This window comes from Amphiprion ocellaris, chromosome 10 (assembly GCF_022539595.1).
Source record: "Amphiprion ocellaris isolate individual 3 ecotype Okinawa chromosome 10, ASM2253959v1, whole genome shotgun sequence".
Taxonomy (NCBI): domain Eukaryota; kingdom Metazoa; phylum Chordata; class Actinopteri; family Pomacentridae; genus Amphiprion; species Amphiprion ocellaris.
The window spans coordinates 31,947,298-32,019,386 of NC_072775.1; the positions used below are offsets into that span (position 1 = coordinate 31,947,298).

Here is a 72,089-nt window from a genome sequence, read left to right on the forward strand (position 1 = left end):
AAAAAAGATGCTTCTTTCTTTGCCTGTAGATGCTGTCTCTACAGAGAAACTGTTTTTTCTGAATTTGCTGGTGGTTGCTGTTGCGCAGGTAGATGTTAGATTATTGGCACTGTGTATTCTCATTATTTACTAACTGCTGTTTGTACAGCCATAAAATCAATAGAAACAAACAAATAATAATTTTTAAAAAACATACGATTGAGTGATATTGAGCAGTTTTGGTAAAGGATTGCAATATTCACTATTTTCAGACTACACCAACTGTGGATGTACTGACAAAAGTTCTACCAACTAGTCATCTTATTATTGAATATTGAATTTCCCTTCGGGGATTAATAAAGTCATTGTATTGTATTGTATTGTATCTGCACCATAGTTTTTTCTGCTGTGATGTTTGCTGGCATTTGATTTCATGTCTGGATTTGAACTTTCTTCCTGAACACAGGGAAAATGTGGAACTAGAAGTGCTAGCTCAGCATACCAGGCCTCTGTGCTCTTTATTGTTGGCAGGAGGAACATTATGGAACACACCATGCAGCAGGGAGACACTTAAACCGCCAGTAACTCAACTCCTCTCGGCTCCCCGAGGACATCATACTGTGTCCCATTTCATACGAGCTGAAATTTGAAAAATTTCACTCACCTTGCCTGCATGAATACAGAGTGTATCTGTTAATCTGCGTGTTTGTTCAAGTAATATGTGAGTGTGTTTGCATATCCTGAAGGTTAAAATTTGTTCTTCACAAAAGGTAGAAGCAGAAATATCTGGCTTCATTCTGTGTGCGCACATAATAGAGACAATCAACTTTTTACTGAATGAAGTATCAGTAAACTAAACGCATTCAAGTACACTTCAAACAAAACATGGAATTCTTACAGATCAGCTGAATTCAAGAGTTCCTTTCAATGTGGAAAAGAAGAAAAAACAGAGGTTCTTGAAAGTTTGTAACCCCAAGAATGTTTTAAAATAAATCAACTGATCTAATATGATGAATCTGAGATTGGCAAACCTGTATGTAAGATTAGCAGTTATTTGAAGGTGAGATTAAAATCAGAAGTTTCCAGTCAATGAAATCACAATAATATTTCACTGTTGTTTGTAAAAAAAAAAGGGGGTTCATCCAAAGTCTGATCATGCTTGTTGAAGTTTATTATGGCAGAAGGAAATTTCTGAGGACCTTGGACAATGTGTTGTGTAGCAGGCTGGAAAAAGTGACAAAACCATCTGTAAAGAGTTTGGACTCCAAATATCAACTCACTGCCAGACAGACTGTGTACAAACAGAGGAAATTCAAGACCAGTGTTGCTCTCACCAGGAGCAACAAAGATCAGGCCAAAAACAAGGCATATACTAGTCATGAAGGAACCCAGAGTAACTTCTAAACAACTGAAGTTTTCTTCTGTCACACTGGCTAATGTTAATATTCACGAATCCATAATCAGGAACACAGTGAACAACAACTGGTGCAGGTATGGTGGCAAGGAGGGAGCCACTGCTCTCCAAAGGTTTGATAAAGATCACATGACCAATCCATAAGGTTTCTGGAAAATAATTTATGGTTGAGAAAATCCCCGGTTCTTGTCCCGGCCTTCCCGGGATCTTTCTGCATGGAGTTAGCATGTTCTCCCTGTGCATATATGGGTTTTCTCCGGTTTCTCCGACTTCCTCCCAAAGTCCAAAAAAAAAGTCCAAAAACATGCTAGGGTTAATTTATAATTCTAAATTGTCCACAGGTGTGAGTGTGATTGTTTGTCTTTATGTGTCTGTGATAGACTGGTGACCTGTCCAGAAGTCCCCTGCGTTTGCCCTAAGTCAGCTGGGATAGACTCCAGCTGGATGGATGGATGGATGGATGGATGGATGGATGAGACCAAAACAAAACTTTTTTGTAATTATGTTTAGAGAAAGGAAAACATTGCAATCCACTGTAGAAACATCATGCAACCAGTGAAGCACAGTGGCAACATTATCATGATTTGGGCCTGTTTTGCTGTATATGGATTACGACAACATGCCATCATTGTACCAGCAAATTCTCAAGGAACAGTAAACTGAATCTCAAGGGAATTGTGTAATGCAGTAAGACAACAACCTTGAACACACAAGTCATTCTACCAAAGACTGGTTTAAAGGAAGATCAAGTTAATGTTTAACTAAAGAACTTTAAATGAAAACTTTGAAAGTTTAACTTTAAAAGAAATGTTGTGGAAGGATCGAAGCTGGAATGTTGGATCATTTTCCTCAAAAATATAATAACCCCGTATCATATTTCTGTGTCTTCATCTACTTTTAGGATGTGTCTGAAAATGCAATGAAGTTTTGGATCATATTTATGTAGAAATACATACAATTCTGAAGGGTTCACACACTTTCAAGCACCACTATCATATATTTAACTAAAGCACTCAAAGAGCTTCATCTATATTAAATGTTATATCAGAAAAATGCCAATAACCAGTGATAAACCAACACTTCATCAGCAACCTGTATGCGAATACATGTTAAATATTTTAGGGTGACTTGATATTTCAGACTTTAAGAGTTGATAAGGATCATTTGAAGGCTTCTTTGCACATTTAACTCCATTCTGCACAACGAATTAGGAAGACCTACACTGATTGCTTCCTGCACATCATGTATGAACAGAACATACTGAAAAGGTTCTAGAAGTGGATTTTGAAGAAGAAATAGCTTGATTTGTAGCAAAAAAAATGCAGGCAATAACAAGGTCCTATTGCCAGATGGATTATTTTTTTTTTTGGATCAAGTGAAGCTGTTAATGACAAAAATTTCAAAAAGCATCATTTTACAAGATGTTAAGAAATCGTTTCGAACATTTATTGAAAAAACTTAGCGGATACTTTTTTTCTTCTTTCTCTCCACATCAAGTTTTAATGAAAGCTATTGAGCAGATATCAAGCTACACCATCTTTAGTTTAAATGATCAAAGACAACACTAAGGAGTAAGTTTAACAATAACATCAGCGTGAAACTGAAGTTAGTGTCCTTATCTTTGGTTTCATATGATGTATTTACAAGTGAAACAGAATACGTAGATGGAGTCTAGTTAGGAGATACATAAATCTTCCAACTATTGATTGGATCACTGAAATGTAGGTTTGGCTCAGCAGCTAGAAAGCAGTTTGGAGCCTCCACACTCTTTCCTGCGTTGTTCCACAAGGATTCTAATTAAAATAAGGCTGAAATTAATAAATTAGACATGAACATATCTCACATTTTCTGCAGTAATATTCCTCTGCTACCTGGCTAAAGGCTGTGCATTAATAGTGGAATTAGCTGCAAATCACACTGATAAAGTCACATTCTGCAGGCGAAAGAAGTACACACTAATAATTAATTTTTGACACATATTAAGTGTGAACTTACAGAAATGTATTTCTCATTTCACCGTCTTTTAAAGTCAGCTTTCTGACCTGAAGTGGAACAAAGAAAAAAACAACATTATTCTACAGACATGTAGGGGGAGAAAAGGCAAATACAGACAAATCCTTTGTAAATCAGACAAAAGACTGCAGCAACATGCTCGCGCTGGATTTGCATCGTTGATTTAAATCAGAAAAAGCAGACTTATCTCAACCCCACTGACAGATTGTTTAATTTTTATTCTTTTTAGAGATAAGTCTTGAGACTCATCATCAGATGAAATCAGTAATTAAGATGTACAAATTTGGCTGTTGACAGAAGTCCAGGCAGCTACACGGATGTAAAATGACGTCTTCATTGAAACGAGTCCCTTGTGGTTGGAATGAAATTAAGCTATTCATGCTAACTTAATGTGCAAAGACGAGGCCTGGCATCTTAATCCTCTATGTTAGATGAAAATCCGTGACTGCGTGCGAGTGTGTCTTTATGTATCTGCATATGAATGGTGCTGTCTGTGAAATTCGGTGTGTGTGTTTGCAGGCAGTGGTTAGATTTATCTTAGTTTTTGAAGGCAGATGCTGATTTCTTTCAAGTTAAATTTGAAAAAATGTAGTCGATATTCAGTGTTTACCCCTGATACTGAAGGGAGGAGCAGCCTATCAAATTATCATGGGATGCCATAAATCCTCAGAGAAATAAGACCAATGCAATTAATTATTTTAAGGTTAGCAGCAGAATGTCCTCATCTAATACAGTCCAGATGAATTTCTGGCCAGTATGAGGCATTTAAATAAAAAATGTATATATAGTGAAAATAAATAAGATTAAAAGAGACATATTAAATACTATAACTTTAAAGGTGCTTTTTAAGTCCAGGAGCTGCACTGGCTTGTTATAGATATTTGATAATAGTCAAGTAGCCCCAGTGTTTCTCTTTAAAGCTTCACATCTCCTCCATTTGGTTTTAAGCTGTGAAGAACAAGCTCTCATTGGAATTTTCCCAGTTTCCCACAATCTCTGGGTTTGTACCTAAAACAACACACAACCACTGAGCAGAAAATCACTCGTGTTCCTTAGAGATAAGTAAAGGGAAAGAAAGCCAAAATCCGAAGAAAAAAGAAAGAAATTAGACTGTATTCTCTGGAGTCGAGGCAACGCGCAGATACTGATAAATGTTTTGTACACTGTTGGCTTCTAAATATAGCTTCAGATCAATGCAATCAGGAACAATCTCCCCTTTGGAACATGCAGGTCGACTACCGAAGGCAGATATCTGAGGATGTCAAGTATTTCTGTAGTACAGGCAGGTAAATATAGTCTGTAGCAGGAACTAGTGCTGTGTGGCTGGGGACGCACAGCCAGACAGTTTGGCAGGATTGCTTATACAATACTGCTCATGCCAATAAAGGATATTAAATTGGGTAAAACACAGCAGGGGGGAGACGGAGCATATAGAGAATTAAAGGCAGAGATAGAACAAAGAGAACAAAACCGGCAAAGGGTGTTGTACATAATTGCATATATTCATATATACATGTAAGCTGCAGCTACTGGCATTTCTGTTTTATTTGAATGTGTATTTTTCTTGTTGCTACGGATAAATGATGCGACTCTGTGGGTGGGAATTCATAATCGATTCTGGGAGACAGAAAATCACTGTCTGAAGTATACACTCTAGTTACAGTTGAAGTGTGTAACTCAAAGAGGTAAATTACAGACTTTACTCCACATCTCATATTTACAAGTACAAAAACACAGTAAATCTAGAAGAATGTGACACTTAATTTTGGAAAGACTTTTAAAAAAAGGATTCTTATCGGGTTTTCAGAATTACCAAACACATATAAGGTTGCAGCTCTACGGAGCTTTTTTAGCCTCTTTTAGCTCTTTTTAAAATTATTCTACAACATGTTTATTGTATGTGGGAGTCTCTGTGCTCATATACCAGATCAAGGGAGTTGTATATTACAGGAAAAGCTCTGAAGACACCAGCATGCTTCATTTGATCAGCCACAATATTAAAATCCCTGACAGATGAAGTGAATAACATCAGTCATCTTGTTTCATTGCAATGTTCTGCCAGAAAACCTTGAGTCCCAGCATTCATGTGGATGGTACTTTTACATGCACCATCCACCTAAACATTGTTGCAGATGAAGCACACCCCTTTTTGGAACAGCAGGATGATTTACGCTGTTACACAACCAGAACTGCTCAGGAACAGAATTCTAGGAACACAACAAAGGGTCCAAGGTGTTTGCCCAGCCTCCAAACTCCTCAGATAATCTCCCAAGATCTAGAATTCCCGCTACAAAACCTACAGCACCCAAAGGCTCAACTGCTAACATCTTGGTGCCAGAAACTACAAACATCCCAGGCATTGATATGATACAGTACAAGAGGGATCTGCAGGTGGTTTTAATGTTGTGGCTTATTGGTCTACAACTGTGGCACCAATCAGACAAAATTAGTGAAACTGTGGGATCAATCTAGCTTGTAAGCATAATGGAACACGTAGCAGCTAAAGAGCCATATATCTCTCAGGAGTTGGTGGACACCAAAAATAAGAGTGAATATTGGACTTGAACCAAGCAGACAGACACAAACATAGTTTCAAATGAATGCTGCTATGGCCCCTGCTGAATAAGGTACAACAGGTAAAAATACTAATTCTTTCACTCATGCAGCTTAAATACAATAGTGACACAGTATTAATTTCAAACAATAGAAGTCCATTTTGTAATCCTAAAGGCTATCACCATCAGCCAGTGGATTAGCATATTCAGAACTCTTGAAAGGAGCTGGTAGAATTACATATATATGTTGTGACAGCTTCCGACTGTTCACAGAAGCTCAATTTGTTCTTGGGTGACCTTTTCTTTACCGTCAGAGGATCAGGAGATCACATCTTTCCGTTCGGAGCGAAGGCGCTCTCGGCGTTATTGTCTCGCAGTGCTGTCCGGCTCTAGCTGCCTCACCTAATGGACAAAAGGGAGAGGAGGAGGAGAGGAGTGGAGGATAATGAAAACATCATTGTATGGGAGGAGATCCTGATCTAATCACTGAGGAAATGAGGCCTGTGAAGGCCCAGTCATTTGGACTCATTTACACATCTCCTTTAATGCTGCTCGCCCATCGATTAGCCACCGACGAGTTCAGGAGAACAAGAGGAGGGTGTTTAAACGGCTCCCCAGCTTGGAGACTCTACTTCGACTCTGAATTTAAGAAAAAAATACAGCAGATTTGTGTCAAAACTGCTCCACAAATGTATTTGAGTGGTGTGGGAGGTAATCTTAAAGTCATTGATTTTTAGGCATTGTAGCGTGGTTAAAGACATTTTAACTGCAGTGATCAACAAGTCCTTACATTTAAAGTGACAAATTGGGTACATTTTCAGCAACTTGTAGAATCTTTCAGTGGCCACATTTATGACAACTAAACCTCCTCGGATAAAATATTAGAAGATCAGAAACCTGCATTGGCTTTTTGTGTAGAACACTGGACTTCCTTATCAGATTCAGAATCACAATCACTTTATTCACCAATTATGTCACACACACAAGGTAATGTCATGGCGAGCGCACACACATACAACCTGTAACACACTAAACACACCAAACACAAGCAAAAAATAGGATAAATCTCAGACGGTAAATCAAAGAGCTATCCCTTTCTTAATTTGTCCAGCTGCCCACGTTCTTTCTTTCCACCCTGAAGTTGTATTTGGATTCAAATGTAATGTATCTAAGTTTTTCATATTGCATTTGCACATCTATGGAGTCAAATTGTGATTTGCATATTTTGCTAAAATTTAAAGATATTCTACACAATTTGTAATGTTAAAATAATCATGCCACCTCAACAGCTTTGGTAAAACTAATGACACGATGCTTGTAATTAACATATACTGCAAGTAAATATGGCTTCTCAGTAGATCATTTTGCAAGAATATGTAGTTTAAATAAAATCTGTAGTGAGGAAAAGTCAAGAAAATGTGAAACTTGAGTCCTTACAGCAGCAGTTACCCCTATTTTAATAAAGTAAGGTCTGAACATAGAAGAGCCGCATCACCAGCCTTCTTTTCTTGAATAAACTCATTCTTCTCGACCAATCCACTGCCTTTGATATTGTTTCTTATAACCTTCTCCTTAACAGCCTATCCAAGTTCTTAGTGTTCCCCAAGGCTTTCTGCTCGGACCGCTACTTTCTAATATTTAGATGCTTCCGTTTTGGCAGAAAATCTGCAAATATGGCCTCAACTTTCACCACTATGCAGATGATATTCAGTTCTACATGGGTGACTACAAGAGCTGGTTATCTCCCAGTTTCTTTAAATTTTAAATCAACAAATGGAGCACATGGTTATGGATCGCAACAGGGCCACTATGGAAGTTTGAAAATCTATCTTTTGCAATGTACTGATGGTGGCATTACCAGCTCATTCCTAACACTATGAAACCTGGGCATCATGCAGGACTCCATTTTATCTTTTGAGCAACATATCAAATCTATAAATTTCCATCTCCACAAAATCTCCAGTTTTTCTTCATACATACGTCACCTCACACTTCAACTACTGTAACTGTACTGTGTCCAGTCCCACATTTCCAGCAAAGTCCTGGTTTAGCTGCAACATGTCTGAAACTCCACTGCTTGGATTCTTACCCAGATTAAATCCTGGCAACACATCACCCCTGCTCTCCTCCACCTACACTGGCTCTCAAAAAACAAAACTCTGCAGGTCCCTTTGTGCTCTTGCCATTCGGTGCCTCTCTGACCTCCTTCACCTCTACGCCCCCTTCCAGAAATCTTTGCTCCTCTGATATCAGGCAGTTGTCCATTCTCTTCTCAGGCCTGCAGACCCTGTTGGATACAAACTCCGGAAAAATCTGAAATGCTGAAACTCGAGAACAGCGTAAGCCATTACTTGAACCTATTTTTTCCCCCCTGGCATTGGGTCTCACCTGCCAACCAGGCTTGCTGTCCCCTTTAAATTCAATTATGTTTTGTATGTTGTTTTATTCCGATGTCTTAAGTGCTTTTTGATATCCTGAAAGGTGCTTTTATGGGTTAATCTTATTAACGATCAGTTGCTGAGTTGTTTCGTTGGTGATGTGGCAAAAAAAGTGTCAACAGCACAGTCTTTATGTTACAGAGATGTACAGAGAGACAAATTCCTACTTAATCCATCACCATACAAATCGGGTTATAGATAAAAGGTTTATCACCAGGTAAAATATCAAGGTTCACGATATTCCCTTTGGTGGCATCAATAGATAAAAGTGCTTTAAAATTGCTGCTTTGGAAAGAATCTTTTTCTCTTTTTGGTGATGGAATCTAAACATTCTTACGGTGGCCGAGAGGTGCAAACCAAATTTACATAATGCAAAACACTTTTACAACCTCCAAGACAAATTTACAAGCGACAAAACACTTTTACAATTTTTACAAATCCAAATTTAACCGGAAAGGGAATGTCCCAACTCCGGGGTTGAATCAGAAGTGACAACGAGGAGCGACTTGTTGTTTTTTAAATGCACAATAAATTCAGCGTTAGTCCACAAGTCCTATGAGGAACCTGGAACCTGCATGTCAAAGTTTCATTTTAATTCTTAGTCAAATGTTTTGCTTAGGTTGCTATGCAATGTTTCCAATTAAACGGAATCAGCAACTATTTCAAAGACTAATGACTGGATCGCTGAAAATATTAAAAAGGGAGCTGTGATTTATTGGTGAGGCTAATAAAGTAAAAACATCTCTTTCAAGCAAACATGCATGCGGTATGAACTGGCATTCATTTATTCAAAACAGTGAATATCTCCTTTCCGTGTGAATACATTTTTATATAGCTTGCTGCAATAATTAATCTGTGATTAAAACCCAAGCACTAATTACCTTCCACAGAGTCTTTTTAAATGAATTGATATGTTGATGCTCTGCAGCACCTTTGTAAGCTCCACATTCAGGAAGAGGGGCGAAAAGCAAGAGGAGCAAACACAAATCTATTAATTTGCAGTTTATAAAGAATTTACAGGCTGTTCTGATGCTCCAAGGCTGCTTACCACCAACAAACTGCTGTTCATATTTGTCAGAAAACCTTCTGATCTCAGGTTACATCACCTCTAGTCTTTCCTTTTAATCCAAGGCAAAGTTAGGGTTTTCAATTTGTTTTTATTTGCTTGTTAATTTTCATATTATCCAAACAGTGGGGTAGCAGATAAAAGATACAAACTCATAATCATTGCTTGTAAGTAGAAATGACTGATTTTTAATGCAGAGGAATAAAAACAAATGTGATTTGGGTTGTTGGTACTTTTAAACTAATCCGTCAGAAGTTTTTTTCTGTTTCTCTCTTTGATTTTAAAATCAGTTCAAATGAAGAAGAAATATCTAAAAAAAAATCTCACTGACATCAAAAACATGCATGTTTGGATTGATCATGATCTGCAATTAAGCCCTCCTACTGATGAAGTTACTGTTAATGAATATAGATGTTCTTCGATTTAGTCTGAACATGAACCAAAAAGTGAGAATGACTTTGAATCACATACTTTTTCTTTTTACTTTATGTACTTACAAAACATGTACTGTTTCATGCAGTATGCAAACAACTGGGACATAGTACTTACTATAATAATGCACATTAAACTTCGACTGTCAGTTTGTAGTGTGAAGTCCACTGTCATATGAGGATTGTGGGTAAGAATCTGGTAGCACACCTGGGTATTTTTGACACATTACCTTTTACATATTGTGTATTGGCAGGCACGTATTTGGTGCACTATATAGTATGATAGCATAGATTAAATGCAGTCATATTTTCACCTTTGCTGAGCTAATTTACACCACTCAGGCAAAAAACTATGACAATTGACAGGTGAAGACAATAACACTGAGTATGTCTTCATCATGGCACCTCTTAGTGGGTTGGCAGAAAGTGAAAATTTAGTACGCAAAGTTGATGTGTTAGAAGCAGGAAAAATGGGCAAGTGTAAGGATTTGAGCGAGTTCAACAGGACGAGTAGGTCAGAGCATCTCCAAAACTGCAGCCCTTGTGGGGTGTTGGAGGTCTGCAGTGGTCAGTATCTATCAAAGCTGGTCCAAGGAAGGAACAGTGGTGAACCGGCGACAGGGTGTTGGGCGACCAAGGCTCATTGATGCACTTGGGGAGGAAGGCTGGTCCGTGAGGTCCGATCCAACAGACGAGCTACTGTTGATCATACTGTTGAAGAAGTTAATGCTGGTTCTGATAGAAAGGTGTCAGAGTACACAGTGCATCGCAGTTTCTTGCAACCAGTTTGAGGCATTGACTTGACCTCCAAACTCCTCAGATATCAATCCAGTGGAGCATCTGTGGGATGTGCTGGACAAACAAGTCTGATCCATGGAGGCCCTACCTCACAACTTTCAAGACTTAAAGGATCTGCTGCTAACATCTTAGTGCCAGGTACCACGGTATACCTTCAGGGGTCTAGTGGAGCCCATGCCTCGACAGATCAGTGCTGGTTTGACAGCATAAAGGGACCAACACAATATTAGGCAGGTGGTCATAATGCTATGCCTGATTGGTGTATACGCTTGTTTGCTTCTATCTGAAGTCTTTTCTGCACCATGCATGACTATATTCCATATATTACCTTCATCTCTGGTAAAGGCAAACAAAGTCCATACTGCAGTTTGCTCTCAGTTAATTTAGACTCTCTCACGACTACATGCATCATCTATTACCCTTTAAAGATGTGGATTTAGAGTCATCTACTATAGCAGGTTTGGATTACATCCTCACTCCTAATGAACAGCACCTCCGTTCATGTTAGAAAACACTCAGTCTTGCATTCTCAGGTGTCTCTCCATGACATTGATTGGTGAGCTGTGAATTAGGAGGGAAATGCTTTGGGTTTTAATAAACAAACTGGTAAGGTTCAGGTTGTGCTTCTCCCAAACCGACGCTCCACCACACCCTGCTTAACACACACACTCTTGAATGTATGATCCCAGCCTTTTCTGTCAAGAAGGGAAATCTTGCACGACACAGCAAGAATTATCTCCGAACGGAGTCTCGGCTCCCACATGTGAGACCTTTAAGATAGCTCTATCCTCTTATACTTATCCTTTACAAGCACACGCACACACACACACACACATTCGCGCGCACACAGCCACTTCTACACAACATGGACTCACAAGGAGGAGAATTCTGATTAGGCTGCATCCAAAGCTGCCACCCACGGGACCCGAGGGAGATATGAATTTGAAAGACAGTGCAGTGCCGATATGAAGCGCCTGCATCGCTGGGCAACAGGGACCCCTGTTAAGACCTGCTATCCTGAGACCTGTCAGGAGGGAGAGACAGAAGGGGGGAAGGAGGGAAGATGCATATGGGAGCTGAATGTGCAGCAAACCCAGTCTCTCATTAAAGAGGTGCTGCAGCATGTAGACACTCTCCTGGCCCAGATAACTCTCACACACAGCAGCAGAATAAACCTTTATCTGCCACCGAGGGATACATCTAATAAGCCGAATACGTCTTTTAATTTGTGGCTGAAAGGTGTTTATTGTTTTGAGTTGGAGAAAATCTGAAGCGTTTCGATGAGCATAATGAAACTAGTTTGAAGCGACTCCCTTCTACTGACTCGTTTTAAGGGGTGAAGCTTCTCTTTTTTGTTAACAAATCCCACGAGAAGACCCAAATCAGCAATCCTGAGCTGCGTGTGGCAAAAAACTAAATATTAAGTGGGTAAATAATTTCCATAAACAGAGTAGAGTTTGTTGTGTAGCGAGCGGCAGGACGCTTCTGCTAATAGACTACATTTTGTGGGTTCATAGTAATGAAGGAACGCGTCACCCAGTGGATGTTGTGGCTCACTAATGTAGTTAAATAGGTTCTGGACAACAATTGCGCTCTGTGGTGCAGAAAAAAAAGATATATCGCACTTTAGACAAACAGACTAATTAAGGATTTCTACCACAGTATGAGAGCTGTTAGAGTTTGTTTAGAGGCTGATGAATTTAGATAAAAAGAGAAAAAAAATCACCACTGGCTGTTTTGAAAACACGGCTGCTCATGGGATTTTGGCTTTTTTTTATATACAATTTTTTTTTGGAAAACAGTAGCCTAAAGGATGTGATCTAACTGTAATGATAAAGTTCTTCAAATACTAAAGTAGGATTTCGATTCATTAATATCGGCTTCTTAAAACTTGGTCTCTCTATAGGGGAAAAGGAGTAAATTGGCATAGTTTTTTTTAAATGAGATTCTATTTTCCTGAGTGCAGTTATCACTCATTGTAGATCACAGCTTCCACGCCTTTTCTTTATTACCTGGACTTTGGAAACTGTGCAAAGAGAAATAATCACGTATGAAGTGTTTATAATGAAAGAAGTTATCAAGTAAAACAGAGAAGCTGTTGGAGAAAGTGGAAAAAAAACACAAGAATCCTGGTGGGGTCAGAAAAATAGAAAATATTTCGGAGCCGCTCCCTGGGATGATTGGGTTCATATGTTATCCTGTCATTCCACGAGCTGTTAGGAGAGGATGGAGTGGGTGAGGAAGTTAGGAGGAAGAGGGGAGGAATTAAGACAAGAGCTGCAGATTAGATGCAGGAGTGGAAAGAAGAAGAGAAGGGAGGATAGATGAGGACAGAGAGGAGGAGGAGGACAGTACAAATTGTCCAGCAGAGAGGAGAGAAGGGTGAAAACTGGGCTATGAAAACAAAAAGGAAAGAAGCTGATGAAATAAGAGGAGATGAAAAGAAAGTTGAGACAAAAGGCAAGCAGAAAAGAAAAAAATCTGGGTGGAAAAAGTGGAAAATAGTAACGTGGAGAGGGGAGGAGAAGGCGGGAGTTAAATCGAGTCTTCCTGAGAAAACAACCAGAGCTGGAAAAAACGCTGCCAATCTGACATGAGAAAAATAAAATAAAATAAATCCCTGCAGACCCAATCCTTGCTCTTCGCCCCATCTGTTTTCAGTCTCCAACTGCTGGACCGAAGGCCCCAGGCCCGGCCCACCACCATGACTGGGTCACACAAGACTTGGAAAGTACATCTCCTCCAAGATTTACACCCACGTACGCAATCCTGGGAGAGTAGGCCGGACGCCAGAGCACAACATGAACCAGCTGTTCTCCTGCTCGCGTACATTCAGCCAATCGATGGCTGCAGAGACATGACACGCTGTAGCTGTACTCCTGATCTTGCGTAACAGATTAAAGCAGAAGATAGGACTTTTTCGCTTTGTATATTTGCCAGGATTTGACCCAGTGGCCCAGGACTCCTCGTCCGACCCGGTAACCTCATGTGTCAGACGTTAGTTTAATCGGAGCTGCTAAATCACTAGAAAATAAAACCTCTTCTGGTCGTATTTAATGCTTTATGCTTTCAGGCCAGTTTTTGGAAGGAAATCGCTCTTTGCCTTATGGCACAAATAAAAAATAAATACATTTTAAAAAAGCAAACTGTTCTCAGGTTTTCACGGCTTCTGGTGATGGGGGACGGAGTGAAAGGATGTTTATGTTCTTCAGTAAATACAGAAATAAAATAGAAAACAAGAGGACAGATGAGTAAGACTTTTTTTTTCTGGTTGGAAGCAACAGGTTTATAGAAAACTTCAGAATCAGGAGTGGAAAACATTAATCCTTTACTTAAATATAGTGTTAATATCACACTGAAAAAATCTCAGTCAAAACTGCCATTTAGTTTCTTTGGTAAACTCCAAAAATATGTACAAAAGTAGCATCATCAACATGCACTACGGTCCTTTCTAAAGCCTTTTAATATTATTTATATCTTGCAATGCAGCTTCAAATTTCTGTTGATGGTTTTGCAAGTAAAATCTGAACTTGCTAAGTAGATTCTAAAACTCAAAATACTTGCACAAATTCTCAATCTGAAATGCTACGGACCCACACCAGCAATAAGCTGCATAAAATGCAATTGCTAATTTAAAGTTGCAATATCTGAAAAAGTGAATAACTGTACCTATTTTTGCACTATTGCCCGTAGTAATAATACTCTGAAAACTCTCATTATCTGAAATACATCAATTACTTTTGGTTATTTGTTGAAAGAAGAATTCAATTTCAGAACAGTATTGTCTTGTTAGTTTAATACAAATGGATGTTTAGCCCTGTCATCTTGTTTATTTATGAGCTAATAGGAGCTGCTTTCGGTTTCCTTTTGTAATATAAGAACATTTTTAAAAATATGGATTCATTTATGGATCATTTTTGTGTTAGATACAGAATATAGACTCTTGCACTGACAGTTGAATCGTTTTGATAGTTACATTTTCTTACAGATTCTTGCATATTAATGCAAATCTACTGTTGTGTTTTTATGTATTTACAAGTCCTATTCCAAAATTTCCGACATTAATTTCCAAACCAAGTTGTCGTTCAGTTTATATTTTACAGTGACATTCGTCTAAACTTTAATAATGCGGCACGTTTCTCTTCTTTGTAAACATAAATCACAGTCATGACTCTGAAATTCATCCTCTGTGTTAAACCAAACAGTTTAATGAAGAAGCTCAGCCCTGAATAAAACCACCAAACATCTCGATAATCGAATGCAGACACTGAAGCTGATAGATGTAGACGTCAATGTTATGTTTTATTTAATCTGTTATTCTTTTCATTAACTGTCTTCGTTTTAAGACCTATTGTGCGTCTCTTAGAAATCTTAAGAGTTGATTAATAACTAGAAAAGCACTCAGAAAGCACAGTGCTCCACCAAGGTTGTTCATTCCCCCATATGGCATTGTCAGAAATGCAGCATTTGTTTATTTATTCGTTATTGATGGCACTGTAGAATGTGGCCATTTAATATAGATGTACCCACAAACAAAATGACCTTGTGCTGAGCACAGGTGTGTGTTATGCATGTGTATGTTATGTATGGATACCAAACCATGTGATCTAAATATGTAGCAGGCGGTGGGAATTGATGGGACTCAGAAACACCCCCACAATTTAATTAATTGTTCCTTGTATCATTTCCAACAGATAAGTCCACAACGGTCAATTTGTAGTAGGATCACAATCATGTGATCGTCAGCAGGTAGCTGATGTAGTGTTCACTTGTTGTCATGGTTACAGTGACGCTGTGCTGCTATCTCACAATGATACAGGAATCTTAAACAAATCCGTGGATCCAGACTATAAGCAGCATCACTGCCAAAATCTAATCACTTGGTCCTTGTATCATTTCTGACCTTCCCTGAACATTTCATCTAAATCTGTTAGTCCGTTTTTGAGTAATGTTGATAACAGACAGACAGACAAATGTGCGCCGATCGTCACATAACTCCGCCGTGTTCCTTAGCGGAGTAATTATATAAAAAAAAGTTTTAAAACAACAACTTTTGGTCTGGTGTGTGGACCTTCTCTATTTTCAGTTTTTTCTGTCTGAGGCTTTAAGATCGCAGCTGCACCGACGAGATGCGGTCGCAGCTTTTACCTGATGGGGTCAAAGATTCACCGACAGCTGAACCGGCTGTCAGACGGGTTCACAGGTCACATCCGACACCTCAACAGCTTAGACTGGCGGCTCTGCAAACTCCTCAGGCGTGTGTGTTCACGTCAGCATGCACACACACTCAGAATGACATGTAGAAGCACATACAGGCCACATGAATAATAGATGAACACATAGTGTGCACACGTATGTATGTCTCTACGTATACATCTTTATATACGCACATGCAGTCATACGGATACATACACCAGCTCAGAGCTCAGGGACACAAACTCACTCTCCTTTTGTCTCTTTTAAGCTTTGTTTCATTATTTAGTTGCACATAGAAAATGATAAAATATTTTACATCATGAAATATTTACAGTTTGTGCAAAGGGGATGTAAAAAAAGACACCACGAGGGATTTATAAAAGCACATCACCCCCTAAAAAAGAAGCAATAAAGTAAAAAAATTTCAAGGGCATTAGCTGAAAATTCCTCACTTTTGCGAGTTTTTTTTTTCTCCATTGTTGACTCACTTCTGGAATTCCAACCAGCCGCCACATCCAGCTCACTCATCTTCTTGGAAACATGCGACCTTTGCAGCCGCTCGATGACAGCTTCTGTGGCAGTGTTTGGATGAGAAACCGTGTCGGGACATACGGAACGTTCTTCTGCTGGTTTGGCTGAGAGAAGAGGATTGTTAATTGTTGTGTTGTTGCTGAAGGAAAGAGCTGATTTTCTCCAGTGTTCTCACTTGTTACGAACTCATGCAAACTGTTAGAAGACATGAGGCTTGGACGACTTCCACACAGGCAAAACGTCTGATTATTATTGGTATGATTCTGCTTCTCCTTGCTAAATCGGCAACCTGCAGTGAAATTAAGTGTTCAAACTAGTCTATATTGTGGATAAAAGCACGACAAAACTCCAGCAGGGAACTTTCTGGGAAGTATTTTGATCGTTTTATTATAATATTCAGATTTTTGTCATGATGACCTCACAAAAAATCAACTCAAAGGACATCTGGAGTGTTTTCCAAATCAGCCACTACTCAGTATATAGTATTTTCACCATTTTATAGTGCTGCCCGAATACTAAGTTCTCAAAATAGCCCACAATGCACCATGAAAATTAGTGAACAGCTGATGGTCACTAACCAATAAAACACACCATCATGCACTGCGAGAGTCAATGGAGGACTGGTTGCATTTCCACATATTTCTGATGTTATTTTATAAAGTTAAGATGTACTTTCTACCAAATCTATCATGTGTAGCTTGTTGAAATGACAACAGGCATGAGACATATCCATGAGCTGCGGTGTGAAAACATTAAAATTAAAAATAATAATGGATAATATGTTTAATGGAAGCAGAGAGATGCATTACAGTACAAAGCAAAAAAAAAAAATTCTTTCATTAATTTTGGAAAATATGCTTAGTATAATGCATAAAAAATGCCAATTGGTTTGCTATTATAGCTGGCATTCATGTGATCTTTCTTAGTAATGATGAAATTAATAGCGCTGAGACTCGAGAAGAGTCCGAAATGTTGCTTTTGCAGAGAAGCTTCCTACATATTTCACTACATAGTGGTCCATAGATAAGGAAGGAATGTGATTTCAGAGCCTCAGTGAAGCTCAAGATGTCTGAATTAATGATAATATGAAGCTCAGCTGCAGCTAATTCTGACTGAGTAGCAAACAAGCAGCAGCCTGGTAGGTTCAAACTGGAGACCGCAACAAAAGAAGCACAAGTCCTGCAAAGTTCATGTAGCTTCATTTAATATCAGATCCAACAGATTTTTCTGATGCCATTGATAAGAAAACAATTTCTGTGTCTGTTTTTGTAACATATTTGTTGGACTTGATATTTTTGGGCAACATTCTGGAGTCTGAAATCTGTAAAACAACAGCTAAAAGTGAAACTTCAGCTTCAGTGTTGGATGAGACGGACGGTAAAATGCTAACTGTGCATCCAAGCTGCTTCAGAAAAGAAAAGAAAAAAGACAACAGTCTGTTCTCATGTACATACAGAGTGAACAAATGCTTCTTCAGCTCAAAAAAAAAGAAAAGACATTTCAGCATCAGCTCATCAGTGGAGGCCGACATGAATTCCCACAGTGATGCACCTTTAACATCCAGTGTGACCACTGAGACAGGCGTCTTTAATCTACTGAACATGCTGATTGGCTCTTTTTTCACTGCTGAGAAACTGCTTTAACAAAATAAAAAATAGAGAGCCACGCATGCATTGCCTGCAGGATCCAAACAGCTGACTGAAATTCTCTTCGTGATTGTCTTTTCTCGAATAGATTACATACAAAGACTTCATTTAAATCGACTAAAACTGCTCTGATCAATATTTTTGAATATGAAAGTGAAAATTTTATCGCCTGTAGCAGGAGATACCAGTCAGTGTTTTCTGTTTTTTGGACGGTACAGTTTCTCTGTGCGGTTCAGTCTCAGAGTTCTTATTTAATCTTGTTTCTGGCTGCAGCTGGCAGGCAGCAAAAAAAAAAAAAAAAAAAAAAAGATCCCAGTGTATGCTGTCTGCCAAGCATGAAACTGGAGACAGAGTGAGCAAATAGCTGCTCAACAAAGTGGAGCCATTTAGCAGTTTAAGAGCCACACATTTTTTACCAGAATCTGTTAGCTACAAGCAGCGTGGACATTACTCTGACTTATATTCATCATCTGATTTCAAAATAAATGTTAATGTTGCTTTATGTGTGCTGAATTCATAAGAAGGAACCAAAGTATCTCACAGTCTGGGGAAGATGTGGTCGCTGTTAAACAATTTTTATGTCTTTCTGTCTCCAAATGAATCAAAGGTGATGACAGCACTCAAATAAATATTTAAAAATGTATTTGAATGTATTTGCTCACTTCCAATGAGCAATAAATTCCATAAACAGCTTTTTAAACAACTGTAAAAAAGTGAACATTTTAAAAATATTTTGTTCAACAAGCTGCTGTTATTTCATAGATTTTCCGTTTTGTTAAACTGCAGCTAATAAGCAGTAAAATTGCACAAAAAGTATTAATTTACGTGTTAATTCTAATACAAGCTGTGAATAATGATGTAAAAAAGTTCATAATTTTTTTACAGAAAAGTCACTATTTTTACTGTATTTTAAGCAGCAAAAAAGACATATATTTGTAGTATTTTTAAGTAAAACTATGTGTATTGTTTTTTTACATTTTTTATTTTTAAACAGATATTTTACAGATTTTTCCTGTTTTATTAAATTGCAGCTAACAAGGCGTAAAATCACAGAAAAATAAAACATTATTTACATGTAATTCTACTAAAAACTGGCCAAATACTGTGAATAATGTCTTTATCAAAAGTCTGTAGTTTTACAAATGGTAATTTGTTTATTTTGCAATCTCTGAAAGTACAAAAACTATTTTTACTGTATTTTAATTAGCAAAAATCAAACAAAACAGATATTTGCAGTTTTTTCGAAAGAGAAATTATGTATATTTAGGTTTGAAAAGTGTTAAATAATTTTTAAACAAATATTTTACAGATTTTCCATGTTTTGATAAATTACAGAAAAATAAATATTTATTGACAAGTTGACCACAATGAAAACAAACAAGTAAAAGTAAATAAATAAATAAAATAGGACAAAATTGTAAATAATGTCTGCATTAAAAATCTGCAGCTTTTACATCTGTTAATTTTCTGTTACAGCATTTAACTGTAAAATTACACTTTTTGTTTTTACTTTATTTAAATATACCAAAAATATTTACAGATATATATAGACAGAAGTTTACCAATATATATTATTTAAAAGAAAAATTATCTAAATCAAAGCTTGAAACATGATGTTTTTGTTAAATATCTGTTTTCCTAAATTATATATTTCTAGTAAAAATCACAGAAAAGTAATCATTTATATATTGTCTGTTAAAAAAAGTAATTTTTTTTGAGTTTTTTTTAACAATGCTTGGTTGTAATACTACTCTAACTATATTTAAATCAGCTTATTATTATAAGCTGATTTATATTTGCTGTCATTTTTACACTTTTTGAACTCAGCAGTTTTCCACAGTTTTTATCATATTTTTTTCTGGCTCCTGCTGCCACATTTTAACAGCTTTGTTATACAGCATTTTATTGTTTTTTCTTTCACAGCATGTTTTTCATCGTGTCCTTAACAACACACAAGCTCATTGTTGCAGAAGCTCAAATATGCCAACAATGACCTCGACACACACCTGAACACACACACATACACAAACCTCAACCTCTGCTGCTCTTATCAATTACCTCACAGATATGTAATTTGAGAAACGTGGTGCCGACAGCTGCTTTTAAAACCGCTGTCCTTCAGAAACACTTATTACAGGGTGGAAAACCGGCCTGTTGCAAAATTGCGTTTGTGGAATTCGCGGTGTCAGGAAGTTGTAGGTTTAAACATGGTCTACTAATCTCTTTTCATTTTGAGTCATTATTAATTTTTATAATACCGCTGTAAGCACTGTAACCACTTTAGGAGATTTAGCGAATGTTGACTGTGCTGCGCCTTTTTGTCCGTGTAGACTTGCCGTAGATAGTTTTCCACTTAAGAAAGTCTAGAAGCAAACTGTTGTTTTTCATTCCTCATTAATTTTTCCTCTGCTGAACCTTAAAGAGCATCTGTCTGTAAATAATACTTAGGTTTTATGTTAAACGCAGCTGTAATGGTCTTTAGAAAAAGTTAATAGCTCGTGTGGGAAACTTAAAAATGGAAACGACGCTAATGCGCTAGCCTGTCTATGGCGTTTTCAGTCTTAAATTAGCACTGAGCTAATCGCAAGTTTTCTGGACTTAGCTAATTGATGCTAATTTCAGCACATATTTGCACATATTTGGGCTGAAACAGTCAAACACTCTGTAATATTTTATTTTTATTAGTTCTGTATTGTAGTTTCACAGTGCTTCTGGTAGTAAATATCTTAAATTGAAGGACCTGTTTAGTTATTCGCCATGCTAGAAATCAGCTCTGCATCCTAGTGAGGGCAGAATAACAGCGCTTAATCAAAGCACATCAGATTTTATTAATAGACCACATTTAAAACAACTTGAGCTAACCGAAGGGGGCATAAAGCAACAAAATTATGTGCAAAATGTCACAAACGACAGGATACACCTAGCAAAATCAGAATTTAAAACAGAATAAAATAATAAATTAGGCAAAACACGATTGTAGCTAGCTTCTATAAACATAAATATGAAGTATTAAGACTGTTAATGTGTTTTTACAAGGCTTTTGCATGCCGTTTTAAGCTATTTAGTAATAACACTTAACCAATTTACTTCACTGTATTAAAATTACATGCAAAAAGCTAAAAAAAAAAAAAAAAAAAAAAAAGGCCTATTGCAGAATTGTGTTTGTGGAATTCGCAGCGTGTCAGGAAGGTAAACTGCTGTCAGTCCAACTCTGAAAGCAGCTCGAGGTGACGACAACAAAGGAGCGACTGAACCATCTTGTCATAGTTGGCGTGTTTCTGTTTTATATATATATTTTTTTCTTCTTCTTTTCACTTGGTTAGCTTTGCCTGCAGGGTCGCCTCATCCTGAGACCCACAGGCCTGTGACAACCTCCTGCTTCTTATGACCCTGACTGCAGGTTGACCCCGAGCTCGCCTCAGGCAGGGTCACGACAGGCAGGAGAACGCCCTTAAATTAAAGAGTCAAGACAGCTCTTATTTTCAGGGGTTTTTCTTTCTTTCTTTTTTCTTCTATTACATCCCCCCCTTCTGCTCCACATTATTCTCGGTGTCATGTCACCTCATGGTACGAACAACCTACGTTTACTCGTATTATCAGGGAAATGTCACCTCAATAAAACCTGATATGATGGGAAAAAGATTGTCTGCTGCATAATAATAAAGACAAACACTCCAGTTGTGCAATTTTACATGTGATTTATGTTTTATTCCTAAGTCCTTATCATGCTCATCTATGGAAAAAAAACCCTACAGGCTTCACATCAGTGCCCTATTGTCTTCATGATACAAATACAGTGATTTAGCTATATTTTTGCATTCCATAGTGCAATATTCTTCATTTGTATAGAGATTTTCACTGTGCACATATGCCAAAAAAGCAAAAACAACTTTATTGTCATTGCACGAAGACAACAAAATGCCGTTTAGCATCAAACCAGACGTGCAGAACTAGCAATAAAGTGCTTTATTTACAATGTTTTCATTTGCAGAGTTATTGCCTTCATACAGCACATTCTTTACAGTTTTACGGCGATTTCCATACAGCAAAAAGACCACCTGAGGCTCATGTGTTGAAATGCTGCAGCTGGATTTGCTTTAGATTCTTGGAGAAGAGAACTAAAGAAATGTTGTGGGTCATTCAAGGATTCTGACTCTGTCCTTAACTGACTTACTTGGTGGAATCACGTGATTTATCCTGTCTTCGGCCCAAAAAGTTTGTGTAATTCGTGGCTGCTGTGAGGCATTTGCAGGGTGAATGCATTCAACATGCATTATAACACAATGTGCGCTTTGGTGGTGTTCTGGTCGTTTCTTTTTGTTTGTTTGTTTGTTTCTGTGTTGCTGCGACTGATTTAACCTCAACTGACTTGAGATCTGGAAATGAGTTTTATGACACAACAGCTGTGAGGTTATTAACATGACATCAAGCTTTTATTGATGTGACCACAATATGTTGCTACTGTTGCTGCAAACCACAGAAACCGTTCGGCATGTTGAATTTTATTTTCCTGTTCAAACAAGTGGAGTAAATTGAACTACCGTTGGTTCAAAATGCCCCAAATCTACCCCTAAAAGATAGATAACCCAGCAAATTATCTGCAAAAAATCTTCAGAACTTTTAAGTTGTTCCTGAAAAGATAACTGAACTATAATTGCCAGAGATGCTTCCTCTGGAGGTTTCTGTCTGTTTTCTGTCATTCACTCTTATTTGTCCTACTTGGTTTACAGAAAACACACAACTGACAGAGAGAAGTGGATGCTTATCATTTATAGATAAAGGAAATTTTAGGTCAAGTTATTGTTCCAGTTATGTGACATACCATATGTTCCAGTTGAGTCCTTATGCCAAGAAATCAAATGCAGTTGCCTTTCAGTCATAAACAGATTATTTCTACATGTCGCGGGGACATGATTCAAACAGACAGGAACAAACAGTGTTCAAAACAGACCAGAAAGTACAGCAGAATTACATTTGTTCTCTTCCTAATAATCAAATCTCATCCAGGATTTATGTGAGTCTCCACAGTGTCCAGCCTCATATCTTGATGTTTGTTTCCCCTTGGTTTTTATCTCTATTTATGTCCTCAGCTGCCCCGTGAGATACTCTGCCACTGACCTGACTGTTAAAACTTCTTTCCAATTTACTTTTCTTTTTAGCTGAAATGTCAGAAATAACCAAGCAGGACTGGCTTCTTTTAATATTCTCATGGTTACAGAGTATAGATATGCCGCACACTGTGGTGTATCTTAAAGATCAGATCAGAGATAGCAGATAAAACTTGGCATTCTGTGGTTTTATATGGTGTAGTTTGACTTAATATTTCACGCGTATCTTTGCGAGGCTCGCTTGTTTTTGATTTCTGATCTGGTGCTGTTGGTTTGCATCAGACTGTTGTACCGGCCGAATGCACACAGGAGCTAAAAAAGACAGTATGTGTGGTTTACTGTTTCATGATGTAGGTATGAAAAATAAAAATTTGTTCTGACTGATGCACACTTTACGAATTTAACAATGGCAAGCCTTATGTTGTCTATACATTAGTTTATTTTCATTTTGAGTCATTACTATTTTTTAGGTTTTATAAGACCATGTTTAATCAAGTCATATCAAAGTTTATTAATATAGTGCACTTAGAACAACATGAGCTGACCAAAAGGCACATAAAGCAAGAAAATCATGTGCAAAACATCACAAAATCTGAATTTAAAACAGAAAAATACTAAACAAGAAAAGCACTCAGAGAGCCCAGTACTCCTTCATATCATTTACGACAGCTGAAATCTCTAAAAGATTTGTGGCAGAAATCATGGCACCATAGAATGTGGCCATTTAAGATAGATGTTCCCACAAACAAAATGACCTTGTACTGAGCACAGGTGTGTGTTATGCATGTGTACGTTATGTACGGATATCGAATTGTGTGACCTAAATATGTAGCGGGCAGCAGGAATTAATGGGACTCAGAAACACCTCCACAATTTCATCAATTTTTCCTTGTATCATTTCCGACGGATAAGTCATGATAAGTCCACAGCGGTCGATCTGTAGTAGGATCACAATCATGTGATCGTCTGCAGGCAGCTGATGTAGTTTTCGCTTGTTGCTATAGTTGCAGTGACGCCGTGACACTATCTCGCAATGATACAGAAATCTTTAACAAATTTGTGGATCCAGACTATAAACTGCATCACTGCCAAAATCTAATCAGTTAGTTCTTGTATCATTTCTGACCTTCCCTGAAAATTTCATCCTACTCTGTTAGTCCATTTTTGAGTAATGTTGCGAACAGACAGACAGACAGACAAACCAATGCTCGTTGTCGCCTAACTTCGCTGAGGCTCCGTCTTCTTGGCAAAGTGATTTGGCAAAATGTGATGGCAGCTTGTCAGATCAACTTCCAAAAAACATACATATGAAGTATTAAGACCATTCATGTGTTTTCACGATGCTTAAAAACGTGGCTGGATAGCTCAGCTGGTTAAGCGGGAGAGCCATGAACAGGGACTATAATTCCCAACGCAGTGGCTTGGGTTCGATTCATGCTCAATGCCGCTGACCTACCAAATAAAGCCACAAAGGCCAAAAAAATAACTTGTCATTTTAAACCATTTAGTCTAAATGAATGACTCTCACCCTGATCTTCACACTAACTAATTCACTTTACTGTGTTAAAATTACATGCAAAAAGCTTAAAATATGTATGTGCATGCTGCCATGTAAACACAATCCTTTGACATTACATTGCATATAAATAAAAAACAGACAATGCTGCTGTTTTCCCACAACAGCCTTTCTTTAATCTGTGCAGCTAATCCTACTTTTACAGCACATTCTTGTGGTTTAATTCCTCTGTTTTAGCTTGCACAAGCATGAATACCTGTGGGAATGTTTTATGGTGGAAATCATTGTCAAAGAAATGCCTTAAAATGGTGAAGAGCTGGAGCTCAGCTGGTGGAACCAACTGAGCGTCGAGGCAGAACATTCTAAAAGGGGTTTACAGTGATTAATAGAAAGATTAGCATACTGGGATGAAGCTGTTCTTCACTACATCATTACTTCAGAAATAAATTTACCAATTAGGAGAAGTACAACACTAACACAATGCACGGATGCTTTTTCCAAAAATGGATCGTTTTTAGCATGCGGAGGTGGGAACGAGTCATTTTAGTTAAATTCTGAGAATCAAACTACCCACTCAAGTGTAATATACGGCGCCACAGGAGCCAAGCGAGGCCTGTGGAACGATACACAACCAGCAGCTCCTTCAAACAGTTCCTGATTGCACAAACAGTAGTGAAGCCACTCAATTCAAAGAGTGCACGAGAACATCTTTTTTTTTGTTTTGCGTATTATTCCAGGACATTTGCCTTTGCAGTTTTTAATGAGCACATTTAATAGCTAATTGGGAGATTAGCCTCATTGCCTGCAGGCTGGAAACTGTGTCTCCCGCTGTGCTGTTTGCTGTTCAAATACAAAGCTCAGACAGTCATGCCTCTCAGCTCTGGTCTGAACTCATTCTTTGCTCTATCAGTCTGCAGGGAAATGAATCTTGATCCGGAGCAACATGAAATAACTGGATAATGCAGCATTTGCACAGAGGCTGCCTTTGTCAGGAGCTTTTGATGGAGGGAAAGTTAGCCTCTGCTGTCTGGTCAGCCAGAACTATCTCTGAATGCCACTGAGTCTGCGGCCGTTTAGCATTCAGAGTGATTGCCGATGGATCCACAACATCAATAGATGACGGAGTCTGAATGTACACTGAAGCTAATTTCATCACGAGGATCTGGAACAAACCACAAGAGATGTTAGGCAACTTTGAGCCCTCGGCATATTAAAGGCGTGACAGGGCCATAGAGTCAAATGCGTTCATGCTAGAACCATAAATTATTGGTTTTATATAGATTTTATCATCTAAAATTGCAATCAATATAAATTATTAGTACCTTGCAATGCCAAAAAAACTTTTATGATGTTGATAATTCACATCTGCATGTCTAGATTTTCTACAATAAAGTTACACCCACGTCATTCATATTAAAGAGTTATCAGTCGATGTAATAATTCTTTATCACCTCTTCATATGTCCTCAGTCCTACTTGAACTCTACAAGATTAGATCTACAGCTGGTAAAATCAGATGAATGCAATTATGCAAAACTCAATATAATACTGGATATACTTTTCCTGCTCACCCTCAAATGGAAACTAAGGCGTATTTTAGGTAAAGGAAAGGTAGTAATCATGACAAATAATAGTTACTATTGATTATGGTGATGGAAAAAGTGATTGATTGGGATAATACAACAAATTTCAGCTGCAGGTCTGTGATTGGACACAAATCTCTTAAACGTCTTTTACATTTTGGTACATTTGGCACAGAAAGATCACAATAATTCCTGAAGAGGGGACCAGGACCAGATCAATGACAAAAAGCAGCTCTGAAATTTGCAAATTTGAACCGATATGTTTGTCACTCAACGGATCCCTCATTTAAAAAAAAAAACACAATTTTGTTCATTTGTATTGTTAGAATGCTAAAATTAAAACCAAACATATTTTTCAAGGTTTCCTTCTTTGTCTATGTGTACAAAAAGCTGAAAAAATATATCAAAGCTAAATCAGTGTCATGCTCACCTGATACCTATTTGACTTTTATTCTGAAAATAATTCAGAATTCTGCCACCCATTCATTCTTTTTACTGTCATTCAATATTAAATTTAAATATTAAATATTAAATATTAAACTTGAATGAAGCCCAACCTGAGCACATGAATGACGTATTGTGTTCTAATTTACTTCACTCACACGATTACATGCAGTAATTCACCTCTAATTGGATCTGTGCTGGTTCCTGCAGGAAATGACCAAACCTGCAGCACGACTCCAAACCCTCAAGGTAAATAAAGTGTTTAGTTTTTTGTTTGTTTTTTTTTTTCATTTGGCTGGTTCACTGCACAGAGCATGCAAGCATGACAAAGCAGCTGCTCCCTGCTTATTCCTTCCTATACCTTCACCACTGTCTTCTTCATCACATGCAGACGGCTTAAATACAGCAGTTTTATCTCAGGACACTTAGCATCATCAGCTAATGAAGCCTTTTTCTTTTGTTTGAGCCACTTTGTACACTCATGACTGCAGATTTTCCCTTTTTATCCATGCTTTTGTCCATAACTATCTGCCTGAGTGCAAAATATGTTCAATTTTGAGGGCAATTTCTACCTGTTAGTTTTCACCAGTGGTGTCACACTAGCAAATATTACCTAATAAATATATGTATATGCACCGATCAGGCATAACATTATGATCACCTGCCTAATATTGTGTCGGTCCCCTTTATGCTGCTAATACTCCACTGACCCAGTAGGGCATGAATACAGGACCTATGGAGATGTCCTGTGGCACCAGTGGATTCTGTGGATCCTGTGGGTTGCAGGGTGGAACCTACCTAGATCAGGCTTATCCTGGAACATCCCACAGATGCTCAATAAGATTTGGATCTGGGGAGTGTGGAACCTATGTGAACGCCTTACATCTGGGCCACTCCTGAGCAGTTTTTGTGGTGTGTCGGGGTGCATTGTCCTGCTAATGGTGGCAACTGGCATCAAGAACTGCTGTTGCCATTGGGGGGTTGGGTGGTTGCTTGACCTGCAATGTTTAGGTGGGTGGTACATGTCAAACATCCACATGAATGTCAGGACTCAAGCTGATCGATGGCAACCACCTCACCAGGTCAGTGTAGGCATAGAAGCTATTAAAGCTATGCTAAGGAAAACAGAAATATCAGCACTGACAAGACCGACTAATTGGGGAAATTCTTGAACTTACCAATGGCCTGTTTGCACCATAAACTGGATAAAAAAGACGGACGTAGCAACAGGTTCTCAAAAGTGAAACCAGTGCAGAAAAGCCTTTAAGTGCCTCCCATAGACGCCTATTTAAAACACTAGTATTTTTTACTCTGTAAATAACACAGAAGACAAAGGATTTTAAACCTTTACCATCTCAGATCCCCACTCTCACCCTCACCCCACCCAGTCGAGGCAGATGGCCGCCTTCCTTGAGCCTGGTTCTGTCGGAGTTTTTTTTTTCTCCCCTTCCCTATTTTAGGGTTTATATTTTCTTGGTTGGCTGCACAGTGGCGTGGTGGTTAGCGCTTTTGCCTTGCAGCTAGTAGATCCCCGGTTCGCTTTCCTGCTTTCCTGGAATCTTTCTACATGGAGTTTGCATGTTCTCCCTGTGCATGCGTGGGTTTTCTCCGGGTACTCCAGCTTCCTCCCACAGTCCAAAAATATGCTGAGGTTAATTGATCATTCTAAATTGCCCGTAGGTGTGAATGTGAGAGTGATTGTTTGTCTCTGTATGTAGCCCTGCGACAGACTGGTGACCTGTCTAGGGTGTCCCCTGCCTTCACCTGAGTCAGCTGGGATAGACTCCAGCCCCCCCATGACCCTAATGAGGATAAAGCGGTGTATAGATAATGGATGGATGGATTTTCTTGGTTCTTTCCCACCGTCGCTCATAGGGAATGTTGGATTTTCCACTCTGTGTAAAATTCGTAAGGTCTGTACCTTACTATGCCAAGCGCTGTGAGATGACATATGTTGTGAATTTGCGCTTTATAAATAAAATTGCATTGAAATTGAATTCAGGTTAATGTATGAACTTTAAACTGTGGTTGAAGAGCAGTCGTGATCTCTTTTGATCAAAGATGTCCCTTTCTGTACTTGGGTCTCGCTTATAAAAGAGATCTTAATCTCAGTGGCATTACCTGATTACATCAAGTTTAAGATAATCAGTGCAGAACATACTGAGGCAGCATATTTTCTGATTAAATCACTAAAGTACAGCAAACAAGCAGCGTGCAGCTGGAAGGCAAAGAAGACTTTCTCCGCTATGTTACAAATCATATTATGTCGTGATTGTATGGGAAGAAAAAAAAGTGAAGCTGTCTAAAAAGAACATACATGAGGTGGAGTGCTTTGCTCTGAATTAGCTCAGCACAGTAAAATTTGAGACATTTTCATATTTCGGAGTGAAATGTCACGGCATGCACTCAGCAGCGTGCACAGCGCTCGGCTTGTTCAAAACAAGACAATACCATATTCTTCTCACGTCACCGAGGCTGGCCAACACATTCCTCTCTGCTCACATCCAATATTCCCCCACGGCCGACACACAGAGCCGCTCGCGCCACATCTCCTATCAAAGCTTCCTGTGGTGCCAACCTGCCCTGAGACTGGTGGCTTATGGGATTTGCGGTCCCTCATCACAGCTGGGCTCTCCCTCTGAGCTCCACTTAACCTCGGTGGTCTGCACATCTGGGAGACTCGTGGAGGCGAAACTGAAAAAGCTGGAGGAGGTGTGACCACCTGTAAAAGATTGATGCTGTGTGCATTTCATTTTTTTTTTTTTGAAGATGCACAGTGGAGTTCCAAAAGTATACATACTACTTTAAACCTCTTTCATGCTTTACACAAATGACTCCACTCCTTTGTGTTTGCTAAACCTTTGCAACACCTCTAACACCATTCATGAAAAACTGCACAGACATTGTCACTATTTATGAGTCATTGCATTTTGCTTCTTTACATAACAGTAGTCATTTCACATATCCTTCAAGGTTGGCTTGAGTGAACAGTTACACCTTAGGCATGAGTGGACAACACCTCACACAGACACAAGAGTACAGTACACCTTGATTCGTTTAAGGACTTAAGCTATAGAAAATGTAGCTTGAACTGCATAGTCACAGAATGGCTTCAGCGATTCCTCTGCATCCAAGTATTCAGGCACAGTATTGAGCTGCACTCTTTTAAGTCATGCACATAAAATACAGGAAGTGAGCTATTAGACCACCTGTGCACGCAGCTGGATTGATTAATATGAGAGTGCATTTATCTCGCTGGACACTCGAGTGGAATAACTGGAAAGATGCACCTGAAATGCTTTCTGTGTGGACACGCCATTAGCCTTGTTTAAAGACTCCCTCTGGTGAAAATCAACATTTTACCTCTTTTTTTTTCGCTTTAAATGCAAAATCACGTCAGGAAATAAGCAGTCAGCACCATGACTGTATTATTGTATGTCTGCCTTGTAACTGCAGTTTCTCAAGAAACAATGCAAACAGCCACAGTTTCATTTGCAACAAATTCAAAGAACCAATTCAGCCATCTTGCAGGGTGCGGATTTTTGTGTTCTTCTTCAGAATCAACTTCCAGTTCCAACATGTGTAGCTGAGTCACTCCCACATCGCACCGTGCCGTTGTGTATTGTAGAGTAATTTTAAAAAGCACAGTGGGTGGAGATGGAGGCAGAGACTTCACAGATCTGCTTTTTCTAAAGAAAACAACTGTAAAGTCATTTTAGGGCAGGAAGCGATTATTTTCATTGAAAAAAAAAATCCAAATATGTACTTTTGATACCCAGAGATGAGTTTTAGGGGTTTAATCAATGCTCTGAGGGCCTTTAAATACTGATTTGAAGCACAAGATGGAACCTGAACTGTGAATGATCAAAGCTGTGGTTTGTATCATCCTTTTAATGCTTTAAAAATGTGGCAACCTTCAGGGCTAAAAGTGGAAAAAGGATAAGAAACTGCAGTTCGTCAAATGTCCACTTGAGGCTGCCTCTCAAAGCAAGTAAATCCTCATAGACTCCCATGTTAAAATGCTCAACTTTACAGCATAAATAAACACTTTTACAGCCTGCTACAAAAATGGATTTGGTCTCTACAGCTAATTTCCCTGCTCATGACCACTTAATGAGGGTGAATTTTTATCTAACTCGTCCATTAAAATTCTATTAAGTCTTAAAGTTGTGCATAATTAGGAGTGTGGCTGCTTGGTGATGTCTCAGGACAGTCCAGATACATTTTCTGGCTCATTTTAGCTGCACGTTGTTGCTCATTTTCTGATTAGCTGGGCGTTAGGTGGAGTCAGTCACTGCCAACACAGTGGCAACTGGAGAATCCACACTGAGCTTCAAAATGGCTTTTTAGGAACCCTCTTGGTGACGTCAAAAAGGGTTCATGCATTTTTATATACAGTCAATGGAAAACATAGGCTAGTAAATATAACTGTTTTACAATTCCTGCAAAACACAAAATATCCGCCATGACAAAGCGGTAGTTGGCAAAATAGAAAATGAGTTGATTGCTGCTGCTTGCATCTTTGAATAAAATGAGGAGCTCAATTTCCAAGTGGTTTTAATATGAATATTAATGTCACATTTGGCTGACGGTGAATTTGGCTGCCTCCTGTAGCTGCAGTCTCTCAAGTGTTGTGATTCCTTCCTGAGACCACAACATGCTAGCTGTCAGTGCTAGTGGTAATCCTCGTAAGCCACTCTGGAATAAAAAATGTGCCAGTTAAATTTTTTTAAAAAATGCAGTTTCATGTCTTTTCCACAACAGCATTAGGAAGGAGACTACTTTCGTTGGACAGACCTGCAAGTCTAATGGCAAATGTACAGCAGCTCATTTTTAAACCACCGCAACCCCATTTACTCCCACAAATGAGGCGGTTCAGTGGACCGGGGGGGGTTCACAGGGAGCACAATGCCAGCTGACTGGTTGTACTTACTGACTCAGTACTTTGGGTTGGATATGGAGAGGCTACGCAAAGGCACTCTGAAGATAAAATGAAAATTAGTTGCCCACTTAGCCAGCTGTACAACTCGACTGAAATCGCAAATCAAGTGCACGTATTGAGGTTTTGACAGTTATTGTGGGGTCTACACACACAGGACAGGCAATTCTGTTCTGCCTGAGCCTGGGTTTTTCTAAACCCGGTGCTTTTCTGTCATCCGAGAACACGATGGAGTGACGGGAATTTGACATCAGCTGTCAGGGGGCTTCAGCTTTACCCTTCTACTATTTATACAGAGGTGCTCTGTTTATATCAGGTTGTGCCATGTGCTCTCTGGAGCTTGTTCTGGTTCAAAAAAAAGAAAAGATTAACCAGCCTGTTCTTCAAAAATGTGAATTTCAGCTTTATTTTTTGCAGTGTTTTAATTTTGTTGGTTTCATCTGGGCATTAATTTTGGAATTTCATTTCATGTTCATAATGCAACGCTATCTAAAATCTTTAGATTCTTTCCATCAATCATTCAGTACTTCTAGTAATCCAAGTGTAGAAGCGGGAAATTAAGAAATGCTTGCAGACGCAGATGCTCCTCCCTGCTTTCTGCAACACATGGCTGCGAAGTTTGCCAAAGTTTGCTGTAGCTGGCTTGAATACTTTATATTCCTTGCTCTGTTATCTGTATGTGGGCGTGGAACAGCTGTGATGAGACGAGCCTGGGCCCCAAGTGACAGAGTCTGCAGAATGTGTGCACAGTTTTCACCCACGCCCCCTCATGGCTCTCCATTCCCTGCACAAAGCTGAAGAAAAAAAAAACAAATGAAAAAACTGTCCATTAGTACAAGTTACTTTTTCTACCATGGAGCCTTTGAAAGTTTTTCTTAAAGAAGCACTTTGCAAGGTTCCTGTGCGCAATGACATGCCAAATTTTCGTCGATTTCGACTCGTCCCGTCCAAAGTGTGGAGGTTTTCCTCACATACTCGCTTTAAATTCTGGCGTTGGGTATGAGGAAGAGCTGGAAATGTTCACCGACTGCATGAAGCGACAAATCAAAGCCTGAGAGGAAGAGAGTTAGAGGCAAGAAGACTCCTTAATGACAGCAAGTGTCAACTCAAGTCTTTTTGGCATAGAAATAATATTTTTCTACTACTCAGACGTATTTAAAAAGTGTCAATTTGACATGGAAATATTGTTAGAATTAAATACCCATGCATGTTTTTTTTTTAAATGAATTCCTGCCTCTTCGTCTTTTTTACCAATGTTTTGCAGACGTGGAAAATCCTCTTCATGATATAGATGAGTCAGGTGAGGACAGTATTAAGAAAAATGCTCCTTATTTTAGTTCTGTTAAAGACCAATGCTAGCTCTCTGGTTCTAGAAATGACAATACTGGCTAGTCCATCCATTGGTCAACCATCATAGCTGAACCGTATAGATTCCAGTGAAATTTAGTACTTGGTCACCTGAAGACATTTCCTGCTGACTTTGTTCATCCACTAACCTTTCCTTTTATGCCGGATTTTGGTGGTGTGGAGCAAAATATCTTGCTACAACTATCAAGGGGACTTCATTTATACTGTCTGTGTAGATTCTCAGTCATCCAGGTCATGGAAATCCTATAGGAGCTTCAGTAGAAATCAGTTGGACTTCTCTTTTATTAATAACTTTGGCAATAACTTTAGAACTGGTGCCATAGTCAGGTCAGAATTTCAGTTGACCAGAAACATGCTAAGCGAAGACGTCAAACATAGAACATATGACCTTCTGAACATCAATATGCTAGTATTGCATCATTGCAAGCAGTTGCATAGCATGCAGGCATCCTCATTCAGGCTCGAAGCTGTTTTAATTTCATGATGTTTTACTTGACTTAAAGGGGTCAAACTGTGCAAAATGTAGTTTTTTTTTAATTGTTTTATTTGTCTTCAGTGAGTCTAGAGACCAAAAACATATTAGAACCAACCACTCTCCTCGTTTGTTTTCTTTCAACACAGATGACAAAGTGCGTCTCTGAACAAGTCAGTGAGGTTTGCAGCCGGTTGTGATGTCGTAAGAAGGTAAACCAAGCCTCAGTTACTTCCTGGCTGCATTCCAAACTTCTACTTCTTTTTACGCTCAGTACGTACCACAGCTGCCCTCATAAAATACGTACTGTTTCATGCAGCATGCCTACAATTGAGACTTGTCATAATATTGTGCCCTTAAGCTTTAACCAACACAATCTGTAGTGCAAAACAAGTCTATTTGTACACCAAAAAATATGACAGAACTGTGCAGAGGAATATGGGTCAAAACGACTAGAAAATCTTGCTGGTCTCGTGTACTGCAATATCCAACCTATGTACTTGAATATACAGTAAATGTGTATGACGCAGACCATTTGGAAGAGAGTTAAAACAAAGAACAGGGTATAGTTAATAATCTCAGCAGTATTTTGAGCTCACACTTAACATACACATTCTAAGGACATGAGAGACTTGCATTACTTTATAAAAAAGCTGTATGATATGGGACCTTTAAGTTCTGGTGAAACCTAGGAGTCGTATTTTCCGTCATGGCTCATTTTGTAAGTAGGTGAACAACTGACGTGGATCCCCTCCACGGAGGAGGAAATAGGACATTCCTTCTGCAGGCTCCAGCCACGGAGGAAATGGAACATAATACTTGAGAAACAGCAAGAGGAGGTCATCACAGCCCAGACTTCCATTGGTCCAGGCAACGTTGAAGGAGTGAGGATGGAGCACAGAAATAGCTTTTTGTCTCCACACTGTAACGAACAATCAGAGTCACTGCTGGACACTGATTCTTTCCTTCCTCAGAGGAAAAATAGTCTACCTGTGCACTTCAAAGTGACTAAATGAACTGTATGAACCCACAGTAAACTTAGATGGTATTCAGATTCTCCTTGTACACTCTAAACGGTGTTCATTTATTTATTGCCTGGTTGGAAGATACAAAAACCTAATTTGCTGATTTATATAAACCATTTAAGCTGCAAGCGTTACTGGCGATGGGTTCGGATGACATAACAATGTTGGTAATGGGATCAACTTAATACAGTTTGTAATTTTAACACCAATTTCTGCATTAGTTGATTTAAAACATAATTTAATTTGAGGTTACTTCATGAAATCGGCTTGATGATTCTATTTTTTAAGAATTGCCTGGACAATTTCACAGTTCAGACTGAAAGAAAATGAAAATACATTTGATTGTAGAGGAAAAGCCAGTTCCCTTAACCCACTGTGGTTTGTTGGTTGAACATAATTTCATTAGAAGTGGTCATAACTCAAAAATAACTGAGGCAAGCTGTTAATTAATTTTAATGAGCCCAAACATTATTTTTCAGAGAGCGACTTTAGATCAACATCTAATGCAGAGAGCTATCTTGATTTTAAAAGAAGCCTTCTGAAAATTTAAAGATGCGACTGTTTAATCTTATCAGCAGAGCAATCTGATGTAATGAACTTATTCAAACTACGAGCCATAAAGTGAACATTATCATTATTTCAGATCACACTGACTTCAAAGTGAAAAAAATCACAATTATGACTCTTTGCTGAAGTAAATTGTGTCTTTTGTTTTTTTTTCTACAGACTTCCCGTGTTGCATCCATTTCGTCAGATTAGCAATGCAAACTGGTGTGATGAAGTTCCGCTGATATGCTCCCGCAATACTAATACGCTTATTAGTCCAGAATCTATTCACATGCTTGATATATCACGCATAATTTCTATACTTCTCTGTATTAAAGGTTAATATGTTTTGATCAAAGCTCTGGGAGATTCTGGCGTCAGAGACTGTTGACTGCAGGAAACCACAAGTGTGAAGCTCTGGCATGAGGCCAACCTGGAATTAAACTTTACGGCCCACAAGCTAGGTGTTTAACTGTTTGAGGTACAATTTTCCCAAGGAAAAAAAAACCGCATCGCATTTCTTGTGCAATTTAATGATGGACGAAAACACAAACAGTAGGCAGCGTTAGTATAGCATCTCAGTGTTTAATACGGCTGGAATTGTGTCGATGTAACGCCATCTTTTCAAAATAACTGTTGGAAGGTTATCCAAATATCCTGAACCAGCTCCTGTATGTAAAAAAAAAAAAAGCATAACCTATGTGAGTTTGGATGCCGTCTCAGATCTGTGTCCCAGTTTTGCAGCTAAGGTTTGACGCCTTCGGAGTCAATTTACTACATCTAAGCATTCATGACACTTTTAAAGACTCATTTTGCACATTGTCATGAAGTAAAATGGTAAACATTTTCACAGTGTAATCATAGCAGGTGCTTTCACTTACAATAAATTCAAATTTGATCACTTTTAGGTGAGCAAAACACACTTGTTTGGTCATCAGTCAGGGTAGAAAAGGCTTTGAGTTGAAGAGTGTAGTAAATATGCCATCAAGCATTGCTTGTATCACTTTTTTTAAGTTCAATTGTTTCTAAAATCAACTGTGCAATAAACCAATAATCTAGGACATTAGTTCTATTCTCACATTGAATCTTTTTGTACTTTTGTAATACCCAGTTTTAATTGTAAATACCAATTTTTGCCCCCTTTTTTGTAAATACAGGGGTCATTCAGAATTGGGGGACATTTGTGCTTCGGCATTTTTGAAAAATCAACCTTCTCTTTTGCAATTTTCTGTTACATATCCATCAAAAATAGGTAATAAACTATCAAAGGCTTGATTGGCTCAGCTTGTGCATCAATGGTACCATTTTAATTCCATGTTTTATTTGTTGTTTGCTAACCCTACTCTGATCACAGCCACAGGGTTGCTAATCCATGCTAATGTTAGCTTTTCTCAGCAGTAGAAGCTAGATATTTAGCTAACTGTTACTGCTGACCAAGAGGACAAACTTACTGTTGGAAAAAAGTAAAGAAAACATTCTTTTCTCCATTTTTTTTTAATATAACAACTCCATGTTTCGATATTTTGTATATGGATTATTTGAAATTTGATGGGTGGGACGTAAAATGTCCCCCAATTCTGAAATGACCCACTATGCCTACCATGATTTGTTAAATCTATCTATCTATCTATCTATCTATCTATCTATCTTATGAGCCAAAACATAGAACTCTGTGCATTTTCAACCACTTTCTCCAATCTCTCCATCCTCATTCTTCTGTGTTTTTTCCTCCCAGTGTGTTATCTAATGAAGCACAAATGAGATAAAAGTCCTCCATCAAAAACTGAACAGGCTCTGTATAGTTTCACTGTCAGAATATGTTCCTGAAAACCATAAAAAAATAAATAAAAACACTTGCGCTCAGACAGGCGACATGCTGAAACCAAAGTGCTGGATAAACTGCCGGCTTCACATCAATATTCTCAGTGGGTTCCCTCCTTCAAAACACCATATTCTTGAAAATGACATAAACAAATTGTGATTGACCATGTCGGGGGGTGTCAGTTTAGACAGCCAATCAAAACAACTCGACATGAAGCCTAAACCACCGGCTGAATTTTCTCACACACAGTGGCAACGCTCCAACAGACATTTAAACAGCACGTCTGCCACTGTGTCCCCCTCTCTGTTAGACTGGCATGGTAAAAGGACCTTGTAATATCATTTCTTTTTTTTTTCTCGAGTTGGACGCTGAGCTCCCGGTGCACTACGGATGGGTGCCTTCCATCCCGGAGCGAGCGACCAGGAGCCCGCGGTCTTTTTATATCAATATTGCTGCAAAGCCACAGAAAATTGCTGAAAATGAAAAATGAAATAGGTGGGTTTTGAATGTGTGTGGGGAGCGTTTAAAGAGCGGCCTCACGGGAGCAGAGGAGGTGTGGAGAATCAAGCCTCCAGGAAGCACCGGGCCGTGAGACTTCCTCCGTCTGTCTGCTCGCCGGCACATTCTCCTCCTCAATGCCTCGGTGCTTCCAAATGAAGTAACAAGAATCTGGAAGTAGAAGAAGAAAAAGCAGCCTGACTCTCCTGTTGAGCCTGGACATGATTATTCATTGGACATGAATATTAGTTACAGAGAATCTGTTTAAATAGAAGCCTTAATGAGTGCACTGAGCTGGTAGCCAAACACTGAATGTTCCCACAATGTCGCCTACAAGTTCTCTTAATATTTAAAGGGTTTGGAAGCAGAGTGGTCTGACCCACTTTCTGTAGTTTTAGAGAAAAATGGGTTTAAAGTTTTGTGTTTTCAAGAATAGTCTAACATTGTCACGCTCCACTGTAACGCTATGTTTGGGTTGTGGGTTAGACCACTTTGCCGCTAAAATCTAGACTATAAAATATTATAGAAATTATGTAAAACTCGGTTTGGATGTTCCACGGGTTAGACCATTCTGCTTCTAATCCCTTAATTTAGGAATGGACGTTTCTTTGCTTTAAAATCCATGAAATGTTGATCATTGCCGTGTTGTCGGTCAAAGTGTTTAAAGGGATTAACCTCCATTTACTGAACATCACACACATGCTGTAGCTTAAAGTTTGCATTTTCTCCAGAAGTGATAGATGGCGGCTGCTCTGAATTCAGATTTAAGACAATTTGTGGAATGCAAGTTTTCTTAAATTATATATTTGAATAAGCAAAAGAGGTATTATCTCATTAAAAATGCAAACATTTTGCATAAATTTCAGAACAAAACTCTGAACACTGGATAAAATCAGGTTCAACATTCCTGTTTCTTGCTTTTTACGAAGGGGGTTTTGAATATTTTATTTCATCACCTTATCAAAGACAAAATGCAGCCAGAAAACGTCTATTTTTCAGTGTGTTTTTAGGAATAAAATGTTCTTGTGTTTGTGTTCAGTTTGGATATTTTGCGGGTTAGACCACTCTGGTTCTAACCATCTCAGTTAGGAATGGACGTCGCTTTAAAATCCATGAATTGTCGATCAACAAAGTTTGGATTTTCCTCAGCAGTGATGGACGACCGCTGCTCTGAATTCAGATTACACACATTAAGACAACTTGTGTATTGCAAGTTTTCTTAAATTGTATATTTCAATATGCAAAAGAGGTACTATCTTGGTAAAAAAAAAAAAAAAAAGATAAAGATTTGCAGAAATTTCAGAACAAAACTCTGAACATTGGCTAAAATCAGGTTCAACATTCCTGTTCCTTGCTATTTACAAAGAGAATATTTTATTTCATTGCCTTATCAATGACAAATTACAGCCAGAAAATGTCCATTTTTCTGCGTGTTTTTACGGATAAAATGTTCTGTAACTCAGGCTACTTTTCCACTAAAATTTCGAACATAAAATACTGCAGAAACGATATAAATCTCAGTTTGGATTTTCTGTGGGTTAGACCACTATGCTTCTAAACCCCTCATTTCATAAAAAACATTTTAACCTAATGTTCAAATAATGTTTTAGTGATATTTCTCATTTCAAACAGTGTTCCTTTCAGGATCAAAGGCAAAGTTTTATGAGAAACATTGAGAGGATGTTGAAGAAAATCTTCCTTTAATGCGATATGCTGTATTTACTAAGGTGGAACCTTTTGCCTGTTGTTGAGGGAACATATAGAATCTTCTTCCATAAAACATCCCCAAAACATTGCATGATAACAGAAGGAGAGTCTCAATACATTATAAACTTGATATTTCTTTTCTTTACTCATTTATGTTTTTTTATAATATATAATATCAACTGATCCAAATAAATGAGCCAGAAAATATTAGATTTCACTGAATGAAATGTTAAAATGTTGCACACGTGTCCCAGCTGTTTTTATGTTTTTCTTGCATCTGCATCCCAGTTTAGAAAAAGAATGCATTTGAACCTTGTTTCTAAAGTTTTACCGTCCCGTTATTCCAGCCGGTTGATCATGCTGAAGTTCTTCTCGGCGGCTGATGAGCAGATTCTGCCTGAAGACGAATCTCTGGGCTCCGTGACAAACCTGACAATCATTCAGAACACCTCACCCCCCGCCGGCTCACTGTCCAATTACCTGCTAATATCCACGGTGTGTTTATGTTTGTGTCTGAAAGTCGCTCTGTCGGTGTGTGTGATGGATGAAGCTGCCGGAACGACACACGTGTGCGTTTGCTCTCAGTATGTGCGCCATGTGTGTCTGCCGCTCGGTGTGTAGCTGCATCTGTGATGGATCAAGTAATCCCTGGAATGACATTCCTGTGGGCCAGTCCGCCCACTTGTGTGTGTTTGTGTGAATGTATCGGGTTATATGTGTGTGTTTGTGTGTGCATGATGGATCAACCTTTCTCCACACAGGCAGGATGACAGAGAGGAGCTGAGGATGGTGAAAATGGGAGAATGTTCTGGTGCTGTGACCAGAGTTCAGATGGTTTTCTGGCTCCTGGAATAGGAGGGAAAGCCCTTAAGAGGACAACATATAGATTAATAACCAGACTTCACACAACCGGGGACCAAAAAAATTATAATTTCACAGCTATTCCACCTTAAATCATCAGGGGCTTTCTCTGATTGGCTTTAAAATTTAAAAAACACCTAAACCTTTTTGAAAAATGAATGTTTAAAATGATATTTGTGATATTTTAAATTGATATATCAAGCACTTTATGAGATTGTTTCTGTCTAAAATTGCCAGTTAACCCACTTTCAGCACATTTTATCGCACATTGAAATTTGAGGCTGTTTGAACGACAATATTTCAGGAACTATTAAAGATAAAAGCCTGAAATTTTCACTATCATTTCCTATTATGTTACTGATTCTGCCAAGGCTGCTCAGGCGTATAATTTCCGACGGCTGGAACTTTGAAAAAACTTGTGGCAGAAATCACGGCACCATGGAATGTGGCCATTTAATACAGATGTACCCACAAACAAAATGATCTTGCGCTGAGCACAGGTGTGTGTTATTCATGTGTATGTTATGTACGGATACTGAATCGTACAACCTAAATATGAAGTGGGCGGCGGGAATTGATGGGACTCGGAAACACCCCCACAATTTAATCAGTTTTGCTTGTGGCACTTCTGGCGGATAAGTCCAGATAAGTTCGCATTCAAATCCGTTAGTCTGTTTTTGAGTAATGTTGCTAACAGACAGACAGACAGACGTATGCCGACCGTCACATAACTCCACTGGGTTCCTTGGCCGAGTACTAATAGCATACAAAACAGTTTCTTACGAAGAAATACTACAGATCATTGAAAAAGCACCAACAAATGTGATATATTTAAAAATGCTAGCATCTAAATTACAAAGAAGGACAATTATTTCATCCTCTCAGAGTTTGTAGATTCAATTTATTTGTCCAAATCAAATTCAGGGTCAAATATGGTCATTGTTGGGGGAAATTTTGTAGATGAGGAAGAAGTGACAAAGAACAAAACCTCAAAAACTGGCCCCTAAACATCGACTCACTGTTGATGACTCTTTAAATTTGTCTTTGTTAAGAGCTATGGGAAACCATGCAGAAGAACTTTTTTGTCTTTTTACTCCACCAAGGAATGCGGTGGAGTTATGTGACAATTGGTGTTGGTTTGTCTGTCTGTCTGTCTGTCTGTCTGTTAGCAAAATTACTCAAAAATGGATTTGGGTGAAATTTTCAGGGAAGGTCAGAAATGACACAAGGACCAACTGATTAGATCTTGGCAGTGATGCGGCTTATAGTCTGGATCCACGGATTTGTTAAAGATTTCTGTATCATTGCGAGATAGCGACATGGCGTCACTGTAACTATGACAACAAGTGAACACTACGTCAGCTTCCTGCTGATGATCACATGATTGTGATCCTACTAAAAATCAACCGCTGTGGACCACGAATTGGTCAAAGATTTCATCCATCAGAAATGATACGACTGAGCAGCCTTGGCGGAGTACTGCGCTCTCCAAGTGCTTTTCTTGTTTTTTAATGTTACTGTTTGAGTTCACTCTGCTGCTACAAAAAATAATCCCAAAAAGTAAGATGTAATCTTACAGGGTGAAATTTTCTCTTCTTTTCCTTCCTATACAAACTGATCCGGCCAAGCAGCTCCGACACAGACCAGATGCTGTACAAATAAAAGCACAGAGATGGACGAACATATGCAGGCTTCCATCTAACCCTCCCCGGGGCGAATAAATGGGAGACATCCCATCCGTTTTTTTTTTTTCTTCTTCTTTCCGGCCAGTAAAACACTCTTAAATGTGAAGGAGCCCTGCCAGGCCACAGCTGCTGTCATTACAGAACATGAACTATTTGATTGGAGGCAGCACCCGCTGGCCAGGGGTGGGAGGGCTTTTTTTGTTGAGAAATTAGGAATAAGTGAGAGATGGGGGAGGGATGGAAGAGATTGGAGTAAATTAGAGGAGGAGGAGGGAGGTGAAAAAGAGCAAAGAGGTGTGTGTTTTTGTGTGTGTTTTGTGTGTGTGTGGGAGTGAGACGTGAGGACATCAGTCATTACTGGAGCCGTGGACTGATCGGTCCTTACAGTGCGTCTGGGCGTAGGTGTGCAAACATCAGCTGTGGATGGATGTACGCTCTGAAGGATGCGCATCACTATCTGTGGCCAAATGTCAGCGGCGGACAACCAGCGCTTAAAATAACTGAGAATTGATGTCGGGCGTGTGTTCGTGTGTGTGTTGGCGGGAGTGGAATAAATCAAGGCCAATCAAACGTTCGACAGAGCACTAAAGAGCATCGGACAGAAAGAATACAAATGACGGTTATTTATGTCGCTGCGGCTTGAGCAAATTAAAATGTTAATCCGAGGGGGTCTTTGTTTCTTTGATGCCTGTTTAGCGCAATACTTCATCAATCCAGCAGTTAATATATTAAAAAAAAAGTGAAAAATCTGCTTATCTTACTGTGTGACCATAATGTTTTATTACGACACTGATGGAACAAACAAACCATAACTCAATATATGTCAGTTTTAACATTTGCCTATAAGAAATGTTTGACAGGCTTCAGTAAATATTAGTTTATACTAAAGTGGCATGCGTTATTGCTTACTAATGGGCTTGTTTTTAGCCCTGACAAATAGGTTAATTGGTGGACAAATGTCTGAAGCGGCAGACGTGTTATTATAACTTGCTTTGCTGTAATGGGCGCCGAGGCTCCTCTTCATTCCGGAGCTTGTTTTCGTCCTGCTCGGGTTGAAGATGACACCTTTGCATCTCCAGCCAGCTGTGTAATTATGGAGGACTAAATGATAGCTGTGCTGCTAGTTTGCAGCAGAAGAATCCCAGCAATGCAGGTGTCAGAAAGCCAGACATTTGTTTACCGAAGGAAGCTGCACGAATCAGTGCAGTTTCAGTAGGCAGTCGGGTGAGCTGAAGGTATGAATGAAGCTGGATATTTTCTATCCGTGAGATATGTTTGTGCAAGTTTTCATGTGTTGTTTTTTAAATTTATTTTGTGAGTGCGCAGCATGCCTGTACAGGTGACTGCCTCTACAAATGAAGTTTACTACAATGCATACCTCCTCGTGCAGATCCCTTCGCTTCTGCAAGTATCTGCCTGTTTTGTTTTTTGGTGTTACTCAATGGGGCCAGCCTCTAACTCAATGCAGCCTTCATACCTCAGTGCACACACTGCTGCCACGTGGTTTGAAACAAACACACACCTGTAATGCAAACTAACCGCCCACAGTAACCCCTTTGAACTTGTTGAGCAACTGAATGTTACAGCAATGCGTGGGTGGTACGGTGGCAAACTGAGGTATTCACCAAGACAAAAACACGTCTGGGTTTTAAGCCCATTGGAACTCAAGCAGCTCTACAAAACATTAAAAAAAAATCTATCTGGAGCATAGCTGGTTAATAGGTAACACTCACCATACAATGTCCTATTGTTGCTGTTCAGCTTTGATCCCGATAGGAGCTTTTATGGAGGAGTCGGAGGTGGTGGAGTTCACCGCTGGATGTTGAGTTTTGAAAATAAAGCTGTTCCATTCAGCCTCGAAAAGATTTGTTATTCTGTGACTGTTCGGCTCGGTAATCTTAAGAAAATAACGAAATGTGGAATAGTTGTACAATAGGAACAGGGTCAATGAAGCAGGTGTGCAGTGGAAATTATGATTGTAAAACAAATAAGCACTTTTCGGCCTTCTTGACTGACTGATACCAACATACAATACAGAATTAGAAAATACTGCTGTAGATTGATTATTATTATTATCAACTTCCTTTATCCAGATAAATTTTTGACTAAACTTTTTATTAACCAGAATGACCTTTTCAAAGTACTTATCAGTGATCCTTTTAAATGTAAAAAACCTGTAATATTGAAGATAACTGACTTTAGTTATAAATACTTTAATTTATAAGAATGCGTCTTATTTTTCTGACGTCTATCCATTTATTATCGTCCTCCTGGTGGTTGCGGGGGAGCTGGAACCATCAAACTGTGCAAAGAAAATCATCTCTGGACAGGTTGGCAGTCTACCACAGGGTAGACACAAAGTCAGACAAGCAGTGTCACTCACATTCCCTGACAATTTAGAGTCACCGTTTCACTAATAATTGGCTGTAGGAGGAAACCTGGAGGAGACTCATGCAGATCCACGTGAATATACCATTCACATGTTTTGACACCATATTCTTAGGGAGTGTTTGTCTGATTGAGTGAAGTTCTCTCCTCATTTTGATGCCTGTGTTGGGTTCCTTTGACTCTGAGAGCAAGAGGAAGGAGTTTTAAGCATCCATGTCCATTGTTGTCTCATAATCCTACAACTCCTGCAGCTTTTGGGTCCACAAAGTTTTCAAACTGCTGCTTCTTTGTTGGCTTTTCTGTTTATCTGTCATAAATACGTGATGTAAACGATTGTAAATGCAAAGACGTCAGAAAAGAACAGAAGTAAACCCAGCATCATGTAATGAATTAGCACGTTTATTTGCAGCAACAGCAAAAAAGACGAAAAGCGACTGAAGTGAATGTGGACGTTAATGAAAAGTAGAATCTCTGTCCACGCTAACAGCTAATCCAGTTTGCCGTCTGTCAGCCACAGACTCTTCCTAACCTCCCATCTCTCCAGCTCACGTTATCTTCCAACCCTTAAGTGGTTAACGGCCATCTAGCTGACTCTTAAATGGCCCAGATTGCCATTACTAAGGTTTTCTGGAGCCATCCCTTAGCCTTTTAATGACAGCTGCTTCCGCCATTAATTCTCAATCAATAATGCAAAAACACTCAGAGCGAAGTCCATCCTGCCACAGCTTTATTTTCTAATGCTTCTCCAAAGCTAATGAGTCAGGCTAATTGGTCCGTCATCATCACCACTCAGGACTTTACCAGAGGAAGTGGCTCTTTCTTTTTTAGCTTTATGGAGCATTAATGGAACAACTGGTTTCCAGTGTGACCAGCACGACTTGTGCCGCCTCATTCAAGAAAGGCCTCGGCTGTGACTTACTCGAATACATTGAGCGTAGGTGTTCACATTTCAGGCTTCTAGTCTCATGTGTAAGACCTTTGACTTGCTGCTTTGTCCATGCTGACTTGAGAATGCACTTAGCTAATATTTCGGATTCAGGGTCAAGGAAAGCATGTCTGTAGAAACCTTTCTTTTCTTTGAAAAGGCAAGAATTCAAGGACGTAAATTCAAGCTGGAAACAAAAAAAGGAAGCAGATAGCTTGGCCTGAAGATAACATAAATCCACCTACCTTCAAATCTTATTAATTAAAACATGAAATCTGTTTTGCTGAGACAGAAGATCATCTAAATGTATTGATTTTTTGCTTTTAGTGCACAGAATACAGAGCAAATTTGTTGCACAGTCCAACTTTGTACCAGATAAAGCAAGAAATCAGGATTATTATCCAGTTTAGTTAATTTTTTAATGTGTGGATTCAATTCTAGGATCGAAGAGAATCCGTACAGGAACCTTTCAGTCAAGACAAAGCAGAGAAAAATCCAGAGATGCCTCAAATAGAGAAACAATCTGTGGATGTGGAAAAAAGCAGGTATAGCTCTTATATTTGCATGATCTATTATCATATTTACTCTATGATACCACTCAATACCGCCGTCTGGGAGGCTGTTTCGCGATGGTAATTCAGCTCATTTAGCAAAGCACACTGTGGGGCATTTAGTTTATTTATGGTCAACATAATGCATGTGAGAGTCGAGCAGTTATGAGAAATCAACTGGGGTGTTTGTTGCCATCATCAAAGGGCTGCATGGAGCTGCTGCTTGAGAATGCAATCATTGTACGATACATAAATTTCCTGCGCGAGCTCGTTCTCCGTCCCCTCCCCACCCCCCACCCCCTGTGGCCAATATGAAAGGGGGCTTCCCAAATCCAATATTATCTTGTAAAAACATGTAGGCTGATGGATTATCCATATATCACACCATATGCAATACTGCCGCGTGATTGGTGGAACGTAATCATCTAGATCATTTCAAACAAATAGTCTCTCGTTGGATCGATATGCGTTCAGACGCAGGCGAGAGAAATGTTCTTCATGGATTTTGTAATCAGCCCTGGCTTGCTCGCTCACACGGTGACTGCCATGTATTTTTCAGAGTGTGAGGCAGCTAAATGGTTGCGGTATTGAATGTGTTTTAAATAAATGGCCAAATGACCTGATTTGATGGAGGGACGGTTGCCGGGACTTGGCAGGAGATTTGTGGACGACAGCGACCCGAAGGTCACATGACTTATTGTTTTTAACTCAGGGGTTAAAATTCAACACAGTGTCAGAAAATGTTAGTTCAATAAGCTTTAAATCTGGAATATGGATAACCTGTTTTGGGAGCGATTAATTTGCAGAATATGTTTCTGTATTGGAAAAGAATTGCATGATTGAATATTGGCAGCCATGAGTTGGTGCTTACATGAGGAAAATCCATATCAACATGTTTTATTTGAGGTTTATGATCCCTTGAGATTAAATTTCTTCTCTTCTCAAACCAGCTATATAATGTATATATGAGGTTATCTTTTAGTTGACATTGTACATCAGTCTTCTTTAGTTCCAAACACACTAAAAAGGTTTTCCAAACAGTCTCTTTGATGCATAAAACCCAAAACCATGGTGCACTTTATATTTCTAGGCATTCTTTTTTGTATAAGATCTTTTAATGTTCAAATTTGAGGAGCTAAAGGAGATAAATGACGTTTATCCAGTACAGTTCTCACATACAACGACTTCTGTTTCCCTCAAGCAAACTGGGGAATGCATCATGAGATCAAGTTGTTGGGTTTGATAACATCTTGTGATCATGGATACACCATATTGTCTAATTGTAACAAGCTCTGGAAGCACCGTGTCAGTGTCTGTTTTTATTTTAAACTCTCTGCTCTATATTTGAACTCACATGACCGACACACATTTCTGTGCATTTTCTGCTCTCAGTCTGATAAACGAGTTATTTCAAACCTCTTTACATGCCTGCAAACTGCTTTTTATTTAACCCCTTGAGTATTACAGAGGAAAACGTCAATTTAATGTCAACTTAATTAATACTTAAGGAATTCAAGGTGGTTGTCAAAGATTCTCGTATTTTGTTTAAACTTTCATTCAGACATTCATTGTGGCTAATTATTTAATGGATTTTCTCTACTAATGTCTACATTTTTCTATTTGCCCTGCAATTGCTGATCATGTTAACTGCCCCAAACCTATTCTGAGAAAACATGAAGCACATTTATCTAATGTACAAGGGAGTTTTTTTTAGCACAATGTCCAAAGAAATAGTTTAGAATACAAAATATGAATGCTTTTAGGGGTTGTCCAAGGAATATAAATGATTATAAATGCAGTAGAAAGGAAGGTTTGTGTAGATTAGTTAGTGAAAACATCAAAACCACAGAAAGGGGAATTGAATAATCTTGATTATCTCGTTACATCTGCACCAATGCTTGAAGTTGGTGTTTGGACTTTGAATACAATATAATACAATACAATACAATTGTGAATGCGAATGTGAATAGATCGTGTTGCAAAAGAAAAACTTGGTCAGAGCATCTCCAAAAGGACAACTCTTGTTGGGTGTTCTTACACAACTCAAAGGATCTAATGCTAAAGTTGAAGGGCTCTTTTAGATATCTGGTGGAGTCCATGTCTCAATGAATCAGAGCTGGTTTGATGGATTTATAAAGTCCTGCACAGCATTAAGCAGGCGGTTTTAATATTGTGGCTGGTTGGTACCAATACCAAAAAATCAATCGGGTCACATCAGATAGACCGAACTGTAACTGTGTGATGACTCGGTATTGGAGTGCAAACACTTGTTCAGGATCAGTTGGTATTTGGGCCAATTTCATTTGAGAATCAGCTCCAGTTTGAGGAGCTAAAGGTAGTTTTGGACAAAATCAGCACTCAAAATCTGACTTGGATACTTGACATGATTCAAAGAAGTGATTTTTAAGTCTTTTTTGAAGTATTTTAAACCGGGATGTTTTCACATGAATCAGTCGAATCAGTAGTAGTGTTCCACTAACTGATAATCCACTTTCTCTGCAGCTCTAAGTCGGTTTTTGGTTCACTGTTTTCTATCCTAACTTCTGATATACTGTTTTAAACTCTTATTTTTCATTCCAACCTCTCATATTTAACAAAAAAGCACGTGTCTGGAAAACAAGCTTTAAAAGAGCTGTTTAAAATTCTGATATTTTTCTCAGGACTTGGTGGAGACCAAATCAGAGCTACAAGAAAAATACTGTTATGTTTAGATTCATCAAACAGACACGAAACTTCAGAAACCCAACTTTATGCCAACTTGAACACCTTTGTAAATGAAATATGAGCATAAATGGTACCATTTTAAGGCCACTGGTAACCTGCCACCTCAGCACCCCCACTAAAGGTTACATAAAGTGGCTGTACTCTCTCCTGTTCTGCTGCTAATGTGAAACCCCCTCACCCTCGACAGATGTGCTTCATTTCTATCTAATTGAACTCTGCCTCACTGTGATTGGTCCCCCGCTGTTTGTGAATGGGAACACTGACTGAGAAATGTCATTCATGTGTTTGGCTCAGGCTCAGATTAAAGGTCCCATTATTGTCAAATGGCCCGCTGTTAATATCCCCAGGCGCATTGCTCTGTGGAGGTCACCATGTTAATAGATACAAAACTAGACCATTAGCATTTTGCATGCATGCTGTGTGAGTGAGCGCTTTTAAACGGAGTCGACGGAGATTTTATAGCTTTGTGTCATATTTGATTGTGAGTACTTGAAGGAATAATTTATTTGTATGCAACTAGCCACGCTTCCATTGCTTACAAGGACACAACTTTTAATCAAATAACATTTTAAACAGCCCCTGCAAGGTGATTTGAGTATGTTATTGGAGTAGATTCCCTCCTGGTACTCATGCATGAAAACATTTTTGAAAAATATCTGCTTTTGCCGAATATCAAGCTAAAACCTGCTTTGCTTAAGGACAAACATAGTGAAAAATAGAATGTTTCATCCATAAATGTTAACTCAACAACAATAAATAGACATATTGGCTTAATTTTGGACACACTAGATTGAAACCAGAAGGGTAAACAGTGAAATTGATGGCATTGATTGAATTACTGGAATATGCCTCAGGTGATGAGGGGAAAAAAAACAGTCAGGATGAATTTCTTATGGCGGCTGAAGCGAAACCGGAGGAGGACAGAAGTCTATCACTTGTCAAGCGAACGGAAAAATCACACGATTTACTCAAAGCTTCGTGTGTTTTCTGCTTAAAGCAAAACACACATTTCAAAGAAAATATTTAACCGCTATTGACGTACAGATGACTAAGTCTCCATCATGCGTGTACGTATGTAGCGGCTGGTGTTGCAACACGAAGCCGAGCTGGAAACACTGGTCATCCATTACTGGGGTTCATGTATGTGCATGCCCTTTGGCAGCAATGGTAGATGGTTAAAAAAAGTCTGTTTTCAATTGAACACTTTACCAGCCCATGAAAGAAAAATGATTTCACAGCATTGATCCAGCAGAGAGATAACAGGCAGAGCAGAATGGTTGCACAACAGAAGGTATTTCATGCCTCAGGCCTCTTCTTGGTTACAGCAAGTCACTGTGTAGCGTTTTGGAAGGACAAGCGAATGCAGGTCGATGGCAATTTATTAAAGTTTCTCAGCTCTTGTTTTTATATTACACCCATTTATATTACAAGCTTTGACTGTTTCTTAGCTTGAAGTATTTGGATTCGATGTTACAGTATAGTCCCTGTGAGGAATCCAGTGAAAGTTTCCTCGTCCAAACAGGAAATTTAACTATTAGTTCACCTTCAATGGAAAACGCAAATGTGAGAGAATGACATGTGTCGAAAAGATGGGATTTTTCCACGTCTCAGCTGCTCTTTGTGAAACAGGATGGGCTTCCTGCCTGAGTAATCCACTCGCATTGTGTGACTTTCCAGCATCAGATCTTAAACTGCCCGGTTCCTCCTGTGCTGAATGGAAGCTCTTGTCATTTCTTATGGTCCGTGTCAAACTCTTTAACTTAACTTTTCCTCCCAGGAGCCAAGTTTCCAGCCCTGCCAGTCATGTCAGTTAGCAGTTAATGATGACTTTTCAAAAGACTCATCAATCATTTAGTGTATAAACTGTCAGAAAATGGTGAAACTAGAGCCCTGAGTGACTTATTTTGTCTGATTTCCAACATATAATCCAACAAATTTGCAAATCCACGTTTGTCAAGCATGAGGAGTTTCACCACAAATTAAATTTACAGTTTTTGTGTCAAGTTGTAAGTGCACTCTGCTCATGTCCAGAGGATTGGAGCAACTGAGTCATTCATTCATTCATTCATGGGCTATGTCCAAAGGCTTCAACGTGACACAAAGAATAGACGGTGTCACCCTTTTCTAAGGAGCAACAAAGTGGGTTTCTGACTGGAAGACTGTCTGCTGGGTTTCCTGGAACGTCTGGGCGAAGAAACATTCCCTTTGGTGCTCTGTTGGTGTTTCCTTGAGCAAGAAGCTGAACCATATTTTGCTGATTCAAGCACAACAGCTGAAGGTTGTTTTTCTCTGGAAGATGTCGAAACCAAACCTTTTAGTAATGAATGAGTAAAAGCAACAGTGACGAGGTTTCCTGGGACTCTGTCACTGCAGGTTTTATATTTACTACTTCTAAGGATTCTGACCCTGAGGTTGATTTTCTAGTGAGTTCCATCGTTTCTATTTGCCGCTATTTGTGGTATTTTGGTGCTTTAGTAGAATGATAACTTTTCTATTTGCCTTAAATCATGTACTGGCAAAAGGTCATAGGGCTGCTTTTGGATGGAAACCTTGCAAACTCCTTCTACTTTGCAGCCAGTCCAAAAAAGAACCGCCGTAAATTCAGATTTAAGGTCATACGGTTCCTCAAACCTCATTTTGGGTTATGTATGGAACTATAAATTCAGGACACATAAATATCCATTTCAAACTAAACATAAAATTTGGGAGCTACGCATGTACGATGACTTTCCACTGCAGTGATATCGGCGTTATTTATAACATTCCTCCGGACTATTCTGCGGTTCTGTTGACTTGAATGAAAACCTCATTACACAAGCACAACAAACGTATCACTTACATGGTTTGGCATGTGAGCCTCGCTGCCAAGCACTAGTTGAATCATCACATAAAAAAGAGAAAATAACCCTGATCCTCTGCTCTCACTGTGTGCCCAGACCATGATAAAGCTCTTCTGATGAAGATTAATCCCAACCCGTCCATTCCCCAGTGTGGTTTATTCCAATATTTTCTTTTTTTTTCTTTTGCAGACGAGCGTTTTCCCCCTTCTGCTAATCTCTTCAAACATTTTCAGGCGAGCCGAATGCAGACTGGTTTGAGTGATCAAGCTAAATTGCTTAAGAGCCCATTAATAGTTTATAGGGCCGAGGCTGATGAAAGACAGGCAGGAGGAGAAGAAGAAGAAAGCTAATTAAATCAGTGTCGGGGGGTCGCCGGTGTCTTGGGCTGGCACGGTGGGCCGTAAAGATTACCATTATCACTTTCATTACCCCGGCTGATTGTTTAGAGCCGGGGGGAGGGTGGAGGGATTTGGAGATGCAGGGACACGTGGATTCAGATCGCCTCGTCGTCCTCCCTGCACAAACCTCCGACCATTTCTATTATCGTAAAGTTACAGCACAGGAGGAGAGAGGTTTTATTTCACAATAAACTAAACATTGGCCCACCCTGTTATATAATTTCCATGCTGTGCTTGATTTGTAGATTTATAGACGCGTGATACAAACGGCTCACGTAGGCAGCAGGAAATTGAAATGAAAAGCAAAAGAATGAGTATTTAAATGTACTTTGTTGCTGTAAAAATGTTTTTCTACTTTCTCGATGTGAGCTCAAATCTCATCTTCTGCTGTTTTCATATATATTTTATTCAGTGGAGAAGAAATCTCCGGAGACGTGAATATAGACGAGATCACTTCTTCATGTTTCATAAACTTATGCCGATGCTATATGTATAATAAAAAACAACTGTTATTAAAGTTTGGAGATGACAGCGGAGAAGGTAGGCCAGTGTAAGATCACATATGTTCTGCCATGCTTTTGAATCCCACCGCTCACTCGCTGTTTGTCCAGCGAGGTAATAACAGGAATGACCTTGTTCCCATAGCAATCTGTTGTTCGTTATTGGATGCCGGTTTGGACCGGGTCTGTAACTCTTTCATACTTCTTCGTTTCTCGTCCACCCTTTTCTTCCTTTCAGCTCCTGCCATGGACGTCGGTTCTGCCAGCCCGGGTGGTTTAACACAGTGTGCTGCCACTGGGTCGGGTATATAAATATGCACTAATGAGCTAGCGGCTGATTGTGCTGTGGCACGCTTACTCATTACCCCAGATCACCATGGAGACCCTGTCTGCGGAGGCAGCGTGCCATGCTACTCGCATATGGAGCGGCATATATTGAGGGGAGTGACGCAGAGACAGTATATTTGGAATAAATATGTACTAATGAGGAGGCATCAACAACGTGAAACAGGAATGGATTGATAATGAAGAGGACCTGATGAGTTTGAGAGTGTGCAGTTTCTGTCTATGAAAAGTTTTGAGGTATTCTAAGTGTATAATATAAACACTACATAAAGACAATATAATACTAATACCATAAATACTGATACATAAGTACATGCACGTAAACATGACGCTATCGTTTGTTCAAATTAGTGACTTTCCAGAAAGATTGCATCACTTTTACCATCTCAAACATGTGATATTTCTTTCCTATAGCACTAAAGCTGCTAGTCTCTGTGTCCAGGAGGATGTGGATTTGCATGAAATAAATTTTGTCAGTGTTCCCAGCTGTCTGCACAGACCTGTCCACATGCAGCCCAGAATGTACCGGCATCGACAGCATCCACCGACTCCTCACACATTCGATCACGATGGGGGACCGTAAATAGTAATTCTGAAGCAAACTTTCGAAAAATAGCATCCTGCTGTTGGCATAAAACCACAGAATCACCCAAACAATTAGAATCCATCCCAAACATATCAAAATTAATAGAAATTGATCCATATACACTACCATTCAAAAGTTTGGGGTCACTTTGAAATGTCCGTATTTTTGAAAGAAAAGCAGTTTTTTTCAATAAAGGCTGATTTTTAATGGAATATCTCCATAGAGGTACAGAGGAACATTTCCAGCAACCATCACTCCTGTGTTCTAATGCTACATTGTGTTAGCTAATGGTGTTGAAAGGCTAATTGATGATTAGAAAACCCTTGTACAGTTATGTTAGCACATGAATAAAAGTGTGAGTTTTCATGGAAAACATGAAGTTGTCTGGGTGAACCCAAACTTTTGAATGGTAGTGTAATTGTTAAAATATTTCAGATTGGCCCCAAGTGGTGGATGGACAGCCATAGAACTTTCATTTCCCCGAAAAACCAGTCTTATCCCACAGTAGTTACAGTACTTTAATTATAGTTTGTACTATGTAGCATGTTGTTGGTTGGTTAAATGATTGTTCAGTAATTTTTAGCTACATGCGTGCTCCATATATGTAAAATCATAAGAAAAAAAAGATTGAAAGCAGAAATGTCACCGGCAGCAAAAGCAATAAGCATTTCTATATCGTTAGAATGTTGATGAATGATATGTGTATCAGGATGTGACAAGAAACACCGGGGAGAGAAAAAAAGAAGAAGCAACAAAGATTGGGAATCCCATTTTGTGAAATTGGTTATTGCCCAAAACCCCACAGCAGCATCGCGTAATAAGCAAGAACATATGAAAAAATTAGATTTAACGATTCACCAACTGGTGTTACCCAAGCCCACATCTCAGCTAATGACTGTCTCTAAAATTGGTGCAGAAATAGGCTTATTGACTTGTGTCGCCTGCAGTGTGAGGCTGTTGTGTTGTTTTTACTCTGGAGTTGTGCTCAGTGTTTCTGGTCTGGTCCAGACTGGGAGGGAGGATCACAGAGCTGCATCCCAGCCCTGTGTCTGTAAATCAGGATTTTGGAGAATTTAGCAAATTGCTCATCAAAAACTGTCAGAGCAGGTTACGTAATAAGACAGTCATCACTTCTGAGGTTGTCTTGTTTTAAAATGCAAGAGTTTAACAATGCAGCTGGTGTTTTTTTTTAATGATTGCTATTGGATGAACTATTCTTTGGCTTAACACAAAGAAGATGTCAAAGCTGGAGTTTCAAAATGCTAATTTATTGTAAGATCAGAGTCAGTAGTGGATTATGTGATAAAATGCCAAACTTTGCGTCCCTCTAATGCTCATATCCATCAATCAAATTCACAAATTCAAGTGCTGTCTAAGCCTCTCGTGTCAAACTTGCTGTAACTGAAACTCATCATCCTCATTGGTTGTGGAAACACAGCAAACAATTAAAAACCTCCTAAGTCTAGCATTGAAACACTTGAATTACCTGCAGTCAAATGACTTCTAATTGGATTCACTTCTGTAACCGCAAAAACCTCTTGAAACTGAAGCTCGCTCTTGCATGTGCCATTGAAACTTTCACCTATTAAAATGATTGAAATCATTCCGAGTATGCAGCTGAACATAACACACTGCCCTTTAAAAAGCCCCCCATTATATATATATATATATATATATATATATATATATATATATATATATATATATATATATATATATATATATATATATATATATGATCTCATGGTTAAGAGTCATTCCACAACTGGAGGACAATTGGGCTTAAAATTTTTTGAAAAATAGACCTTTTCCTTTACAGTTTTCTGCTGCATATTCACCAGTAGGTAATAAACTATCACAGGCTTGATTGGCTCAGCTTACACATCAGTGGTACAATTTTCATTCCATGTTTTATGTGTTGTGTGCTAACCCTACTCTAATCACAGTAACAGGGTTGCTAATCCATGCTAATGTTAGTTTTTTCTCAGCAGTAGAAGCTAGATATTTAGCTGTTACTGCTGACCAAGAGGACAAACTGACTGTTGGAAAAAGTAAAAAGAATTTGTCTCCTGATAATGTGCATAACAGGGTAGCATGAGGTAGAGTGAGACATTCAGTCAAGGCTGAAAATGTATGAAAATATGAAACGTATCATGTGATTCACTGTTTTCTTCTGCTTTTACCAGCTAAAAAGGTTATGTTAACAGGGCTGTTGTGGGACACACGTTCCGTGCATCATAATTATTATTTAAAATATTATGTTGATTGAAAACAGTTCCCACAATGACGAGACATCAATGAAAAAAATAATATCCAAAAAGGAGATTTAAATTTCATTTTGACTGTTTTATTTGAGATTCAATTTGGTCATCGGAGGGTGGGAAAAGAGAAAAATGGTATTTTAGAGGGAAGTCCGGACTTATTTGATATTTTAAAAAATATTTTCAAGCATTCTTTTAGATTTAATCTCAGGAGGAGTACATTTACACAACAACTGCATATTTTAGTATTTTGTACGTGGATTATTTGAAATTTGATGGGTGGGATGTAAAATGTCCTCCAATTCTGGAAGGACCCTTAATTCTCTAAAATGTAAGTTTATCCACTGAAGACAAATTTATTTGGCTTTTGTAAATAAACATTTTATGCTTGAATGAAGTGGAGAAGGTTTTCATTCTTCATGAGGTATGCATGAATTGATGTATTTATTGGCTGAAAGTTGCACAGCCTGGTGGAAACATGAGCAGTTTGCTTTGGTGACGTCGCTGGTCGGGCTTTTTATGAGCTCAGCCGTCGGTTCTGTCTGCTAACGTTGCTGCTGCTGCTGCTGCTCTGCTGCCAGCCTCTGTAATGGAAAAAAACAAGAGGCCCTGAAGTTGTGTATGTGTGTTTGGTGTGTCTGAATACATGTGTGTCAGCAAGTGTGCAAGCAAAGGGGGGAGGAGTTCATTTGTGTGTGTGTGTGTGTGTGTGTGTGTGTGTGTGTGTGTGTATGAACACACACTGTCCATGCATGTGGATTAAATGCATGTTTTGTGTATTTAGCAGAGAGTAAATGAGTGTAGCTGCATGAGAATCATGTTCGTAATTGTGTGTGCACATGCCCAGCTGTCTGAGTGCCTCCCTGCATCTGTTTGTAGACTCACAACACACACACACACACACACCAAAAGAAAATAAGCACTCCAAGGCGAATGGGAAACATGGGAAGGGTGTAGGCGTCGTTCTGGGAGTGGGCTGGAAGTTTCTGAGGGGTGACAGCACTCCAACATCTGCAGGTTCCACTCCCACATTCAGGGAATTCCTCGCAGAAACGTACACTGTTTGTCTGAGGCCGATCAGGCCGACTTCCATATTGTGTGTATCTTTTCGTCCGCTGATAGAACCGTGCGAGAGGAAATGAGTTTGCGGAGAGACAAGAGCGACGGAGGAGGAAGAGGCGGAGGGCTGGGATGGTTTTCATTTAGCCTCTTTATGAGTCAGGACGAAGCTAGCCGGGTCAGAGAGGAGAGGAGGGAGTTCACTTGTCTGCTTGATGTATGACAAATGCATGTAGGAGATGCAGGCAGAGGGGAATTGGATTCTTCCCTTCTCAGCGAGATGGAGATGACTGTGCTTTTTTTCCTTCCTTTCCCTCCCTCCAGGCAATGAGGTTATAGATCTGGACAGGTGTGAATACTGATGATGAATAGTAATGTTGTTAGCTCGAACGGAGCGCTAAGATGGATGGATGGCCAGCTTTTGGTTATGACGACTGCAAGAGGGTTCGGCCGTTCCACTGCGAGGGTTTATGGGGTGTCGTGGGGCGTAAACGGCGAAATAAACGGCAAAATAGCCGCTCGGTGTTGTAGTTGAGATGATTTCAAACATCACTCCAAAGAAAAAAACAACACAAACGTACCAGAATCATCTGGATCAGGGGTATCAAACATGTGGCCTGCGGCCTAAAATCGGCCGTCCAGAGGGTCAATCCAGCCTGCAGGGGGACTTTGTAAAGTGTGTAAAAATTACATTAACTGCAAATTGTACATTTATAAAACAAAAAATTTAGAATATTTCTAGTTGTTTTGATCTAAAGTAAAATGCTATATTGCTCATTGAGCTTTTGTCATTTTGCCTCATTTTTGTAATATTTTGTCTGGTTTTGTTGTTTTTTGTCTTTTTTTGTCTTCAGTTCCAGATACTGGTGACTAAATGTTTTGTTTCTTTGCAGACACACTGTGATCTGTAGGTTGTGATGTGTAAATGATAAACTGAGGCTTAAGGATGTTGAAATTGAACTTATTTTTCTTAAGAAATTTCAGGTTGTTCATGATGTTCTGTACAAAAGATAATTCCTTGAATGAGAACATTTTCAGAATGTGCTTTTTTGCACTAAAACAAAGGAAAGATTTGGAGTTGTGGTTGTTTATAGGTTGTTATGCTTTGATTTTACTGGTCACTTGATATCAAATTGGGCTGAATAAGCCCCCTGAACTAGAATGAATTTGACACTGCTGATCTAGATGCACCAACATGTGAGCAGAAATACATAAATCAACACAAAAGTGCACATACACTAGTGTGTGCACTTTCTATACTGTATGTACATTCACATGAAGACATTAAAGCAGACACCTACGCATGCAGTGCTGCATAGTGACTGTATAATGCACACAGACATCCTTTTGAAAGCATGAAAGCGTATTTACAGACACACCAGAAACATCTGTGAGCTCTGAGCAACCGGAGAGTCAGAGAAAAGCTCTCGGAGTCATACGAGAAGAAAGTCAGATCAAAAAAGATTTCCTGGGGAGTAAAAAAAAAAATAGACTCCAGATTCTTGTTTGGCCCATAATCTTGCAGCTCTCCTCCTCTAACAACAGCACAACTCAGACAAACAGCAGAACTTCAATAACTTTCCTCACCACCTTATTCTCTGTTCTTAAACCTTTCAGTGGGAGTGTCGGCCGAGGTTATCTAGTGCTTTTACCCCAGAGCAGCTACGCTAAACGTCCACAAACACACTTTCAAACTTTACTTTTATACCTGCATTACAGGGAGGAATTACATTATAAAGCAGTGCTGTTTACATTTTTATAGGATCTGTTAAAATTTACAAAAATATACAAGAACATTAGACTTACCAGCTTGGTTCATTGGTGCTCTGTGGACAATAACCTTTAGATATGATATCAGTTTAATACGTTAACCTACACTTTGTGTTTTGTCTTCTGACATTGACTACTGCTCTTCTGAGGTAAGGAATCACATTTTGCTTGGGATCTTTCTGCAAATGTAGCAGGAACAGGTGGTTTTATCTTTACTGCAGATATTAGTGGACGGTCAAATGTAAATTTAAGTCAAATTTAATTTTGCGCCAACTACAAGAATGTATTTGAAAAATAAAGTTAAGAAGCAGATTAAAGCACTTTTTTACAGTGCAAAAGCAAAATGCTAGTCTGAAGTTCAGACAAGTTTCCTAATTATCCTACCAGGAGATGGTAAAGAATAAAGACAATATATTGATGGATTATACCATAGCTAGCATTTTTTTTTTGTTCCAGAAATGCTCCGAGAAAGTTCTGCTAATGTTTTCAATGGGATTTCTTTAAGTTTCCAGAATGTTCTTATGGGTTCTCATAGGTAGGATGACTATAGATGCTTTTAAAATGTTTGTGGAAACATTACTAGACCGTTATGCCCTGACGTTCTCAAAACTCAGTGTACTCGAGTGCGTTCTTCATGTGTTATCTTGTAACATCTTGGAAACGTTCTTCAACAACATTCTCAAAGCGTCTGCAGAACATTGCAGCCAGAATGTTCCATGTTTGTTAATATATCGTAGTACAGGAACATCTGCTAAACAATGTTTTTTCATGGTTTCAATAACATCTTGAAAATGTTGTTTCGATAACATTCTTCCTTTGTTTTAGAGAAAAACATTCTATTATAGAAGTCAAAATGTTCCTTTTGGTATTACAGGAATGTTATGAAACTTTTTGTTATCTGAGGCCTCAATAACATCTGGAAAACATCTTTTGAATGTTAGTTTGAGAATGTTCCTCCTTTGATGTCATGAAACTTCATCTGTGTTACATGACCAGAAATGAAAATCTTCTTTGAACTTTTGTAAAAAAGATTTTCTTTAAACAAAAAAAAAAAAAAAAAAAAATATATATATATATATATATATATATATATATATATATATATATATATATATATATATATATATAAAATAAAAATTTTTGGGATATCTGAGCCAATGTTGTGGACAACTGGCACAAATCTGCCACCTTTTGGTCCACAGAGTAACACGTTATTACTCTGCAAAGGAACACGGCAGAGTTATTTGACGATTGCCGTTGACTTGTCTGTCTGTCTGTTAGCAACATTACTCAGAAACGGACTAATGGATTTGGATGAAATTGTCAGGGATGACACAAGGAAAAAGTGATTATATTTTGGCAGTGATGCAGCTTATAGTTTTGATCCACGGATTTGTGAAAGATTTCTGTATTGCGAGATGGCGTCACTATAACTATGACAAGTGAACACTATGTCAGCTGACTGCTGACTCCTACAAATCGATTGTTGCGGACTTATCGGGACTTATCCGTAGGAAATGATAAAAGGAACAATTGATTAAATTGTGGGGGTGTTTCCAAGTCCCATCAATTCCTGCCATCCTGCTACATATTTAAGTCACGTGATTTGGTATCCATACATAATGTACATATTCATAACACATGCCTGTGCTCTGCATGAGGCCATTTTTTATTAAAGATTTCAGCCGCTGTAAATGGTAAAACAACTGAGCAGCCTTGGTGAAGCACTGCGCTGAGTGCTTTTCTTGTTATGAATGTAATTGTAATTTTGCCGTATTTTTACCTTAACTTTACCATTTACTTTATTGATACTACACAATAAAACTGTGTGTTTGCCCTGCAGGATGGTAGAAGACACAAAATCAATGGAAGGGTGTGTTTTGTGACTGTTTGCAGGTGGGTGTGGAAACAAACAGGCGATGAGGGTCAGTGGAAGTCAGACTGTGAAGCAATCAAACCAACGATGACCAAACGCTTATTAAACAAACTACTAATTGGTTTCACACCACAACGAGCCAAACGGCTGCTTATTTAGGTCAAAATACGTTGACAATGAGCTTTCGGTAACAAGAAAGCAGTTTGTTTCTCTGCCTTTGAGCTCGTCCTGTAGATTGACATACGGTCTGCGATTACCTCATGGCCGTTATAATATAATGGACATTATTAAGACGTGCCAGAGGTAGGAGAAAATGAGGGACTTTGTTCAACAGCAGTCTGACAATCATCCGCTACATTTACATTGTGGCTCTAATTAAATCAGTTCTACCCACACAGAAGTCGGATCAGTGAACTCGGCCGGTTAGTTAAATTTGTTCGGTGGCGGCTGCTCAGAACGTGTCGGTGTTTGTGTCCTCGTGTGTGTTTTAAGATATAACAGAAGCTGATTAAAATATATGCAAATGCAGTATTTCTTCATGCAAAATTAAGTGTGGACTCGTTTGCTCTTTCAGTTTTTTCACCATATAAACATTGATTTAATGCGCTGCGAGCACTCACAGTACAGCTCATATTAAAGATAGCTGTCGGAATTTAGCTTTATTGGCATTTATTTAGAGTCAAAACCAGAAATAGAGCCAATGAAAAGAAGGATGTTGCTCCATCAGGTCAATGCTTTAGTTATTTTACAGGTCAGTTTTTAAAGGTTAATTGTAAGTATTTAAATCAATAAATATTGATTAAAAAATCTACAGAGGAAGGGAAATAATGATGATACAAATAGTACGGCTGATAAGAGGTTTTTGAACATCTGGCAGGTTAAAATAGAATAATTTAAAATGTTTGATTCTCACAATAGATGGGTATTTTCATATACACTGTAAAAATATGTCAAAAAATGAATAAAACAATGTAAATCTGGCAGCTAAGAGGACCAAAAGAACAAACCAAAAACACTACACATGCTGGAAATCTATGTCATTAACAAGAATAAAATAAACTAAAAAATCTGAAAATAACAGCAAATAACTGTAAAATATAACATATTTTTAGCCGAATTTAGTGAAGTAAAACTTTAATTTTTCAGTCATTCATTGTAGAAAAACAAATTACTATTTGTAAAGTTGAAGATTTGCTTAGCTGGATGTTATCTGCAGTTTGGGTTCTTTGTTTTTAACAATCCACAGGTTAATTTCTACTTTTTAAAAACAATTTAACTAGACATGATGCAATGTATGAATTTTAACATGGAAAATTTGTAAAATATTTACTATGTCTCAAGCATAATTCAATTACATTTCAAATAACAGCAAATATCTGTGAAATAGCAATGTTTTTACTGGTTTAAATGCTTTGAAAATGTGCAATTCTATGTTCAAATGTTTTCAAAGAATAGATGACCTCCAGTAGAACAACAGATATGTCTCGATGTGGACATCCTTTACATTTTTGGCCTGTTTTTTCTTGTGGTTAACATGTCATTTCATATATTTTTCAATGTTTTTTTCTAGGTATTTGTATAACTGGGGAAATCTGTAAAATAACAGTGCATTGTTTAAAAAAAATGAAATTCAGCGTATAGTTTGGAGTAATCCATTAAGGTTTGTTTTATTCCACAACTACTTTGTGTTCAGACCCATTTCTTTCCTGTCTGTTCCAGAGTAATTTGACGTAAATCATTAATGCCTGAATTTGCAGCGATAATATAAACAGTAACATGACCTTAACCAGGTAATGAGCTAATATTTTGAGAAGAAATAAAAGACGATGCCATAAAAGCAAAAGTAAATCAGGTAATATAAACACCATCAGTGAAATGTTACCAGTCAACAAATTACCTCCTAAAAATATCGATCACCTGTTGTTTATTAGCGGTGGCAGAATTCAATTACCAGACCTCCATCATGGCGGCTCTAATTCAAACCACACAAGGTCAGCGGAGGTCGCGCTCTGTTTATCTGCAGCTGATGAAGTGCTACGTGGCCCGGCTTCAGCAGACGTTACGTCCCTCGCCACCAGAATTTCCCCCGCTATCAGCCCGCCACCTTTCACCTCTAGCACTCAGAGCTGGCCAACATCTGGCTGGAGGCCCCCCCTCGGCCGCCGCTGGTTGGTGGTGCCGCTCCACATAATTCACACCTGAACAGACAAAGACCGGCTTTGAAGCTGACGTTTCAAAGATGTTTGTCCGTGCCGGGTGTCGGCCGGTTGGAGAGGCTCAGAAACTCCTCGAATATTACACACACGTGTACGTTTAGAGTTTGGATAAACTTATGTCAATTTCCTGTTACCAAATGAAGCAATTTATTGAAGTTGGTCGAACAAATCTCTGCATTTCAGTGTAGTTTCAATGCTGGAAAGTCAAATTCAAGGACTTTTTAGTGACTTTCAGCAGTTTAAACGTTCAAAATTCCGATTCTTTGAAATATTTAGATGGTGCCGATATGATAATTCAATTTCTTGACAAAACTGGGACAGAAATCAAATTAAACCACATCCTATTTGGTCAAAGACTAAAAATCAGATGATGTGTTTGATCTGACCTAAAAGTATCTCAAACAGCAAGTAAAATAAAGTTTTAGTTAAGTGTAACTTTGTACTTGCTCTCTACTTTAAGAAGATATGCCTTGAGCCAGCAGCTTTAATATTACTTCATATCTGTATTTGGATAAACTTAAATCAATTTACTGTTACAAACTGAAGCAATTTACTGAAGTTGGTCCAACCTATCTCCTATTTCAGTGTAGTTTCAGTGTAGGAAAGTCAAATTCAAGGACTTTTCAGTGACTTTGAACATTTGAAATGTTAAAAATTGCATTTTTTTTTTTTAAAAATTGTTTTGGTTTTCTTGACAAAACTGGGACAGAAATCAAGTTAAACCACATCCTATTTGATCAAAGAAACATCAGACAAGACTAAAATCCAACGGAGCACTTAAGCTGAACTAAAAGTATCTCAAGCAGCAAGTAAAAAATGCTTTAGTTAAAAATAACTTTGCGCTTGCACTTTACTTAAGTTGAGTTAGTGGTCTAAATATTAATTGATAGCTTAATGTGGATAAACGTAATTAAATTGCAATGACCATTTGAAGTTAAGTTGGTCAAAAAATTCACTTTTTTAGTGTAGGTTATTTTAAAAAATGTATCTGTTTTTCAATGTTTCAATCTTTCAGTGCACTACTTGAGGAATTACAAAGAATATGGTTCAAAGGAAGTCAATTTCAAGCATTTACAGTGAAGTTTAAATGTGCAAATTTGCGATAGTTTGAAATAATTTGATGGTGCCGATATGATAACTCAATTTGTCTGAGCATTTTCTTGACAAAAATGGGACAGAAATCAACTTAAACTAGATCCCATTTGATCAAAGAAACATCAAACAAAACTAAAATCCTATGGAGCATTTGATGCCAACTTCCAGTCCGTCTGCAGTTTAATGCTAAGTGCTTCAGGTGCATTTCAGTCAGCAGCAGAAAAGTACCGAGCTTCAACTCTCATCTCTAATTACCATCCAGGTCATCCGCTTCTTTTCAAAAGCACTCAGGATCTGCCTCTCAGACTGGCGGTTGTTCCACATCGCTGAGGCCCGTGGAAGCCCTGGAATAAAGAGCAGAGGCAGGACAGTTTGGAGGATGAGCCGAGGTTTCCCTGCATGTGTGAGGTCACAAGTTCAGCCTCTTACAACAGCCAGTCTGTCCATTAACAGCCGTGAAGTGTGTCTGAGCGAGACGCTGAGCTCCTCCCCGAGAGCCTCTCCGGAGAAGCAGAAACACCTCAGATGTAAATTTCAGAGTCTTGTTAGCAGACAGCTTGACGGTGGCGTTCTTCTCCACCAGCTCCTCAGCTGTGGCCCACTTCTGAAGACGCCCTCCTCTACTTTTTTTTTCTTTTTTTGCTCTCTTGCATGTAAATTCTCGGCAGCTGCAGAAGCCAGTCACTCTGAATGACAAGTCCCATCTGCGAGTCCCTTCGCCGACGATGTGACCGAACAAACAAGAGCGACAGTACAGCGGCTTTTCAGCGGCGCCATATGTTTCCCATATTCGCGCTCAAAATCAACACTGCGAGGCGGATTTTGTTTTCGTTCGAGTCGGTCCATTATGCAACAAAAGCACACGCGGGGAATAAAAAAAATTTAAAAAAAATAAAAGAATCTGCTGCCACTGATGGAAAATGTGCTGTGAAGCAACTCTTGCCTCAACCCCATGTCTTAGAAAAATACAACTGGATCTCACATGCTTCACATTCCACGTACTGTACCAAACATCCAGCAGCACTTATACAATAACTGGGTGAAAGTTGGATAAAAACAGCAGACGTTCTGGATTCTATTAATGCCAGAACTTAATTCCTAACAGGGTAAATAGGAACATAAATTCTTCTGTGCTGAAGGGAACTGCTGATTTATGCTTTTATACATTTAGACTTGTTGTGAGTGTGTGCACGGTGGTTCAAAATGTAAAGCCACATTTACGATTTCTGTAAAGGCTGGACAATGCAGGAGTATTTCAGAAATATATCGACGCCTAGAAAATACACCCAACTGCTGCTTTAGCATCCTTCACTGTTGTGGGAGAATTTTGCATGGGATTTTGGAAGTATACTGCAGAGATTTGCTGAAAGCAACCATATCATCTTGATGTTTGTCTGAATTTAATATGCAAGTGTTTTTAATTATAATTTTTCTTGTTTAAAGGTGGTCCGACTGATGTACACAACGCTATTCCAGTGATTCCTTTGCATCTTATTCATGCACGTTCATGTTCGTACACAAGACAGATAGAAAAGTTATAAGCAAGGGAAAGAAACAGGCCAGCGGATTCAAAACGAGTGATAAATTTGCTACATGCTAACCAGGGACACATAGTTAATCAACAATGATCAACAATAGTTAATCAGAGTTGCAGGTTCCACCCTTAAAGTAACGTGCAATTAAAATGTTATTTGCAATTCTGTTCCTGGACTGAAAAGTTGGATCCATCCAGAGTCCTGACCTGCTGTTTCCTGCACTGATACTGAACTTTACCTCTAGAATCCATCCATTATCTATATCGCTTAATCCTCATTAGGGCCGTGGTGGGGCTGGAGTCTATCCCAGCTGACTTTGGGCGAAGGCATTGGACACCCAGGGTTTTTTTTTGGCTCTTTCCTACGGTCGCTCATAGGGAATCCAAAAGCAGCTTTGGATTGTTGGGTTCTCTGCTCTTTGTTTAAAATTCGTAAGGCCTCTACCTTACTATGTGAAGCACTGTGACATGACATAAGTTGTTATTCTATATAAATACAGCTGAATTGCATTCTGGAACTGAACTGCAGGTAGATGTAAATTGTGACCTGTGGACTCACATTATTTAGCGGTTTGTGAAAATTACTGGGATGCACAAGAGAACCACTGAGGTCTGAAGGTTGATAAGTTGATCCCAGAGGTTGTGGATGTTGTTGAGGTCACGACTCTGCTAGCATCGCCTCTCCATGGTGTACAATTTGATTGCATGTTGCAGCATTAGGATTTCTCCCTAAGTGGCACTAAAGATGTCAAACCCAAACTATGAGAGCAGCCCCACAACAAAAGTAGCCATTGCATGAATGAAATCATGGCCTCATTGTTTAGCGGTGTGGCAAACCACAGTAATGAATAAAAAATCACAGCTTTTTTAGTTGAGAAAAGTGACAGAAAACCAATGAAAGAACCAGACCTATCCATTTTGGGTTCTTGTGTAGTTATTTGTGTGTTTAGTTTGGTTTCTTGTCCTGCAGAAATATCAGAAATGTAACTGTAAATAAGGGGAAGCCCCTAAAATTCGAGTCAAAAGTTTGCTTTGGAACAAATGTTTTGCAAATGTTTACATGTTTTTTTTTTCTTTTCAGACTCAGAGCAGAAGATGGATTGCATGAGCCCCTCCACCCCCCCCCCAAAAAAAACAGGCCTGGGGGGAGGTTTGATGGTTGTGGTGTTTGGGATTTGGACCCGGAGAGGGAGGCAGAGACAGACATGTGTGTGACTGGAGCTCAGCCAAAAGGTGTCATATCTCTGCACTGTTCTAACCTGCTGGAGGTGGATTATGTAACGGGGTAAACACACACACACATCCATGCTCGCCTGACCCACATCGCTGCGCCGTCTGAGAGAAAATTTCCACTCAATTTATGCCTTGGGTCTTTGGGGAAGAGCTTAGAGAGGAGGACAGTCTGTGCAGTTGGGTAGAACAAGGAGAACGAAAAAAACAAAAAGGAAAAACAGAGAGGCAGAAACCGGTGGGAGGTGAAAAGAGACGTGAGGTTTGTGCGATTGTCTGCTTGTGGCCTCTCAGAGCAGATCTGTTGTTGTGTTGAAATAACCTGGCTGAGGAACAATGAGTGGCAAAGAGTCAAACTACACTACGCTCTCAGTCACATTAAAGGCTCTGTGAATCTTTTGTTAAAACCTGTCGTCGTTGTTGTACAGTAAATCTCCTTTATTAACCTGGGACGTTTATTGAATGTTGTGTTGTGGTTCTCCCTCAGGGTTACGACAAGGTGTGACATTCCAAATCTGAATCTAATAACAGGTTTGATGATTGAAGCGGCATCAAAGTCCCAACAAGATTTTATGTAGTTCAGTTGAACCTTTTAACAATGGCTTTCATGAAAATATACTGAAAATATATAATGTCTGTGTTTTTGAAGGTGGTTTTTAATTTGTAATTTATCTAAACAACTCTCTGAATGTTTTCTGTATTACTTTACAATAAGACTAAGCCAGTAGCTACACTGAATGCATAACGTATAACATGCTACTTTTGTAGAAGTGGCAGCTACATTTTTTGCTGTTTCCATGGCCCTTTAACACAGAAATGGGTCAAAAGGTATCTATATTTTTAAATTAAACTACTAGTATACAGGAAGTGCCTATTTTTAATCAAACATGGCCTCCACTTTGGAGTCTCCATCTGACTGTTGGTATTCAGTTCCAACCATTCCTCAGCAACATTTTTCCTTGCCAAGTTTACTTAAGTCTAGTTTAGAGGTAATTTAATTATATTACACAAATTTATTGAAAAACATGAAGTTTTGAAGAGTCTCGAAACTGAAAACCCAACAATTCCAAAATGAATGCTCATTGTTTTGTTTTGTTACAACCCTACGCCCTGCGTATGCTGCAGGTAAAGCATTTTAAAGGACTTTCTATATGTAAATGCAGCTACAGCACAACGCTTCATTTCTACGCAGCTTTATTTGGTGTCTGTAATTCCGTATAATTCCAACTATGCCCCCTAGTGGCCAAAACAAAGAAATGCATTTCTTTAACAATGAATAGAAACCTCACCGCTGTCATGGCAACTTTGCACCATCCAGTTTTCTTCAATATGTGCAGACAGCATTATTGTGGCAAAAACGGGACCAATAGTGCATGACCTGCTAGGTGTGGAGCCAGATTCGTGGAATATTTTGTTAAAAACAATGTTAGCGATGACTGTGCTTTAGAGAGTGTGTTAAACTAGATAAACTAGTTTCTTTGTACTGATGTGTTTATATTATTTCAATGTCAGCGTAGTCAAATAACTGATTAGCCTGTTAGTTAATTCTCTTTTCCAACATTAGATTTCTCTCAAATCCATCCAAATTCAGACTTTTTAACATAGTTGACATAAATTCTGGATCAGACTAAACAGAAGGGGGAGCTTTCCAAACACATTGGAGATCACAGAGGTTCCCATAGGATTGATGGACCTTTGGTTTATTAACATACGTGCACCAAGCTTTATAGAAATGAGGTATAAAAGTTTAGCCCGTAGCTGTGCCACTTGTTCCATAAAGCTGTAGTGTTCATCAAAATGAAAGCAAATTATATATTTGTTTTAAGGTTTTAGTCATGGTAGTGCCTGTATAGCTCAATGGGTTAAGCAGGCGACCCATGTACAGAGGCTGGTCCCTGATGCAGCGGCCAGGGTTCAATTCCCGTTCACAGCCCTTTGCTACATGTCTTTTCCCTCCTTTCCTGCCTCTCTCCGCTGCACCTGTCAATATAATGCCAAAAAAAGGCAAAAAAAATATATAACTTATAAAAAAAAATTTAGTCATGGTGTAGTAAATACAAAAAGGGGTGGCTGTCAGTGTAACGTACTCACAATGACTATATTATGTTGCGGATGTTCATCAAGTAATATTTTCCACATCTTAGTTTAGCATGTTAGCATGCTAACATTTGCCAATTAACACTAAAGACAAAGTACAGCAGTTGTTTAGTCAAATTTATCAAATGTAGCTTTTTTCTTTGGTGATGAAAGTTTATTTTTGTGGATTCTGTCAACTTGAAATAACATTTTGTCCCTTTAAATTGGTATTTTGATGGTGGCAGAAGTGTGAAAATTAGGTTTCCTTCTCCTTTTGAGTGATGTCCATGTGTCTTCAGCTGTTTCTGCTACAACCCATCTTCCTTTTTATTCAAGTAGGATTCAAGTAGGATTGCAGAGTAAAGAAGGATAAAGAATGGACTAAGGTCAAAATGATGTTTTACTTTTTATATTTGATTAAAACAAAAGTAGAAAAAATGTTAAGTTTTCAGTTGGTTTTGCTCAGAATTGATTTGCGGCAATACAACTCTTCATTTGAGAGCAATGAAATTATAAGTGGATCTAATTTGAGCCAGTGGTGTTATTATTGCTTAATAACTTAATGTGGATGAGCTTTATTGAATTGTGTGTTACCAATTAAAGTGATTCATTAAAGTTCGGCCAATAATTTACTTTTTTTCACTGCAGTTTATAAATAAAACCTGTTTTACATTGTTTGAAACTTTCAACCATGTTCCAGTTTTAGTCTGTGATGTCACTGCAGATGTTCTGATTTCACAGATGATGGAAAACACCTGCAGTGACATCACTGATTGGTGATCGACATTGATTTCCTGTTTGTGCTTTTTCTGTGGTGCTAAAAACTATAACATACGCAGGAAGAGAACTGAAAAAATGACACTAAAAGCTCGTGTGGTTGGTTTAGAGAGAGAGAGAGAGAGAAAAAAGAAGTAACTCTTCACAATAACTGCAGGGTTTATGAGTGTGATTTTAAGGGTTTATGGGACTCGAGAGGTAATGACTTGAAACATCCACAAAAACTATTAAATAAACCAAAAGATAGAGGAGAAGATGGAGCAGCTCGGCCAAAAGTTACATAACGTTTCCAGGCTCGCAGCGGCCCGGTAATAAACACGCTCCATATCCATCACATAGTCAAATTACAGGACTAATGACCCGGGCCCATGCTGTAATAATCCCTCATGCTTTGCCGCTGGATATTTCTTTTGAAGATCAGTTACCGGTCAGCTTTAGGTCATTACAGATCCTTGGTATCGTTTGTGTCTTTGACTTTTATCAGAAGTGACCTCCTGTTATAGTTAACCTCATTCCCTCATGTACACTGTGAGCTCTGTCTCCACGACCTTTACTTTCTGCTTTGTACCTGACACTAAAACACATAGAAAGTACATATATGTCATATCTATAGCTATATATATAGCTAAGTGCCAAAACAAGTAGATGAGCTTCCAGTTTAGCTGATGCTCAGAGAAATGAATCAAGCAGAAATTGGTTATAAACAGCACAAATGTACAATTTCTAAGTTTTTATATCATTTTAGAATCATTATTTTGGGTTCTGTGAAACTGTGAGGAACATATTTCACATTTTATAGACTGTACTGACTGTAAAAATACACATTTTACAGTTAAATATCAAATAAAATGAATTGAAAGCAAGATTTTGACCAAGACAATCATGCAAAGTCTTCTCCAAAAAGATTTGCGTAAGAATAACTTTAATGATGAAGTATAAAAAAAAAAAAGAAGCGGCATCCTACCAGATAAAAAATAAATAAAAATAAAAATATGACACTACCTGTCAGTGAAAACATAATTAGCTGTACAGTGGCTGAGTTTCTGTCACAGCTTCTTTTCTTTGTCATTTCTATAGAACTAACCACATGCCATTATTTTCAGTTTTTTCCAAACCAATGGGGGAAAAAAAAGCATTCCATTCTATACCCAAAGGGGGTTTCACTAAGAGAATACAGTCTACGCCAGCTGATTAGGTCATACTCAAGTACTGTTGCTTGGAAAACACATATTTAGCAATTTCAAAATGTTACCCGTCCATTAATCACTGTATTTCTCAAGCTGGGAATCAGTCGTGTGGCGTTGGCGCTGAAGCCGGCAGACGGTTTATGCAGGAAGCTCCAGACTGAGCGACCGCTTGGCTGTGAGTCAGTCAGATGAGGAAGTAGATCACAAAGTGAGTGACACCTGAGCCGGTGCACATCTGGTTTCAGGAGTGAACCTTCTCCCCGGGCCACACGTGGCTTTCATCGGGCCTACATGCTGCAGGGTCGACCCCTTGCCTGTAAGGAGAAGTCCCACCGCCGCCCCCCATTCGCATCTGGAATCCTGCTGGACGCCTCCCCAGCAGGCTCAACTTGACCTACTTATAGCCCTTATAGTTGTTTTTTTTTTTCCTCTCTCCCCCTCCCCTCCCTTTTTTTTTACCTTTTCGGTTCACTGGCTGACTTGGCTCGCTTTAGGTTGCCATAATGTCAAGCAACATGCTGTTATTTTGAAGATTTGATTCGGAGCAAATGATGCAGATGGAAAACTACACAAAGAAGCACATGGATATTAGCTAGGGGAGGGTATAATCATATGGCAAATTTGTTCAAAAGAAAAGAAAAATAGCTCTGAAAATAGATCAAAAAGTAAAAAATAGCTCATTTTCACAAAGTTATGGTAAAATCCTTGGATTTCTTATTTAATAACAAAATAAATAGCGTGTGAGAAGCCTCATGGAGTCTTGTTTTCATAGCAAAGTTGACAGATTTATTAGAGCGGTTATTTATAGAAACCATGCAGATCTGTCATCTGACTCTTCGACAGTGAGAAAAATTATAATTTTTATTTTAAAAGTCAGACAGATATTAAAAAGAAGATGAAACAGATGAAGCAACAGATAAATTAAAGAGCTAAATGCAGCTGACACCTGAGTTTGTACTTTTAATTTGACTTCAAATGTTTGATCAAAATGTTTTGTGCAGCTTATATATAAAATATGTTTATAGATTTCAGTTTCTTTCACAATATGTGCCAACACAACCATTAAAGTCCTCCCTTCATGCTCACAGAAATCTCTTTTCTCTGGCTACTGTGATGGATAAACAAGCTTTTCTTTAAATTTTTTTTCTTAAAGTCTGAGAACTAAAAACATTTCCCCTTAGAGACAGAGAGGCAAAAAAAGAAACAAAATTGTGCTGATGCTCAAAAACAAATCAACCTCTCGCTTTAACAGCTCCAAAGATCTATGAGCAATTTGTCCCTCCTGCTGAGCTGCTAAAAAAAAAAAAAAGTGTGGCTGTTTCTCTTAACTTGGCACTGCATAAAATTACAGCTAATGTATGGCTCCTATTTGTCATAAGTGGAGTTTGTGTGGTCCTTCCAAGCGACTCTAACAAAAGATCTATGGCTGAGGATTGTACTTAGCATCCAAATCGCTGCAGCGCCTAATGTAGCTGACAGTGATTAATCCACTTTCTGTTTTACTTTTGACCTCCACATTGCACACAATCACACACGTTCCCTGGTTTCACTGTTCAATCGCATTAATACTTTGGCTGTAATTTTTCCACCTTTTTCATACTGCTCCGTGCTTTATGCACGGAGATGATTTATCAAATGAGCATTTTCTTATCGCTGCTGCTACTGCTGCTGGCAGGGTTCTTTCCACAGCGTCACATGATGGTGTTTTTTTGGGCACATTGGAACTTTTGTGGCAGGGCAGACAGTACCCTGAAGAATGATGGATACAATGGGTGGTTTATTACAGCATGTTTATCGAATTCTCAAATCAGTTGTATCTTGTTTCATGCACATTGGGGTTCGTTTTAGCTGCTTGCCTTAAGCAAAGAGACCATTCAAAACAACAAAATGTTCTAAATTAAATTATAGCCACTGAAATATGAGACCAAGGCCGATTCAAATTCAAAAAAAAGGTTTGCACCCGTCCTAAACCCACAACTGCAGTCTTATTCTGAAGGGCTACAAGGTCTCGGATGCTGGACTGAAACGCTCATATCTAGTCCAAGAGTGCTTCACAATCTTTATTAACCTCTGTAATTTAATTCAGCTCAACTCAATGATGACTAATAACC

General features: G+C 38.7%; 1 long non-coding RNA gene across 2 annotated transcripts; it reads right to left on the reverse strand.

The window, feature by feature from the left end:
- Nucleotides 1-32,065: 32,065 nt before the first annotated feature.
- Nucleotides 32,066-39,702, reverse strand: LOC118471063 (uncharacterized). 2 transcript variants are annotated; one of them, XR_008603010.1, is made up of 3 exons: nt 39,407-39,702; nt 37,430-37,558; nt 32,066-32,450 (listed from the first exon to the last, which is right to left on the reverse strand). It is a non-coding gene; the product is annotated as an uncharacterized LOC118471063 (long non-coding RNA). The 2 variants fall into 2 exon arrangements; XR_004848279.2 differs by lacking the exon at nt 32,066-32,450 and adding an exon at nt 35,633-35,736.
- Between the last annotated feature and the right edge of the window lie 32,387 nt (nt 39,703-72,089).